The sequence below is a fragment of the Aplidium turbinatum genome, chromosome 5, assembly GCF_918807975.1.
Source record: "Aplidium turbinatum chromosome 5, kaAplTurb1.1, whole genome shotgun sequence".
Classification (NCBI taxonomy): Eukaryota; Metazoa; Chordata; class Ascidiacea; order Aplousobranchia; family Polyclinidae; genus Aplidium; species Aplidium turbinatum.
The window spans coordinates 2,605,461-2,677,549 of record NC_137476.1 but is presented as its reverse complement, the minus strand read 5'-3'; the positions used below and the strand labels follow the sequence as shown (position 1 = coordinate 2,677,549).

Below are 72,089 nucleotides of genomic sequence, written 5' to 3'. Positions count from 1 at the left end.
CCTATGTTCATACGCATTGGCGCTGAATATTTATAGTTTCCACCATTCATGATGGTCAATCCTTGTTTTATATTTGCAGTTTTATTTTTATGAGATTCCTGCCTTTTTTATTATTAAAATCACGATTGAATTGTTGACCTTGTGTGGTTTGATGTTCGCCTCTGAATCGGAAGACGTGTTTGAGTACATTGTCCTGTCCTTCAAAAAGGGCTCAGTCTTGTTCCTGTTCGGCCCTCAGCAAAATGGATGCAACGTATTAATGCACTCGGCTGAACTTCTATGCAGCTGCGCTGGTACTGACTGCTTATTGCGCTTTGTCTGCTTTATTAAAAAAAAACGTGAAATGCAAGTCGAGGAAGAAAGTAGCAAGGTGGGCTTGACAAGAGAGGACGCGTTAGACAGATCGATGTGGAGGCAAGGTGTGAAGGCGATTGCGGCATTTGGAGGTGAATCTGGCCACCCTCGGTAACGGGGACACAGGGGCGCCGGAAGCGGGGGGGCAGGGGGCGGATGCCCCCCTGCCCTCTATTTTTCTGCAGATGGAGGGCAGGGGGGGGGCAATGGTGCCCTTTTAATGTCATGTAAACTACTGCACATTTTGCAATATAACAATTTCTGCTATTCGCTTTTAGCCTAATTATAATCTTTCATTTTTGCCTCAAAATAATATTTACCGCACAAAATTTTGCAACACAGTACATGCCTCAAAAATCGTTTTTTTTTCGGCAGCCATCGTGGCCTACCGGGAGCTCCTTCTCGGCGGCCAAATCTGCGTGCTTGGAGGCCAAAATAAAAATAACGATGGCACAAGTAAATAGAATTAAACTTGCAACAATGCTAAAATGATCACTTAGCCTTATTGATTTCTGGGCCTGGGCGACGTCCTACAATAGAATCGTTGCACCACGCAATAACTGCTTTATCGGGATTGTAATCCAGTACTGCGGGACCATCTAACGACACTCGCACGAGTGCCTCAGTGGCTTAGCTAGGGCGGGGTGAGGGGGGCGGACCGCCCCGGGCGGCACGTCTGGGGGCGGCACTTTCAGACTACGATTTTTGATTTTGATTATAATCTGATAAAAAAACGCATTTCATTTTCACATGCTTTTTCTTGAAGGGGCGGAAAAATCTGAATCCGACCCCGGGCGGTACATTCCGGCACATTCCCTGGCTATGCCACTGGAGTGTCTCCAATGTGGCTGATTTTAAAGGTTCGCCACTACCCTAGAATTCTTTTTAGCAACGAAAAACAACGTTCGACATGATTGTGTTGACGATGACGGCAAGGTAATAATATAAGTATTTCAATGATGTGAAGGACATTACTAAAAGAAGCATAATTTTTGCAAAATATGATCAAAAAATATTTTCCCCTCGGATGTCAACTAACCTAGTTCTTCTTTTTAACAACGAATCGACATAAAAACGACAATATTGCCAGCCCACGTAAATTAGCACTTCGGATTAAGACTTTGTTAAAATAAACGTCTTGAATTACAAACAAGACTTACAGCGCTGGTGATCGCAGATGGATATATTCCATCAATAACAAATACTCCCGCACAATGCAACAGTGGCGATTATGACGCGCTGACCTAATTTTGTGTCACTCTTTGATACTACATGTTTTTGACAGTTAATCCACAATCATTTTATTGCGAAATTAAATAATTGGTTAGAAAAGACTGGCGGCCAAACTTGGCCGATTGAGTAGGTAGCACCGGCTGTCATTTAAGCACTACTTAGCGGCCATGGCCGCAGGCTGCTTTAAGGCTTGACAGTAGGTTACATCATTATAACATAGCATGATGCCCTTCTTTGTATACCGGACACTTGTAGGCTATCATTACTCAATACATAGTGAGGTGATAGATTAGCATTATTGCTATATCTTAACCTAAAACTTTAAAAAAAAATTGGCCTTTTACTAAACAAAAGTGCCCTTTTTCGTAATCTTGCCCTCCCAGTCAAAAATCGTTCCGGCGCCCCTGCGGGGACATCACCGGATTTAAACTGGACTACTACTACACTAAGCGCTGAGAGCAACACATATCTGCTATAAATAAAAGCCGAGGAATGTCCCAGACAGCAAAATCTGTCATATATACATTGATCATCTGCAGACGTTAAATCAATGTATATATAACAGACCTTGCTGTCTGGGGTAGAATACATCATTTACTATTGGAGTGCTGTCACCGGACAGTGTGACATGTTCATCCAAAGCATGGTTTAGATTGCTTCAAGAACATGATACTGACGGTGATGGAAAAAAAATTGTAGGCTACGAGAAAGTTGCTGCAGAGGACATTTGCATTATAGTTCAAAGTGAGGAAGAGTAATCTCATTTGCCAATGAGATAACACACATTACATTGCAGTGATAGCCTGTGCAAGAAGTTTCACCGTGGCATTGAAGGCGGATAAAAGACGCTTTGTAAGTTCATGGCAGCCACTTTAACAAGTCGAAATTCTGCCACTGCGAATGACTACAATGCAACTGCCAACCTATCAGAACATGTTATAAGAGGCTACCGTCCAATTGTGACCCTTCTAGCACTCATCCAGAGCCAGAGAGTTAATGCTTGTTTTGAACTTTATTTGGTAATTACAGAAGAAAAAGAGCAATAGCATTGGTGGGAATCGAACCCGCGTCAATGAAATGACTACTTTCTAGCCCTAACCCCTAAGCCAACCAGCTGACAAAAAATCCATCACTTAATTTGCTTTCTATCATCTTCTTTTCGTCATTTTTTACGTCACTTAAACCGTAGCTTATGATTGGTTGGCGGTTTCATTCTAGTCATTTTCATTGGCAGAATTTCGACTTGTTAAAGTGGCTACCTGAGTTCATACCATCGTCAAGCAGCCACATCCCATTTGCCAGGAGAAGGAAAAATTACGTTATTAACAATCACTTTCATTGGTCATCTCAGTCTGTTTCTTTGCTTTTTTATTTGTTATTAGCAAAAATATATATTTTGTTTATTTCTTTCTACATTTCTTTTTCACAGCTTATTTGAGGCCCCGATCGAAAGAAAATGGAAAACGCCATAGGCTACTCGAGTTTACCCTTGCTTAGAATCATAAGTGGTGTATGTCCATGCTGTCTTGAGAGGGAACTTTTTTGGTACCGTAACTTATTTAGCCTGCTGCTGATAGAATTGTCACTGTCCAGTGTCCACCATTTTAAATCATATTTTATCAATTACAGTGATGTACGTGCATACAAAAAATATTGACGCCGTCAGCGTAAAGGCAAACGTTCGAAAAACCATACGCCGTATAATGCGTAAACGTAACTTGTAAAAAAGTTGGCGGCGTCAGCGTCAGCGCATACACTAGCGTAAACTAATTTTGTTTGCTAGGTGCCAAACATTTACACGGTATAAACCACTCGAAACAAACAAGTTTTGTTTTGAATTTCCACCCGGGACTTTTCCACGAAGATACACAAGCATCTGAAAGTGTTCATCTGACATTTTGCTGTGTTTTGGTTCCAATATGTCTTTGCCCATTGAAAACATTCTTTCAACTGCAGCTCTGGAAGGTAGGCCTATTGGCGTGTTGCAGCGAAAAAAATACATCAAAAGGTACGGTATGCGTTGACGCTATGCGCTAAAAACCGCGAAATCTTTACGGCGTAGCTCTAAGCGCAAACTATGCAAAAAAATGTCGCCGCAAGCGTTAGCGTAAACAAAAAGTCTACGCCGCAAGTATGCGGCGTCGAATTTGCGGTGTATACGTACATCTCTGATCAATTATACTTTTCCTAACCCACTAAACACAATCAGGGTAAAAAATAATCTGTGTTATTAAAGCTATAGCATAGATAGATGTTATTGTTTTCATTTGTTTGTACTTTTTTTTCCTTTCTATCCTAAATTTTATGTTCAGGAAATTAAAGAGTCCCTGAAATTTCAACCGTGCCAATTTTTTTTAACTTAATAACTTATTTTGGTCTCAAAGCACGATCCCTATAACGCTTGCGTTTTATCGCTTCTACTTTTTTCTAGACCTTTGCTATGTTTACGTGTAGGCCTATTGTTTTCGCTGTGGTGGTCAGAAATAAAAACAACTGGACTGAACCATTTGTAAAACATTCAACATTGCATGAAGCAGATGCTTGGGAATTTCGCAAAGTGTATGTTCGTTGTGAAGCTCAGCAGACTGGCTGGTCACAGCGGTAAACCATAATCTCTTCGTGGGAAAATGTAACATAAGATTCCCGAATCCGTTCGTCTGTATGTAATGACCGAAAAAGAAACACTCCTTCGAAACGTTTTTTCAAAATTGTATTTCTGTAAAAATAGCCTCAAAGCTGTCGAAATTGGATGCAACGCCGTACACCACTAAAACTTGTCACTACAGAACAGATTACTTAGATAAAAGACGGAAAATTTGTCCAGCTAGCAAGCACCAAGCAAACAGTGAAATATGCGACTGACTTCCAACAAACAATTTTACGAATGACTAGAATAATTTGCGATATCTCAAATGCACGTAGACAGTAGCTGTGACGCAATAATGAAAGACATTGTCACGCAATTCAAACCGTTGTTCAAAGGTAGTGATGCAATATTTCATCAGGTCTTACGACCGATGGTGCAATATTTGGACATTTTCTAGCAATTTCCATGACGTAAGATGCCAGCTAGGTTAAGTAGACCATAACTGATTTTTATATGACGTTTGATTTGGTGAAAATTGTCGGGAACATAGCGGCCCCTAGTTATGACAGTCTGACATGGCATAACTAAAAAAGAATTGACGACAATTGTGAGCCAATGAATAAAAACACACGATACACAAATTGTTTGAATCACTCACGTTTAAGTTAATACGTAAATACAAAGGGCATGCAAAGAATGAACAACAATACGGAATAATACACGACGATACATGAAATTGGTACCATAGGTACATGCTAAAATGACGCTATATACAATGGTTGCGATAATAACCGACTGTTCCGGGCTCAGACAAGGGTCGGCCACCGCAGACAAAACCAGGCTCAAACCCTAACACTTAGGTGTTCTTTACGGGGGCGAGGCACGAAATATCCCTCAACACGTAGTCTACTTTCACTTTCCCCGTACTCTCATCATAGTTGCAGACGGCAACTTTAGCTCTACGAACCACAGGCTTCCCTTTCCTAATTTGTGGAACCACCTCATGCACCATCCCAAGTTGATACTTCCCACGTTTATCAATGTCTTGGAGAGAACCCACCACTACAAGTTGACCAGGCTCCAAATTCTCGGCCATTTTTAACCATTTTTTCCGGCCCTGAAGCCCTGGCAAGTAAAAATCTATCCATTTGCTCCAAAACTGCTGAGAAAGTGACAAATTGAACCGATAATCCCTTCTTAGTTGGTCACGATCATGTGGTTGCCCAACAGCACAGTATGGGTCTAAGTATGGAGTCAAAAGTGAGGCAGGGGTGATGACAGTAAAATCCCTAGGGTCGTCACTCAAAGGTACCAAAGGGCGTTCGTTCACGATCCGAACAGCACTGCTGGTGTACGTAAGCAGTTCAATAAAATTGGGCTTACGTATTGAAGAGTCTAAAATGTGAAAAAATGCAATTTTAAATTGTTTTACCATTGCTTCCCAAGCGCCACCTTGCGCTGGAGCATACGGAGGTATAAACTCCCAGTTTATCTGCTTCTGTCTCAGGGCGTTGTGAAATTCAGTTGATTTTATCAACTCGGGTAACTTCTTAGATGCCGCCTGAAAGGTGCTTCCATTATCGGAATAGATTGCATTAACCTGCCCACGTAAATCTATAAACCTAGTAAAGGCAAGTAAAAAATCACTCAGCGACAATGACGTAACCAGCTCAACATGGATAGCGCGAGATGCCATACATGTGAACAAGAGTCCCCAAGCTTTTTTGTGACTCCTACCTTCAACAAAGGTGAATGGTCCAAGATAGTCTGAGCCGCAATCAAAAAAGGGTTTCCTATTCGCAGTTGTGCGAGACAAAGGTAAATCAGACATGAGCTGCCTTATAGGTCGCGCTTTCTCAATCGCGCATACACCACAGTCATTAAGATACCTCTTCACGGAGGCATTACCATTAGCGATCCAAAACTTCTGTCGCGTGGACAACAAAGTGTGCTGTACTCCACAGTGCGCATTTCCATTATGATGCGACACTACAACAAGCCTAGTGAAGGGGTGTTTCGAAGGCAAAACAATCGGATGCTTTGCTTCAAGAGAGATCTCAGGAGAATTACTTAAGCGCCTTTCAATGCGAATTACACCAGCGTCATCTACACAAGGTCTGTACTTTTTAAGTGAACGCAATTCTTTCAAGCGTTCCTTCTCACGTTGCGAAGCGCCAACACTACCCCGCTTTATCACTTCCTCAAGGGCATCCGGCAATCGTTTGGTCATTAAATGTACCACATCGCCATACACGCTTTTCTGAACAAACTTCACAGTTAAGTCTAAGGCTCTATTAAGATAAGAAGCATCCAGTTTTGGCTTCACAAAGCTACGCTTTCTCGTTTTACAGCACAAAAATTCAACAAAAGCAACCAAATAAGCGATTCTCTTTTTCATAACATACAAAGAAGGTGCGGCCTCGATCAATCTGTGAAGGCCACCCTGTCCAACGTCAAGCGACTCCTCTTCGTCACAAAGATATAGGCTATGGATAGGTACTGAAGTGACATTTTCTACAGATGGAATTTCTTCACATTGATAGAGAAGACTAGAACCATTCAACCACAACTCTCGAAATTCTCTCTTAGTAATAAGATTTGGCCGTGTGCCAACATCAGCTGGGTTCATATCGGTAGGGCAAAAACGCCAATCCTGGACTCCAGACAACAATAAAATATGCTCAACTCGACGCGTGATAAACTTATTCAAACGTAAATCAGGGTTTTTAACCCACTGCAACACTGTCCGAGAATCACACCAAAAATATTTAATGCAGTCAGGCATCTTCAATGCCTCGTAGGCCTGCTTCACGAGTCTTGCTGTATTCAAAGCGGCAACAAGCTCTTTCCTAGCTATCGGCCAAGAAAACTGATTTTTTTACAACAATGGTAGATTTACCCAGAACGAAAGACACACTAGGAACTCCATTAACCAATCTACGCAAGTAAACAACCGAAGAGAAAGCTTGATTCGAAGCATCGCTAAACCCATGTAATTGATAAGAAACAACATCATCCGGACTACACACACCAGAGTTTGCAAAATACCATCTCGGTAACGAAAAATCCTTAAGCAGGTCCAAAGAGCGAAGCCACGACTCCCACTCTTTAACAAAGCTATCAGGGACCTCGGTGTCCCAATCAAACTTATCCATTGCCAATTGCTGAAGTATCAGGCGTGCTTTTAGAAAAAATGGCGCTCCAAAGCCTAGCGGATCAAAATTTTGTCCAAGCTGACTGAGCATACTTCGGCGCGTGTGTTTAGCTAAGGGCTTTAAGGAACATGCGATACGCACTTCGTCAGACTCGGTTTGCCACACACAACCCAATGTCTTCGCTGATGGCAAAGTCATATCATCAGTCTGAAAGTCCACATCACGAATCAAAGGTGAGAGCATCTCATTATCCAAATTTGACAAGACAATCATAGCCTCCTTGCTAGCGCTCCACTTAACAAGTTTAAACCCACGGCTATCAAACAAAGCAATTGATTCATTAGTGATTTGCTGAGCTTCCTCTAAGCTATCAGCCGAAAATATAAAATCATCCATGTACATATTATTTGCAATATTGCAGAGAGTTAGTTCACCAGCACTGCTGGGATTCTGCTCGATCATTTTCTTTATAGCCAAGCAAGCGATATATGGGCTACTCTTTATTCCCCAAGGGTGTACACAAAAACGAAAGGGTACCATTCTACCATTTTCAAGGTCATCATCTTCAAACCACAATATACGAAACAAATCCCTCTGCGACTCAGGTAACTTTATTTGAAAGAAGCATTTAGTCACATCAGCCATGAGACCAAATCTACCATGCCGAAATCTAGCCAAGACATCTACCAGAGGGTTCAACAAGTCAGGACCCGAAAACATTACATCATTACCACAAGTTTCTCGAAATTCAGACTTGCCGTCGTAAACAATGCGCTTTTTTAATTGTGACGTCACAAAGTATGGTAAATACCACTGAAAGCCCTTTACATTTCCTGCTTCAACAGCACGCTCAATATAGCCATTAGATTTAAGATCCTTCATGGTGTCAGTAAGGAAATAACGAAGTTCAGGTTGTTTTAAAGCCTTTTTCCTTAAAGCAGCCGCTCTATCTGACGCCAATACAAAATTGTTAGGTAGATCAATATCTTCCTTCAACGGAACAGGTATCTCAAATCGACCATCTTTCAACTCAATATTCGGTTCGACAAGTTCTCTAGCCAAAATATCATTGCGAGACAATTCACAGGTTTCATTTTGCAAAGTCAAATCCTGAATGACTTTATTCAGGTCTGCTATTTCCATATCACGAGACTCAATTTTACGCTGAAAGCTAGAGATGACATCCGACTCTGAAGACGTTTGCACTCTGCACACGTTAGCAACGCTTTCATCTAAGGGTGACTTACCACCACAAGCCAACCAACCGAGAGGAGTGAGCAAAGCATGTGGTTCACTACGATTCTCACCAACACGCTCTTCTTTAGCACACATCAAGTAAGCGTTGTCGTTGCCAATCAGTACATCTACAGTACTACAATCATTCAAATGAAACATATTCACGTCATGAAAGTGACGGAAACCACTTAAATCCTGCTTGTGCGGTAAAGTTTTAACATCGTCAGCCCAAGCTGGGTTAACCACCGAAGTTATATCACAAAACAGTTCATCCGTCTCTAACGACTGGATGTTGAGTTTAACAAGGTCAGCACAAGTAGGTTTCTGACCAGCCAGAGTATCCATTTTAAACGACGCTTTGTCATACGGTTTAACGTCAAGTTCGCAGACCAAATCACTCGAAACAAAAGTCAACTGCGAACCAGGATCATGCTGACAATACACCAACTTCGATTTGCCAGTCATTGGATTCAAAACACTAGCAGCAGTAATGCGGTTAAAGGCTGCTTTAACATTTCCAATCTTAACATTACGCACAGGAACTCTGGCACCAACATCATCTTTACCGACCGAATCCAGAGAATCACGTGACGTCACATAAAAATCATGCAGAAGAAAATAGTGTTTCCTATCGTTGTTAGGGCCACATTGACGACAGTTGTTTGCATGAACGCAATCCCTGACTATATGCTGGCGCAAACAACTCAAGCATTTGCCAGCTTTCACAATGACATCTCTCCGATCTTTAGGTGTCAAGCGCAAAAATTCTTTACAATTAGACAAAAAATGATATTCAACTTGACCACGTGACGAACAATAAAAACATGCCGGTATGTCTCTACGTCTGGCCACACCACCGCGCGGTGCGCCAACAGCAGTCGAGTACTGCGAACTCCCTGAAATCACATTATCATGGGGTTTTACCGACGTCTGCCTAACCGGACATGAAGGCAATTTTCCTTTGCCAGACTTTTTAAAATGCTGCGACTCACCAGAATCGCCCATTAGCATAATGCTAAAATCAGTCGACTTGCGCGTTTCCTCCCGTACTACAAATTCAAACAAACTCTGAAAAGTATGCTCATTAGTGCCACCATACTGATCACCTAAAAAGTCAAGATAACGCTGCTTAGCGTCAAACGGGAGTCGCTTAGCCAAATCCAAAACAAAACGTCCTTCCAATTTGTCACGCTGACCATACGCTTGCGCGTAAAGCAGACACTGCGACAATTCATCTTTAAACTCTTTCAAATCACTGGAAAAGATCGAAGTCAATTTGCTACCATAGCGATACTTTCTAATTTCCGGTTCGGCGAAAAGACCTCCACGAACCCCAAAACGCTGGGACAAGCGAGCTAACGACATTTCTATCCTGTCTTCTTCTGACAAGCCAAGAGTGTCGGAAACCAAATTAGCAATCATTTGCGCGGCTGTTCTAACACAAGCTGCTTGTAACAAAGTCAAACGAGTTCCTTTAAACGGTGAAGCTGCCATTAAGGCCGTAACACGATTTTTAAAGAAGATAAATGTATTATTACCATCGTAACCAATCAAGGCCGCCTTATCAAAAAACGTCCTACTACTTTGGTATTCAAAAAAGCAATCCTGTTGTTGAGAACTCGATTTAGCGGGAGAAGACAAACTATATCCCTTAAGGGTCTGAGTGGGCTCAGTCACATGCACAGCCCGATCACGATCCTCACACACGTTAAAATCAGGAGACGCGATACGCCTCTCACAACCACCCAAATTGCGTGTAGCTGGGAGATCAAAAACTAGCGGCGCAGAAAATTGTGAAGGGGGCAAAACATTACTTCTGATAGCGGCCCCGTGACCTGTACGCTCTGGGGGAGGAGTTCGGCTATAATTCGCAGGCCTTGGCTCTACAGCCTTCGGAAGACCCTTAGCCGCGGCCCCGAGACCTCCTGAAACAGCTGGAAAACGTGTGGATTGCACTGGTCCACTTAGGGGAAGGGAAGGTAATTTGATACGGAAGATAATTTGATACACCCCCCCTACAGAAATGTACAAAAAATATTGGTCAAAAATATTGTCATTAGGTGGAAGATCTGTGAAAATAATGCCTACAAAAATTGCACCATGCAGCTAACTCGTGCTTTTATGGCATAAAATTGTGAAAGTGTGTTTTTTGAGTATTTTCGTAAAAATTTTAACTCATGATTATCTTCGTCTGGAAAATTAAAGAAAAGTTTCTGAAAGATGAAACCAAACTCATTCGACAGTTCATTGATAAGGCTTCAAGGGCATGTCACGTTTTTTCTGCAATGTGCATCCAAGCATACAAAAATCAGTATTTTATAACTTTTTTTGAAAAAGGTAAATTGATACATGTGGAGAAGGTAAATTGATACAGTATATTAAATTCTTTTTTGTGACTGTAATAAATGTTGACATTGATCTACTTGATTTAAATAAGTTATTCTTTATTAACAAGACCTGCTACTTTGGGAAACAACTATTATATAAGCTTTTGTAGGCCAACACGCTATCTGCTGTCAAAAAATGAGAAAAGTGCAAAGCACCCCCCTTGAATAAGAACTCCAGCCAATGATCCTTCCCATGACCATCCCGCTGCAGAAGCTTCGCCGCACACATGGGCCTCAACAGTCATCTTTGCACCCAAGCACGCCAACCACATATTAAATTTTCATTTATTGCTTTGCTGTCAAAGGGGATTTCTGTATTAGTTTTACTGTATCAAATTACGTTCCGGGTGTATCAATTTACCTTCCGTGGAAGGTAAATTGATACATTTGAGTAATGTTTTTAAAATTTCAATTAAAAAAAAAGTAACAAAAATAAAAAAGTGAAAATGTTTTTAAAAAGTGTGTAAGGGACCAGACTTTCATTTCAGCTTAAAATCAATAATTTGTATCAGATAATTTTCAGTTAACAGGCAAAAATGTTAAAAGTGTATCAAATTACCTTCCCTTCCCCTACAGATTGAACAGGCGTCTGGAAAAGGTTACGTAAATTAAACTGCGATTGATGTTCATTTCTGGAATGGCTAGAAGAGCCCTTCTTAGAACTACGCTGGGAGCCCAACTCTGATCGATATTCAGCTAAAACTACCTCTTTACGTTGTTCAGCCCTCAACTGAGCGTCTTTGAGTGCGAACTCAGCAGCTCTCGCTTCTGCTCTCGCGGCGGCCTCAGCAGCTCTCGCTTCGGCCTCAGCTCTCGCAGCGGCCTCTGCTCGTACGGCCTCAGCAGCTCTCGCTTCGGCCTCAGCTCTTATGGTCTCAGCTCTCGCCATGGCCTCAGCAGCTCTTGCATCGGCCTCAGCTTGTATCTGGAGCTCCTCTCGTCTTAGCTGTAGGTTAATTTGTGCCACTATCCGAGACGAACTCGTAGACATCCTAGTGCTTACATTTGAGGCGCTATCCTCAGGATGTATGTCAGCATCCAACATATCTGAGAACTCACTTACTTTTTGTTCAAGGTTATTTTTTAACGAGTTAAATTCGGGGTCTACCCTATCACGAAGTTCTGCCAAGATTGCAGAGTTAAAAATTTTAGTCGAAAGAGCATGGAAATGCCGTAATTCCTCTTCTAAAGTAGAGAACTTAGATCTAAAAGTTAACAGTTCCTGCTTATCACTCAAAGAACCTAGGGCTACAGAAAGTTCCCCAATTTGAGTCAAAATATCCCTTCTAAGATGCCGGGCCTCTCGAACTGACTTAGCCTCATCGTTACTGGGTCCCTCCCCAGAATGGCCTGCCCGACCGCAAAGAACATCATCAGGCTTAAACTCAGTCGAGTCGACGGCGGTCGAGTCCTTGTCGCCACCGAGTGTAGACATATTAAATGTTGGGGCTAAATTTAACAATTAAAAAATTAAGTTACACAAACACACAAAATTAAGTTATAAAAAACTTAACTGCAAAGACCGTAAAAATACAAAAAGAATTTAAATGCACAATACCGTAGTTGTACGGGTATATGAAGTCCTAGAGACGTTCCACAAAACTTGCTTGGATTCGTTCACTTGAATCTTCAAGCACAGATCGATTGTCTTTAATCTTTTTTCTTCAAATGAATGTCAATGTTGTTTTTTCTTCAGAACCAACAAAGAAACGCCTTTAATTTTTAACTTGAAGTTCTTCAGTACCAACTGAGAAGAAATGTCTTTAATTTTCTTTTGCTTCTGTAGACTACCAACCAACAAGATCTTCTTTTATTATTTTGCTTTAATTTCTTCTTGACCTACCAACTGACAAGAACTCGTCTTTTATTATTTATGTGCTTCTAGTGCTTCTTGGCCTACCAGCTAACAAGTCACGTCTTTTATTATTTATGGTCACAGCGGTAAACCATAATCTCTTCGTGGGAAAATTGTAACATAAGATTCCCGAATCCGTTCGTCTGTATGTAATGACCGAAAAAGAAACACTCCTTCGAAACGTCTTTTCAAATTTGTATTTCTGTAAAAATAGCCTCAAAGCTGTCGAAATTGGATGCAACGCCGTACACCACTAAAACTTGTCACTACAGAACAGATTACTTAGATAAAAGACGGAAAATTTGTCCAGCTAGCAAGCACCAAGCAAACAGTTAAATATGCGACTGACTTCCAACAAACAATTTTACGAATGACTAGAATAATTTGCGATATCTCAAATGCACGTAGACAGTAACTGTGACGCAATAATGAAAGACATTGTCACGCAATTCAAACCGTTGTTCAAAGGTAGTGATGCAATATTTCATCAGGTCTTACGACCGATGGTGCAATATTTGGACATTTTCTAGCAATTTCCATGACGTAAGATGCCAGCTAGATTAAGTAGACCATAACTGGTTTTTATATGACGTTTGATTTGGTGAAAATTGTCGGGAACACTGGCCTCTACGAAATCGGAGTGTCTAGGGAGCTGACTTTGTTCAGTCCCCATCTTATGGAGATGCCTCAAAGTGGTGTAGAGGTGAACCCAGGCTGAAAACTAGACTCATTCCTAGAAACTCCTGGGGCTAATAGACACACGTAAAAGTCCCCAAAAGCAATCTGTTTTTGAGGGAAGAGGACAGTGTCTGACGGGCAGGCATCCTGTAAGGCGGGCCTCAATGAACAGAGCACCCGACAGCCCGTTACAACCGGTTCCCCTGAATCTGCACGTTCCGATTTTATTGGACTGCAGTGGACATGGAGCTGGCCAAGAGTGTGTGCGTCACTCTCGCGTAGTCACGGTTACCTTAAACAACCACACAAGCGAATGGCCTTCGTCTCAATTTGGACCAGGACCGAACAAAGCCCAATGGCGATGATATTACGGGCAACGGGGGCAGGCTTAGTAGAGCTGGAAGCCTCCAGCCCGGTCTCACACATTGGCGGCGGATCAGCAGACTGGATACCAACAAGGATCGGTAGCCTAGGTATAGATGTTATAGTCGTCATTTTATTTACGTTGATTTTATGTAGCTAACTTGTGACCTGCCTCACTACATAATAACATTCAGCGTTTTCTGGTACAGACGCTGGAATTGATTACCATCAACGCGTGTAGGCTAATCAATTAAGTGTTCTGTACCACGTTCCTTAGTTGATTGTTTTGCGTTTCTTTCTTACTAAGTTATATATTGTGTTGCTTTGATACACTGAATCAGTAAGTAACAAGAGGTAAATGGTTTTCTCACTTGGTTGGCTACTACTATTATTATTGCTTATTTTATATTAAACGTCTGGAAATACAACAGACATTTAACTGGCGTCACCGGCAGGATCTTTACAGAATTTCTACAGGATTTTAGAAACATGGAGAAACTGATCGAAGTCCTGCAACAACAAATTCTGGAAATACAACAGTAGGTTTGGAGTTTCGTTCAAAAAAGTTTGTTTCAAACAGCCCTAGTTTGGGACTCCCGAGGCGGGCTTACAAAATGGAAAAAAAAGTTTTAAAAAAATTTAGAAGTGAACCCGATTAGTGTAAACTAGAAATTCGTCTACTATGCTGTTGCTCTTGCTGAATGACAGTCCGGCTGCCAGTAGCTAGTTAATTTCACATTCATTCCACTCCGTGGCGGATCCAGGAGGCGAACACCTCTTCCTCCACAGAAAACAGAAAAGTCATTGTATTCATAGTGTTTTTGCAAGGTCGGATTTATGTGGAATGGACCTACAAATCATTGTGATTTATTGAAATTGCTCCTCACTAAACCTACTGCATACTTTCTGGATCCGCCCCTGATTTGACTTATCTGCAACAATGTACAACACATTCAGGCGCGGATCTATAGGAGGGAATTTTGTGAGAATTTGTTGAATGGTTTGATATGCTTCTAAACAGCTGGTATTAGTCCCACAGCGGACTTACAACCCCCCCTTTGGCACGCGTGTGACGTCACGATATTGAGAATCATGCTTTCAGTCTCTATGTCTCTTAAACAAAGTTTGCCTAATTTTATGCGAAATTGCATTAAAAGAGCGAGTTTTGCCAATACCAAACATTCAAACATCTCAGCCAGGAATTAACAACAAGAAAACATAGAAACTTAGCTTTATTACCGAAAAAATGCCGAAGAAAACATGATCTTATCCTTTTGCTATGCCACCGGACAGCACCATTTTACAGGAATATTTATACCCATATTTTTGGTGAAAATACTTTCAAAATGCACCAAATTCAAGGTAATTTTTCAAAATTTTCTGAGGAAGGCCCCCCAGACCCCCCGCCGTTGGGTGTCGCCTTTGACGAACACGCTGTCGGGCTTCGCCGCCGGCCGTCAAAACCCCCCAAATTCTTGGCTACGCCACTGTTCATATCTGTTTTATCTTTTTCTTACTTTTTAATTCATTTTCAAATTTTCTGCCCCCCCCCCCCCAAAAAAAATCCTAGATCCGCGCCTGAACACAGCACACACCCAACAAACAAACTGAACCCTGAAATATTATAGGAAACATCTACCTTTCGGAATTTAAGTCGTCCGTGAGTAGTGTTGCCAAATACAAGTATTTTAACAAAATTGAATTTATATGAAATAAAATGAAAGGTTGATCACTGAACAATATAAATATGAAAAATTTAGTGCGTTTGAAATAAGACTTCCAGCCAAACGTTTTTTCTTAGCTTTTTAAAAAAGGTGAAAAGTTTACTTTTCATGATCATTCTTTTTTAATATTTTAACAATTAATACAGGTAATAAAGTTTGATTAATTTAATATTATAAAAAATATGGCGACATCACCGTTTATAACAATTCTAAACCATTCCTAAAAAGACATATATCCTTCTACTTTGTCAAGGATTGTGACTATGAAACTGAAAAAAAAATTGCACTGCATTTGGAAAATTATGGTGCTTTGAAGGGTATTTCGTTGGCGGGTTTTGGCAGCACTGTGCACATAAAGATGCTGGCCGAAGCCGAATACAGAAATAATTTAAATATAGAACACCTGCGCAACGCTTAGTTTATCAGGGTCAGTGGTGCCACTCTTAGTGTTTTTCCACTAAATCTAGTGTTCTAGTGGTTTTTTTTGCTATCTAGTGTTTTTTAGCGATTTACCGCTATGTTGATGTGCATAAGTTTGGACAGTGTTCAAAGTAGCCCCACCTATTTTTGTTTGGCTGCATCAATGTGTTTGTTGTGATTTTCAAAGTGGACTCGAGTTTTTTTCTAGTTGCACCCAATGATGACCAAATTTGAGATATTTAGCATAAATACTTTAAAAAATGCACACAAATGACTGTGAAAAGTGTTCAAAGTAGGTAACGTAGCCTACCATATGGTACCGGAGGCTTACATTTCGTCGCTTACATTTAATGAGTGTGGAGTTCTTAGACTACACTACCTCAGAGATGATTGTGAGTAATATTGTGTTTTTCACAATATATTCGCAAAGGCTAAATTTGGGAAAATTTTGTTTGACCCCAAAATGTTTTACTCTCCTACGGCTATGACTTCAGGGTTCTCACTTTCAAGGAAATTCAGTTCTACTTTGAAATTTTAAGGACTTTTAACCAGGGTTGTTGGTATTTTACCCGACCCAAAAAAAACCACTTAAAAAAACCCCAAAAAAAACATAAAAAAAACCAGAGCATCATATTTGTCCAGTTTTTATTAGAAAATTACAAAAATGAACAAAAACACTACAAGGCACTTAAAACAAACTTTAAATTAGGACTCAAGGATGTGATTGTGAAGTAAATTTCCAAGAATAAACTGAAAACGCAGTGGATATTGTACAGTACACAAAAATCAAGTAATGTCACTTTGTGTATACAGTAGAATTCGCCTATAACGGCACCTCTAGGGGATTGCAAAAACTGACGTTATAGCCGAATTGACGTTATAGACGAACTGCCGCGAACTTCCAAAACTGTCTTTTGAATAAAGAAAGAAGTGTATGATCCAGTCAGGATTACTGTGTACCTCCAAACTGACAAATGTCACGCAGAAAATACGTTTGTTTGGCATTTTGCTTCAGAGATCTCTTTCGACAACAGTTGTCCTACAGTTACTGTAGGTTAATGTGTAACACTGCGGGCTGCGGCTTCTAGTTTATACAGTACTGCACGTACAACTGTTGTTTAAAGGTCAGCTGTAGAGCTGCTTTTTACACGTGATGGTTTTTCACGCGGGAAAAAAGTTAATTCAGTTAATTAAAGTCCATGCTGCGAACGACGCAGCAAAATAAAGGGAAGACATTTTGCAAGCAGCAGCGCTAACTGGATTAAAAGACTGACCGTTCGTGGTGAAGGTGATGGCTTAAAGCAGGAATGTCCAACCTGCGGACGCACTGCCACCTGAGATTTTTGTGCGGCCCGCTAGTCATTTTCACTCCCAGTAGTATTTTTAACTTCACGGAGAAAAAGAAACAAAATGTGAACTTTATAGAAAATGAAGAATGGTTAAATGATTTGTCTTTCTTAGTTGACCTCACAGAAGTCCTAGATTATAATACCGTAGCTCAATTTGCATTTACAAGGGAAAGGTCAGTTGTGTAGTTCAATGTTCGAGCGAATAAGTAGCTTTACCAGGAAATTAAAACTTTTCATAGCACAATTGAAAGCTGGCGAAATTGTAGCCTACATTTTCGTAGTCTATCTGAAAGAGCTCAAGACAGGTCTGAATTAAAACTATGAAAAGTATGCTAAGTTATGTGAAGATTTGCTTGAAGAATTTACAGTCAGATTTTCTGACTTCAAAAAGATTAAAATTTAATTAAAATTCATCAGTGACCCATTTTCATTTCAGTGTGATAAAGCTCCACCCGAATTCCAACATGAACTGCGAAGTCGAGAAAGTTTGAAAAATTTCCACAGAGAACACACTCTTCCTTTATTTTATAAAGAATTACATTCATGTAATGAATTTATTAAATTAAGTTAGTTAATTTGTCCAGAAAATTATTGCTTATGTGGGCAGCACATATTGTTGCGAGCAGTTATTTTTATCCATGAAAAACATCGAAACTGCAGAAAGAAACAGACTGACCGACAAACACTTAGCAAACATCCCAAGAATCAAAACAGCGTTCTTTAATGCAAATGTTGATAACCTCTTAGCTGGAAAACAATGTCAAAAATCTCATTGACTTTGTATTGTAGAAATAAATTTTTGTTTCTTTTTATGTGTGTGTTATTTTGTTGTTATTTTCAATAATGAAATTAATGGTTTTCAATTGTTTCTTTATGTACCTATTTTTCTTGAAATTTAGTAGGTTCTGCGACCCATTGATTTATTTCAAGTGACAATGCGGCCCACTAGAATAAAAGGTTGGACATCCCTGGCTTAAAGTGACGTTATAAACGAACAAAATACGTCTGGGGACCAATAAAGGGTGCTGTTACATGCGAATTGACGTTATAGGCGATGCTGTTGTAGCCGAACTACAATGTACGTAAAAGATAGGAATTCTGCCGGGACCGAGCGAAATGTGACGTAATAGGCGAATTGACGTTATACACGAAGCTGTTATAGGCGAATTCTACTGTACTACATTAAAACTCATTTATGCAAGAAGGCCTTATAGTTAAACTGGTGAAAGTACTACTCTACTGTAGTCTGTATATATGATGTGAAATGCAATTTAGGAGGCTATTTATCAATTACAGATTCTGGATTCTAACGCATGGCTGTTTCAGAGCATTTGCCTAAATGGCCATTGGCCACGCAATCGTTCAATTGCTCATCCATTACTATATATAATATATATATAAATGATAAAAAATATTTAAACATGACGGCATAAATGCTCCTTGCCTTCAAATCTAAAGCAAATGATGCAATAATGTGATTTCTACCACGGTAGCATCAACTTGGTATAGAAATCAGTGGATGATGCAACATCCAACTTGATCTTGAAATTAATGGATGATGCAACATTCAAGCAACAACAGCCCTAGTGCATTATTTTATTGAGTTATGCAAGCATGTACTGTGAGTGAAAGGCACTTCATTCGTAAAAAGTAGTTTTGAGGTGAAATATGCATGAATCTACCTTTTTTTTTGCATCTTTTTTAAAAAAACCCGGGTTTTTTAAAAAAATCTGGGCGGGTTGGGCTTTTTTAAAAAACCTGGGTTTTTCTCAACCCTGCTTTTAACACTCACTAACGCCATTGGCTGTCATTTTTGTACATTATGCAATGCATGTAAATGATCGTGTACTTATGATGCTAGTGTTTTTTTGTGAATCTAGTGTTTTTTTAGGAAGTGGCTACGTTTACGGCGCCGTAAATACAGCCGTTCCATGCCTTTTTTTTTAATCTTTACGTCGCTTTTACTGCGCATGCGCGCTGGTGCGTATTTTTTCTTTTTTCACCTTCTCTTTTTAAGCAAAAGACGAAAGAAAAAGTGAATATATAACTTCTAAATTCAACCGCCTTTGCCAAGTGAGTCAGTGGCGCGTGCGATTTTTGTCTGGCTCTTACTCTCAAGGATATGAGTTCGATACCGCCAGGAGGTGATTCTTTTTTAAACTAAATTCTAATCTGAAGTGACTCAATCGTTAGGCTACGCATTTTTATGGCCGTTCAGTTTAGTTTGTTTTTAGTTCTGACCATCACAACGAAAAAACAGTATATGATTAACACAGCAGAGGTCTAGAAAAAGGTAGAAGCGACAAAAAGCGGACGTTATAGGCTAGCGTGCATGATACCGTACCGAAACAGGACAATCAGTTTAAAATATGGCACGGCCGTAACACCTTAATAAAAAATTTATAAATTTAGAACGAAAAGGAAAAAAAGGCTAATGACTTTTTCTAAGTTCATAAAATTTTTAGGTGTTACGACCGTGCCATATTTTAAACTGATTATCCTGCTTTGCTATCATGCACACTATAACCAGTGGCGTAGCCAGAAAAAAATTTGGAGGGCCAAATATTTAATGAATTGAAGAGAACAACAAAGTGTTTGATTTAAGACATCGCCACCTGATGTGCAATGGCGTATCTTGGTGGCTTAAGCAAGGGAAGCAATAAAGCTGTTGGGGGGTTAGAGCGTGCCGAAGGCACGCATATTCTAAAGGGGTCTGGGGGCATGCTGTCCCGGAAAATTTTTGCAAAATTACACTCAAATAATGGATTATAGCGCTTTCTGGAAACACTTTCAGGGTAATATTTGTATGAAATTTATTGGCAGATAAACAGCTATTAACCCATTTATGCCTAGCATCCTGTATGTAGGACACCTACTCAAATTAACATTTTTCTTCGCATGTTCGGTTTTTAGATTTAGATGAAGTCAAAACACGTTTATGAGTGTTTTTGCAGCATACCGTATCATATCATATATCACAACTTTTTTTCAAATATTGCTTGTTTTCTTGAGACTTGACATCATTTTCAATTTTCCCGATTTTGCTAATTCTGAAATTTTGAAGATGCATGTCGAATTATATGAATAAATCCGCATATGCAAATAAGCTTCCAAAAATATTTGTCATTGTCTTTATTCGTTATGTATCAACATATTTTACAGCAAATGTTTAAATTTAATTGGCAGCAAAATTTTCGAGAAAATTGATTCAAAAGATTGGTGTCCTATATATAGGTCGCCAGGCACACGTGTTAGCAAAATGAAGCAAAAGCGACAATCAATTCTCACGCATCAAGTGGTATCAAACAGCGATTCCCTATGATTTCTACGCTGTATAACAAAGTAGTTGTGTTTGTTTTTAGAACAATGACATAATTATCGTAATTTACTGAAATTTTTGATGATTTTTTAGTTCTCTCTTGGCGTTTTTATATGGAGGGCATCTTGATGTAGGCGAATTCGGCCTCAAAGCGATTTTGATCCACTAAATGACTTATTTCAGTGATGTGTTGCTTTGCTAATTTTCATCTTCGTATTTTGTGAACTTTCGTTTCAATAAAATGCTCGATGACAAGAGATTTCCCATTGATCACTTTGAGCGATAGCGATTAGGCTTACGCATTACGCACAAGAAAATTGCAAAATTTGATAGCGGATTTTCCTAGCGTCCTATATGTAGGACAGTCTATTTCTCGACCAGTACTAACATAATTAAGAAAAAATTGATTGTGAAATGTTTTTTAGGTCATGATTATGCAATACTTGAAGTTTCAAAGAAATTTTTTAAGTACTTTCACTTGCGGCACAAATGGGTTAGCTTACTAAAGGTAGCTGTTACACACAAACGGGCAAAAACTGCGGCTAAATTAGAGAACACAAAAAACTCAGCTACACAAAAACTGCACAAAAACCCAACAGAGTAAGCGATTTTGAAATTGCTTTCACAAATTCGTTAAAAGAAGCGTAAATCGGGTAAACTTTGCGCGATTTACGATTTGCAAAATTTATTGGTGTCTTTCTGTGTGTCTAAAACAAGTCCTGGGGGTTGTTAATAATCAGATGTCATAGAAAACAATATAAATTTATACAAATTATATTAGGAGCTAGTTGAGCACTCTCTTTTGATACAAATTATATTATATTTTTAACAAAGGGTTCAACTTCGGAATCCAAGCTTTGAAAATTTTGGGGGGGAGCCATGGCCCTTTCGCCCCCCCTTCCCCCTGGCTACGCCTATGGCTATAACGTATGCGTTTTGTCGCTTCTACCTTTTTTGCACAATACATTTTCAAAAAAGTAAGGTTAGGGTTAATTCTTAATCAATTCCAAAAATCTTACTTTTAGAGTGACCAGAATCAATTGAAAAACAGTTACGTGCGCCTCGTGGAAACCAGTAATGGCTATAGCCTACAGTTACAGAAATGTGCAAATGAGACAAAAAGTAAGTGGGAAAAAAATTTGCGGCCCGGTCACCGAGATTGACAGAGTAGAGTTTCCACTTGTGTTGTTGTTTGAATTATTCAATCCGCTAGGTGCCACTGAATGGACATCAGTCCTTGAAATGCTTTGCTCAAGCGCACACCCAGAGATCCGAACCAACCCTGCTAGGCTACATCTTGAGTCGGGCGCGTATCACTGAGCTAACCGGGCGGAAGACTTTAAAGCAGGGGTCGGCAACCTTTCTTCAGTCGCGGGCCAAAACAAAACTGCGCAGATGTCAACGGGCCGTACAAGTTTTCCATTTGCACTTCCGTTTTCTTTACTTTTCATAATATTGTTAAAATTGGCGTTCTTATCAGAGTATCTCCATATTTAGCTACTATAGGCTTATATAGATTAATATAAAGAAAAATAGTAACAATTGGTAACGAAAAACACCAAGTACTTTATTTATTGACAGCACAACATTAATGTGATATTTGATGTTGTTTCCTGCTAGAAAGTTTCTGAAGGTCAGGTGATAGGTTGGATGAGGCAAGAATCATAACATCTTGCAAGTGGTCATCAGTAAGTTGTGTTCTCAACTTGCCGTTAAATATACGGTTAATTGACTATTACTAACGCAACTCATGTAGCCTGCAACTAGCATGCAGTAAATAGGCTAATATAACCGGACTTCAAGGTGAAACTGCCAAGTACCTTGATGCTACCTTCTGCAAGCTTAAGCTAAATTTTGCCCCAAACCTAGTTTACTATAACAAAGCGACCCGTGATCGATAGGTCGCGGGTACAAAGGCGCTTTGTGATAATTTCCTATGCTTGGTGGATTCTAACAAGTAGCAAATTCTTCAAAGACAAGAATCACTTGTTGAAAAAAACGGAAAAATGGAACTGGGAGTAAATTATAACTCTAAAAAATAAAGTAATTTAAAAGTCTGGACCGGCTGTCACTAAAAAGGCCAATTCCTGCTTCCTAAGCTACACATATTTCTAAATTATCAACCTTCAAACAAACTAATTCTTAAAACTTCAAATCTATCAAACTATCTGTCAGGCCTGCAACGTCGCTCTCTCTAAAATGCAGTTCGCAGAGAAAGAATATCAAGGAAATTCAAAATGGCGACAATGCCCTAACTAAGCATTGTTGCGGCATAAGTACACAGGCTACGTGATTACAAGTGAGCGTTACGGATAAATATGGAAAAGTAAAAATTGCGAAAGTTTTACATAACATTTAGTAATCTTAATTCTGTTATGTAAAACCAAATGGCAGCATAAAATAATGGGATGTTCGTTTTGGCCCGCCAACTACAATTTGCAAAAATGCTGCGGGCCGGATAATTTTGCTTGGCGGGCCGGATCCGGCCCGCGGGCCGTAGGTTGCCGACCCCTGCTTTAAAGCATAGCCTATGCGAAGTTTCTATGAATTAAACATGATTTTGTTCCGACATAAATTTACACAGCCTTTACATTTCTAATAATTTACTTGAAAACAAAAGCAAAGTAGGTTACGGTAGCCTAATCCAAAAACTTTTCATGTCATTGTGTTTTGTCGATAAAAAAAACACTTCAAATTTATTACATATATTAGTACCAACGCTAGACGTTAGATGCAGAGTCTACAAATACATTCATTTTACACGCATACTGCATTTCAAAAGAACTCTATCACTGGGTTGCTAATGTGGTGATCTCGCATTACCGAATTGGCAGATGACCACACTAATGCGTTCAATTTCGGTGATTTTTACCGATACCCTTCTATCTAGGTAATGTCAGGCTTGATAGAACCGCCATCAGTTAATCCGAACCTTCGCCTAATCCGGATGGAATCGCCGGTCAAATCGAATCCGGATTAACCGAGGTCTACTGTACATAGCAAATCACTTTTTGCAGTTAAAAATGACGTCGTTAGAAAGCGCATAATCTTCACACACATTCAAGACATTCTGCAGACCTTAAATAGGAGGTTGTGGTTTACCCTATCAAATGCTTTCGAAGCATCTAAAAATGCAGAGAAAACAGGACTTCCACGTTTTCTGTAGTAAGACACAGCTTGCTTGCTAAGTACAAAAATGCGCATCTGTGCTATGCTTAGGTTTAAAGCCAAAGTGATTATCGTTTGTTGTGAGATAGTCATTAATGTAAAAAAAGTACAACATGCTCAAATAGTTTAGAAATGACAGTAGCAAGAGCAGTAGGTCTGTAATTTTAGGTCTGTAATTTAGGTCTGTAATTCACTTCGGGTTAGAATTTAGTTTAAAAAAGAATCACCTCCTGGTGGTATCGAACTCATATCCTTGGGAGTAAGAGCCAGACAAAAATCGCACGCGCCACTGACTCACTTGGCAAAGGCGGTTGAATTTAGAAGTTATATATTCACTTTTTCTTTCGTCTTTTGCTTACAAAGAGAAGGTGAAAAAAGAAAAAAATACGCACCAGCGCGCATGCGCAGTAAAAGCGACGTAAAGATTAAAAAAAAGGCATGGAACGGCTGTATTTACGGCGCCGTAAACGTAGCCACTTCCTTTTTTTTAGTCAAATCGAGTACTTTATATGACAAGAGAGTGGCAACAGTGATCAGGGTACCTCAAAAATGCAAATATTGAAGTTGTCAGGCATTGATGGTCATTGTTGCCAGAAGTTTTTAGGTAGAAGTGTTCGAAATTAAACGAAACCAAAGGTATCAAGCATACTAGGCTAAATCTCACAAGTTTACTAAAGTTTGTAAAAACTAATTGGGAAAACCGTGGAACAAGCAAGTCGGAGTATTGTTAACATTTTCGTGGACTGGCAGACGTTTTCAGTTGACGGACTTTATCCCTACCTAGAGGTTTACCATTCATCATCATTAACCAGTGTTGATTATGCAGGTTATGAATTAAACTTTACAGTGTGTTGGGTAGAGTAGACTATATGGCTTCTTAAAAAGAATTTGATTAAGATGAATACGTACCATATCGCCCAAGCCACATGTGTGTGGTGAAAGCAATATAATCAATCTAAATTTATCAATTTAATGTGAAATTTGTTATTTTTTATAGTTAGCAACCACACTGTACATCCATTTGAATCTTTGATAAATTCAAAAAGAGAAATTTTATGAAAACTTTTGTGCCACAGTTTTATTTTGGGACATTTGCTTTGTGTTAACTTACAGTGGTAGCTACATATTGAAACTGAAAGTTTGTAATGAGTTCAGCCACAAGCGAGACTGATCAAACTGATTTGTTGGTCAGAAATTCCCCCATTTCTCCAAATCAAAGAAATAATGAAAATCAAACCAGGTGAGTTATCAGGACTAAACTTTAGTTTGAAGCGTGTTTCATGAAAACCAACCTGCAATCAAATTTTGAACAATTGAAGAACAAAAAGTAATTTATTTGACTAACTTTATGAGGTACGGTATCAATAAGGTAACATGCACACCAAACTGCTTCTGCCCAAGGCATTAGTTTATGTTTTGACCAATTCTGTGCCTAGGCAACTGGTAAATATCCATCCTGTATCTTCTTGGAATCTTGCATATTTTCTATATTTCTGTGCTTTTAAGCCTGCCATCAGCTGTCATCTTCGAACTTTTGTCAAAGGATGGGCTTGATAAACTTCAGTGGCTATTGTTTCTTACATATATACATATTGTGAATATAGCCTCAGAAGCTATATGCACCTGTTCACTCAAGCACAATGTATTTTTTAATATTTTTTTCTCTCAACAACAAACAAAAGCTGCGTTTATAATCTTTAAACTCGACAAATTTTTACTTGAATATCCGTGGCTCATAGCTACTGCGTCGGTCCTACATTCCAAAGCTCTTCAATTTGACCCTGGAGCACTTTTTTTAGAACTTTATTGATATTAGTGCTTTTTTGCTGCTTCCAGGTGTAAAAGTATGAATAATCAAGTTACATGTGTGATTTTGTAGTATGTTTTATGCAATTACCTTAAATTTTTTTGTTCGATTTTTGATCCATTTTTTTGTAATTTTGCTATGGCAATGATCTGAAAATGAAGCACAAAAGCACCATATAGTTGATCAAAACAAAAGCGTAATTAGACTTTTATTTTATCTCAACACTTCTCAAACCTTTTTTAGTCAAGCAATTTCTATTGTTTCTAAGAGTAGTAGCTTTAGAGGTTATGATTTTTATCAACTTTCATACAGTCCGACGTTGCCAGTTAGTTCCATTTTGGTGAGACAACCAATTATAAAATGTCTCAACACACTAACATATCAAACTTTTGTTTTAGTATGGACAATGCCTCACCAGCAAGAGCTCAACAAGGCCCAGGTTAGTTGATAAGCTTGTTTTAATAATAACCTGCAGTTCTTTGTGACAGCTTAACAATCGTTGAGAAGGAGCAATCTTCCTGGCGTCAGCACTACTTGACTAGTGACTACGCACTATAGAACAATGAGCATTGTGTTTCGCTAACCATACCGGTGTTTCAAGACTAGCCATCAAGACTTTTCCAAAAACATGTCTGATCTGGTCTGGCTGGTTTCTCGGCAGTCGCCAGGTTTCTCGGCAGTCGCCAGGTTTCTCGGTAGCAAGCTAGTGTGGAGGCTACACCAGTATGGTTAGCGAAACACAATGCTTGCTGTTCGATGATGAGTAGTCAGGTAGTGCTGACGCCATAAAGATCGCTCCTTCGCAACAGTGCATATCCTTGGCACAGTTAGTTTAGTTGTTTTTTTCTACAAAGATAAGGATTCAATTGACTGACAAAAGCAGCGTTTTGAGAACTATGTGGCATGAATTAATGGTGCGATACTGATGAGCCCACTCATGGACGAAACACATGTTTATCGCTGTCAAATCTTGCTACACTTGACTGCTGAGAAACATGCCTCAACAATCATTGTATCTAAAAGGTAAAATCAGGGATATCTCGAGTGTGACAAGCTTCGCTTCGCATATCTTTTTTTCTTGAAGATATGGTACTGATGGGAGGGACCACGAGAAAGTGCTTGTTCTTCCCCCCCACATGTGGAACACGGAGTGGCAAAATCACACCTCCACGCTCCGTGACTTCATACCCGACGCCGATCCCTGCCCACCAGGGATGTCCCTCACAAGGCTTGCCTGGGTCAGGCTTAACCACCTGCGAACTGGCGTCGGCCGCTTTCGTTCGGACATGCACAAGTGGGGCCTGGCTCCTTCATCAGAATGCGAGTGTGGTGCCACGGAACAGACCGCAGACCATGTCATCCACCACTGCCTAACCCACCGGCCTCCACACGGTGCGTATGGTCTGAGGGTCCTAGACGACAATACTGCTGAGTGGCTGAAAATTTCCTGCCCTCCAATCTAGCCTGGAAAGATCGCTCATACGCCATCATCATCAGGGATATCTAAAGAAGGGAATACGAAGGCTCAGAGCGAATGCTGATTCTCATGACTCTAGAAGGGCGGTAGTTGGTACCGCGTTAAACATGCGGTTCTTTTTAAAATTGCAGAAAGTTTTGTAGTGCAGCTGGTACACTTAGCTACACAAGACAGTCAGCAGTTGTTATGTAGAACATATTTAAAGAACACTTGTTTGAAAAGACAGTTGAAAGGTTACCAGTTAGCTGTTTTTTTTTTTTGACAAAACCTTTGCAGTTGGCCAGGTGTAAAGCAAGTATACGGGTAGTTGAATTAACAAGTGATTATGAGCGTTCATTGAATATCCATACCTGGTTGTAATAGTGCAATGTAGGTTGTCATAACAAAGTTTATTAAATTAGTATATGTGCCAATTGCCTTTTTACCATAAACAGAGATTATTTAAGATAAATAGAAGCCCTTCTATTGTCAGACGTGATAAAAGCCTTCATATCCCCTTCTCTAGATATCCCTGGGTAAAATATTCTACTGATAATTGTTAATAGCATTACTCATGTGCTGAGAGGATTTAATTGATATGCCAGCGACAAGATGGCATGATCAATGTCGGTTGACTTTTCAGCTTCATTATTTTTGTTGCCATTGATGGAAAATCAGTTTTAGAAAGTTGAGGCAGCAAGCTTTTCTCAAAGCTGCTTGAGTAGCAAGCTGCTTATGTTATTGTTTATTTTTATCCAAAAAAAAATCCGAGGAACTTTGAAGAGGAGTTGTTGATCCCACAGCCATTTGCATTGTCAATGAGTTGATCCTGTTTTCGTCATTAAATCTTTGTTTGAGTCAGAATCTTTAATACCTATTTGCTAACTTCAATGCTGTTTTTGATGCAATACCTTGAAACTACAATGTTGCGCACAATATGAAACCAAAAAGAAACAGGTGAAGGACGAGATGGAAAAGCTCATACTGGTGGATGCGATGAACAGAAGATCATTGCTGAGAATGAAAGATCATCTCCCCTAGAGGTAAGCGAACCGAAATTGGATGATGTTGGAAACCACATGTGATATTTGTAATTTGTTCAACAACATACTTTGATAACTTTTATAGATGCTGTAGCTGAACAATGTTTCAACACTAACATTGCCACTTTCTAAGTCGGAATGGCCCGATTCGGTGAGTCCGATTCGGTGAGTCCGATTCGGTGAGTCCGATCCCTTAACGGGGGATTTTTTCAATTTTTTTTTTTCTAATTATCGGGTACCGTGACCTAATTATCATTGCCGTTTTAGGGTTAGGGGTTAGGAATTAGGGTTAGGGGTTAGAGGTTAGGAACTCACCGAATCAGACTCACCAAATCGGACTCACCGAATCGGACTCACCGAATAGTAGCAGACCCTTCTAAGTAGCCAGTTGTAAAATTCATGGCTGGAAGTATGCGTTTGAAGGGAGGAAAGCTTTCATTCCTTGTTCATGTAGTGCAAGTGTCTTCTTTATTAGAACAATCATTTGTTCCAAAATAGGCTCTCGTAACTTTTAAACAAATATTTACAGTATTTGAAATTTCGGCATCTTTAATCATATAGAAACCATTCATTAGGGTGACAAGGCTTCAGCAATGGCAAAGACGATTTCTGTAGGGAAAGAAAATTGTGAGCATGGCAAACAGACTGTCAACCTGGTGGGCGTCTGCTAACGGAGACAAACGCCAAGTCTCATCTACTAAACAAGAGACAAGTAGAGGATGATGATGAAACCATTCATGAGATACGTGTAGGCCTAAGAGGTTTGCTTTCCAGGCTCATATCTCATTGGGCTCTGATAGCAGTGTAGTCGGTCCATATAGTTCAATTTTGGTAAAAAGGTCACTTTCTTCAACCACAGACATATACAACCAAGCAACCACACGGCATTTAACATAATCCATTGAAATTGAACATAAACTATAAGCTACAAACGTTTTCGGCCATACACACGTTAGCCCTTATCAAGTAACAAAAAAAATAACTGCTTATCATATCTCCAATGAAAATGAATAACTGATCTAAACACTGAATTGAAAAACGAAATGCATAAAATGAAACGGCAGAGCAAAGGAGAAAAGCACATCACATGGCGTTTAAATTACGCGAGGCAACGACACATCATATGACGCATCAAGAAAAGACGTTGAGTACATAAGAAGCGCCTGAGGCAAACAACTGTGTATTGAGGCGAGGATTGTATGATTTTATTAGCAAAGCCTCGTGGATTTTAGTGTCGAATTCGGTGGAACATTTACGCATAATTCTAAACGACTCCAAGGATGGTTTGTTATTTGCACATGTTTGGCAATCGAATATGTGATGTTTAATGGCACTTTGTTTGTTCAAATTAGTTAAATCTAAGTGCTCCCTCACTCGCGTGGCCAAATGCCGCGTAGACATACCGATGTATGTACAATCCGCGTCATGCGAACAAGTGCTCTGCCGTTTCATTTTATGCATTTTGTTTTTCAATTCAGTGTTTAGATCAGTTATTCATTTTCATTGTAGATATAATAAGCAGTTATTTTTTTTGTTACTTGATAAGGGCTAACGTGTGTATGGCCGAAAACGTTTGTAGCTTATAGTTTATGTTCAATTTCAATGGATTATGTTAAATGCCGTGTGGTTGCTTGGTTGTATATGTCCATATAGTTCAGCTGTTGAAGCGGCCGACTTTGTACACCAAGAAACCAAAGTGTGCTGCAGTGGGGTCTGCTACTATTCGGTGAGTCCGATTCTGTGAGTTCTTAACCTCTAACCCCTAACCCTATAACGGCAATGATAATTAGGCTACGGTACTCGATTATTTAAAAAAAAAAATTGAAAAAATCCCCCGTTAAGAAATCGGACTCACCGAATCAGACTCACCGAAACGTGCCATTCCGGCTGCAGTGAATTAATTTGTTGCATTGGCACATATGAGACAGCGAGTCCACATTGAAAGTAACATGGCCATTAAATCATTCCATAAATAGAAGTGTTATAACAATACATATGTAAACGCAATGATGATTGTTTTGGTCTTTGTTATCAACTTCACAACTTAGTTTAGTCAACATGCGACTGCCAGAAGAGTTGAAGGATTTTCATTTTCATTCAGTTGATGAGGATTTGCAGTATGGAGCCTGTACCGTGATATCCTTGTTTATACCTGTCACGTTGTGCATGCTGGTTGTCGTGGTAACAATCAGGTTAGTCTGTAGCGTAGTACTGCTTGCTGTAGCATAGATACACTACCAAGCCTTGCAGGTTTAGCTCAGCATAACAGCTTCTCAAACACCATGTCCACGTTTTTGTGGTTTGAATTGTAACGATATTGAAGAACAGGGTCATATTTATGTGAGAAGGTTATTTTTAAAGAAAGATTTCATGTTGGTTCAGATTGGAATAAAAACTTTCCATTGCAGCATCGATTCAATTGTGTTATTAAGCTATTTCTTTTCTGATGTATAATTTCAACAATAAAATCTCTAAGTTTTCCTGCACTAATTCCACGAAGTGTTCAAATGCCGAAAGATTGAAAAAAACATTGTACATTGAATTTGAGATGTAGGAGCAGAAGTGGATCTATCAGAATGTTGTTAATCTTCGATTCCATCACATTATTGTGATATTTACTTTTTTATGTTTGTGTGACAGAGCAGCGCAGGCACCAAAATCGTTGGAGCTAAAGTTGAATAGAGGCTGCATCAGCAATTCAGCATGTTTATTCATTTAAAAGCTGTATTCTTTGTTTAAAAGTAATTAATAGTAACAATATTGTGGTATGCTAAAAGGAGAAGCTTCAGTTTCCTAAAGGCAATTGCAGGCCAGGCTGAAGTGGCACACTGACGATTGACATGAGTGGCAGTTGATGATATTGTAATTGTGCTTCAGCTCCGTGTCCTACTACACCGATCAGAGCAGTCAACAGTTCCTACCTTACACGCCATTCCATTCAGTCAATGCTGATGCCGGCACATTACTGTGGCAGTCCATAGCCAATGCCCTCATCGTTATAGGCATTATCGTCATAGCTACCGTTTTACTTGTGCTGCTTTACAAGTTCAGGTATTTCTCTTTTGAAGCTATCGGAAAATCATAGTTTTTCTTTTAATGACATTAAGTTAAAGCATGTTAAAGTTTGAGGTAATTTCTTTTCACCCTCAAACTGCACCGCATGGCGCAGTGGTGGGCAAATACGGCACGCCCACGTTGCCAATTGTTCCTTTTAACCGCTCCTCACTTTGGCAAGCAAGTGAAGTTGCGTATATAATAATTTGGCTACAGCCGAGAATATCGATTTGCCAATAAAGATTGCTGCACGTCCCTCGGCTTGGTAAAAATATTCTATGTGGTGCTTCTCCCCACCTAAAACGTTAACCCACCATTGGCATAGCTTACTATTTAGTTAGCACATTGAGATATTTTGTGCCTTCACCACGAGGTGTGAAATTTCTGCATTATTTTTTGTTGCCAGCAGGCGATCATTCATAGTTTCACGAGCTTGATGGTTTGTCTCGGTTGAGTACGGTAGCCTACAACAATCGATTCATTTTCGACATAATTGCGCATCAGTTCATCGCCCAATGTCAGAGCGATTGACTTTCTGCTGATTTTCTGAACTCACTTCATGGGAATCTATAAATGTCAAAACTAAGTATTAAAATTAACGTATTATATTGTAGTATTTATAATATATTATTATATATTATATTGTAGTTCGTATTATATTGAATTAACTCTCGTTCTATTGGCCAGGTGTTACCGAGTGATTCACGGTTGGTTGATTTTTACATCATTCTTGCTTGTGTTTGTCTTCTCTCTGCTCTTCCTTAGCGAGGTCTTGCTCGCTTACAATTTCCCCGCGGACTTCATTACAGTCACCATCTTCTTGTGGAACTTTGGCATTATTGGAATGATTTGCATCCATTGGAAAGGTTAGAAAGGATTTGTACCATTGAACTCGACCAGCGATCGAACACTTTCTTGGGTAGTTGTTTTGCAAATGTTTGCTTTGTAAATCAAAAAGCCAACGTGGAAAAACAGACCTTCTAAGTAAACAATGTGATGCAAGCTGAATTAAGTGACGTCAGCGTTTCGAACCTTTTCAACAGTAGATTCTTGTGTTTTTTTCTTTTGTTGCTTCCAAATGTGTTGTAACTACTTGCACATATTCTGATTATGTCTGCTTGTATAAACAATAGTAAATGAATCGGATTTCCACCACAGGACCACTTGTCCTGCAACAAGCCTATCTCATCGTGGTGTCCGCTCTACTTGCTTTGATCTTGATCAAGTACCTCCCCGAGTGGACAGCTTGGACCATCCTTGCTTTGGTGTCAGTCTATGACCTGATAGCAGTCCTGTCACCCCAAGGTACGCTGGTTCACGTAGCTTCTTAGTTTGTCGTGCTATCACGTGTTTTGTTCTGCATGCAGCCAAACCTTACATTGTTTAGCTAGTCAACGCCAAAAGGTTATACCAAGAGTTCTCAACTGGAAGCAAACCAACTAAAACACAGACCACATGATTGATAAATGCCCAAAGTCTGAAGTGAAAAAGCAGATGGGGTAACTTTTCATTTAGAAACTCGGCGTGGTTTAAATAAGAGAACAAATGTAGACCTATATCATGACTAGAGTGCGTGGTTTTTAAACTAGATAGAGATAGTCAATGGTAACTTTAGGAGTGTAATTAAGGTTCCCACAACCGAAGAAATAACATCATGTAGCTTTCAAAATCTTTGACTCCTTTTCTTCAGGTCCCCTCCGAGTGCTGGTGGAGACAGCTGAGGAGAGGAACGAACCATTGTTCCCGGGTCTCATCTACTCCTCCACTATGTTGTGGAGCTTGGTGATGACTCAGGAAGACACCGCAGCGCGTAGTAAAGTGAGCGCAGTTGATTGGAGATAAATTGTTTGGCTGAACAACATCACTTGATGGAATAAATAAAATAAAATAATTGTAGAACGTAATTTGATAATAATGAAAATGTAATAATTATGTGAATTTTCTTTTTTAGTTAAATTCGGATAGAAAATTTGCAGTTTACAGGAGCGCTTAGAATAGTGTGGTCGTTCGAGACATGTCTAGTTAACTTATTCATCGCACCTCTACATAAACTACTTTGTTGGCTCAGACCAATCTTGACACGATGACCGAGCAACGTAATCAAACATCACCGCCGCCTGATAGCAGCAATGCCGTAGAAGGGGACTCACAGACTGGTGCAGAGGTACATGTGTTCAGACTTGCATACCGGTACTTGAAAGCTTAGGTCAGGCTACTCCTTGAAGTGTACGATAATTGTAGATTTCAGAAGCGTAGCAAAACATGACGGCCACTTTTTTCCAGCGGAAAATGTGATATTCATAGCGGCAATTATTGTTGCATGACTTGCGCGGTTACCTCGGTTAGTCGACGCATAATTTGTTATCGTGAATGTATGCGCATTGATATATCTTTCAAGTTCTTGTCGTGTGATGTAGTGACCATTGACCATGAATTTTTTTTTTGGGTAAAAAGAGTGCTTTGCCAACGTTAAAACCTATAAGAATGACAGGAGGTCAACATAATTTTGATTTTGAAGTTTAGCTCAATGAGCAAAAGCACTTTATATCTTTGAAATCATGAGAAACCAAATTGCCATGATGTGATCGCTCAATTTCTAATCACTACAATACTCCTAGTTTCACTTCATAAACATGATAGCTGATTCCAGCAAAATAGCCAAAATTAGTTTGCATGGAAGCAAAAAGTGGCCTAGAGGCTAAATCACATGAAAGACTTCTCTGCCCAAAGAAATAACAGACCTCCACAAACTTGATGACCTGACGAACTACTGGCTCCAAGTTCTTCCATTTGGTTGACCGCAAACTTTCTACTTCACACGAAGGACAACAAAGGCTATGTTAACAACTATACAGTAGTACAGTACCAACTTATACGCGCGGCTTTGACTGCTAGCAAGCGTGGAAAACCAGCTTCCTGTCGAATGGGAAGCTCCATGTTGGCCTGGCCTGTGTACAAGTCACCATGGATGAAACCAATTGATTGGTTACAAAGCAGGTTTCCACTTTGGTTCGATTGGCTCTTACATTGTTGTGGTCGCTTTTAATCTAATATCCCGTTTCTGAAATCCATTTGTTCAGCCTGCTCCGGTTGGGGGTGAAGGAACCGAAGAAAGTACTCGCCCGAACAGGGCATCACTTCAATCCCAAACTGAACCCGAGTATAAAGGGGTCAAGCTGGGCTTAGGGGATTTTATTTTTTACAGGTAAGATACTTATGCCATTATCCCTACTTAATGAATACCTGACACAATATTATTATTGCAGCACAACTTATTCAATTCGTCAATATTCTTATTTGTTTACATTTTGTGTTATTTGTGGGCAGTGACCCTGTGTTTGTATAAGTCTCGCCATGGTTGAATTCTCGTAATTCGCCATCACTTTGTATTTCCTCGAAAGCCTTTGTTGAGCCACATGCGTCCAGCAGTGTTTTGTACTTCTTGAACATTTGTGTTGTCATGCGTTCTATATATTGCCACAGGAAACACATCAACGCAGCAAAAGTTACTGTTTGTATTTGTTGCTTTAACCTTTTCATAGACTTTTGCTATTTTGGCATAGTCAGAAATAAACTTATTAGCTTAACTTATTTAATTGGAAATATAAAATAATTTAGTCTGAAATATAACTAATTTTTGTTTAATTCGCCTTTCAGTGTGTTGGTTGGGAAGGCGTCATCTAGCGGCGATTGGAACACCACTATAGCGTGTTTCGTGGCGATATTGATTGGTCTGTGCATGACTCTCCTGCTGCTCGCTATCTACCGTAAAGCATTGCCGGCCCTACCCATCTCCATCACCTTCGGTCTGGTCTTCTACTTCAGGTGAGAGTCATCATCAATGGCTCTGTTCAAGCTCTTTCATGTTGCACGTCAACTTGGTCTGGTGTGTTGGATTGTCTAAAAAGAAGCGTTCTTCAAGGCTGAGTACTCACTACAACAGCGAGCATTGCGATTCGCCTACCGTAACAGTTAGGGTGTTTCATTTGCTCCCTTTATTTGAATTTTGATCTGTCCCTAAGTTAATTCTGTTCCATTTGGAAAAAAAATAACCTGGAAATAATTTTTAATTTCATGGCCCCCCGTTTACCCCCCCCCACCGCGACTCCGAAATTTCTGCCTACTCCAATCGCCATAACTCAAAAACCACTTTAGATAGGCATGGGTTGTTGGGTATCAAAGTTATTGCCATACCCCACTTTGATTCAAAAATGCTGTCAAAATAACAATCTGAGCAAAAAAAAATTTTTTTTTTCATTTTTGCACAACATAAGAAAAGCAGTTGGCATGAATATTGAATAGCCAAACATACGATGTGAACAACCAAACATAAGTGGCAACTGACACAACACCAAAATTAATCACATGACACAATATTATCAAAAACCATCTATGAAGTAATAGGACATCACAATAAGTAATAGCACAGCAGGGGCTCACACAACCTCCATTAAGCAGGCAGCAACATGGTGTGTTGTGCTTAGCGCATTGGTCTTCCCACCAAAGAGTGTCTACATTAATTTCAGCTACTGAAACCACTGTGTTGCTGTTTTCTTGTGCAAGAAAGGTCAAAATGATTGCCTCTATACAGTAATGGGTAGTTAAAATAAATTCCAGTCATACTAATGTAAGTCACTGGAAACAGTGTATTGCAGGCAACTCCAAAGCGAGTGCTGCAAAAATTGCCTACTATGTGCTGTGCTTCAATGATGTTTTTCCGTCCTGGAGGATAAAAATTCAATGACGACAATACAAGTGGGACATGAATCATGAATAGTAACACAGCAACAGCTAATGCTCATTAAGTAGGACATGGATAGGATACTAAGGCCCATATTCTAAGATCCAACTTGAGTTCAAGCTGGAACACAAGTTGGACTTGGATTATGGTATACCATATGCATGGACCAAGCCAAACTTGAGCTTCAGCTTGAACTCAGGTTGGATCTTAGAATACAGGCTTAAATTATCTATAATCCTGCAAATAGTTACATTTTTTCAAAAACTGCAAGTACGATTAGTATCCAAGCCAGTTGGTTGACATATTATCATGATTGATGATGCATGCATATAATCGTCAAAGAGGCAGTTGGGCATCATCAACAGTGGGTGCCTCTTTTGTAAAGGAATGGTTGACACTTTCTGTGTTTTTCTGCCACTTGCAGGGTGTCTTGGCAATGGTCTTCGCTGTGAGAAGATCCCAAGAAGTCTGAGCTTAATTTTACATACCTTTCAGCACAGTCATTAATTACATTGATTCCTAGGACATTTACCAGGTTTTCTTTTAAGATGCTGTTATCATGCCATTCATTAACAGGCAGGTGCAAAAATTTATGGTTCAGGTTTAACAAGTTCATAAAATAGCATGAATCTTGTCCAACTAAATCACCAAGCCTTGTTGAATGTTGATGGCCCAAAGTGTTGTAGAAATTTTGTTTTTCAAGCCCAGATCCATGTCGCTGTTTTGGGATGGCTGAGTGTGTATCAATGCATTGTAGCATTCGATCAGCAATAAACCAAGTTTCTTCAACAGGGGTGTGTTCTCTGAATAGAGAAAGAGAAATCATTTCCTCTGTCAAGTACCAAAGGTGTCTCTTTAATGCCTTCAGAGCAATACAGTTATTGATGTTGCTGTAAGTGAACAGCATCTTATAAAACTTTAGATCATTCCATGGAGCATCAGTGGGCGATGAACATGTCAACCACCACTGAGAATGCACATGACATGAGTGACAAAGTTGACAAAGCCTCTTATCTTTGAGGTTTGTTGAGTGGTAGTAACAGTGCCAAGTGGAAGCTCTCCAATGTACTTTCCCAGAAGATATATCTTAATGGAGTAAATCAGCATTGCCGTCCATCTGGCTTTATGCAAAGCTCCTGGGTTTTTGAAGGTTATTGGATTTTGCAGTGAATTTTCCAGGAAAATACGACAGAGTTCAATGAACTCTAATTAATCACCCCTCTGGAAACTATGCTGAGCAATAAAGCGTAACATCAGGAGACTTGGCAATTTCAAATTTTAAATCATTAAAAATTCAAGACAGAGTGACTTCCCCTATACTATGGTGTCTACAGGCAGACTACAAGGGACGCTGCAGACTATCTTGATACATGCTGCTGAATACATCAGAAAGTTGGACTTGGGTTATGGTATACCAAATACATGGACCAAGCCAAACTTGAGTTTCAGTTTGAACTCAAGTTGGATCTTAGAATACAGGCCTTAGTATCCTATCCATGTCCTACTTAATCAGCATTAGCTGTTGCTGTGTTACTATTCATGATTCATGTCCCACTTGTATTGTCGTCATTGAATTTTTATCCTCCAGGACGGAAAAACATCATTGAAGCACAGCACATAGTAGGCAATTTTTGCAGCACTCGCTTTGGAATTGCCTGCAATACACTGTTTCCAGTGACTTACATTAGTATGACTGGAATTTATTTTAACTACCCATTACTGTATGGAGGCAATCATTTTGACCTTTCTTGCACAAGAAAACAGCAACACAGTGGTTTCAGTAGCTGAAATTAATGTAAACACTCTTTGGTGGGAAGACCAATGCGCTAAGCACAACACACCATGTTGCTGCCTGCTTAATGGAGGTTGTGTGAGCCCCTGCTGTGCTATTACTTATTGTGATGTCCTATTACTTCATAGATGGTTTTTGATAATATTGTGTCATGTGATTAATTTTGGTGTTGTGTCAGTTGCCACTTATGTTTGGTTGTTCACATCGTATGTTTGGCTATTCAATATTCATGCCAACTGCTTTTCTTATGTTGTACAAAAATGAAAAAAAATTTTTTTTTGCTCAGATTGTTATTTTGACAGCATTTTTGAATTAAAGTGGGGTATGGCAATAACTTTGATACCCAACAACCCATGTTTATCTAAAGTGGTTTTTGAGTTATGGCGATTGGAGTAGGCAGAAATTTCGGAGTCACGGTGGGAGGGGTAAACGGGGGGCCATGAAATTAAAAATTATTTCCAGGTTATTTTTTTCCCAAATGGAACAGAATTAACTTAGGGACAGATCAAAATTCAAATAAAGGGAGCAAATGAAACACCCTAATAACAGTGCAGCCTCCTCGCTAGCCATTAAAGTGCCTCTGACAGGAAAATAAATTCGCTAAGTTTACCTAAGATACCAAAAAGATGACACTAACAAACTTCTGACCAGCAAATCGTAAAAAATATCAACAGGCTATTAAGTTACACGCTTGCAAACTTTCGTTGACATCGGCGAATCTGGCACTCATTCAATTGCGAAAATAAAGACGGCAACACCGCTGTGACGTCATAGTAAGCAGGAAGGATACATTCTTTCTCTGTGAGGACTTGGTAAAGTATGGTACGGCTACTGCAAAACGTGAATGTGTGGGGCTCTGTTGATCTAAAGCATGCGCAAATTAAGAATTACCGAAATGAAAAAGTGAACTTATTATTACTATCAGGTTTCGATCAAATAGGTTGAGTTTACTTTTATCAAACAGCATCTCAATTCAATTGAAATTGCAGTTTCATAGGGCTACAATTTTCATACTTTTTTATTTGTCCTAATCTGGCTATAGCCATTTGCAGTGTAACAACAGTATTTCACAAACAGCACCTTTGATTTATGGTTGAGGCAATGCCTACAAATTGCTGTTTATGTGACATTGTCAGTGACAAAGACCGTGTGCTTTCTTTTCTCACTTTCCCACAAAACAAGGTAGGCCTACTGAGAAGAAAATGACAAAGTTTTCTTCAAGTGTTCGAAAGTGGGATGGGCCATACAAAACTAGTCGTATATGTTCATTTCACTGAAGATGACTTTGTTAATACCACTAAAGTAAAAATGCCTACAGGCATGTGTTGGAGTGTATACTACAAGGTGATGCTCTCGGAAGCAACAATCGGATTGTGATGCCGCCATGCATTGTTTGGCGAATCCGAAACAATTTTCCAGATCCAGATGGCCGTTACACAGGATTTCAATGGCCAACTGAAGGCACATTATGAGAGAGAGAGAGAACTTTCATTTATTTTTGAATAGTGATGATGAATTAAATGAATGATGATTCATACGATTTCTTCATTTTTCACTTAAAGTATATTTTAGGTTTTGTAGGAACGCATCCAGTACAGTTTTATTAAACTGCAAAAAACAATAAATCTTCGAAAAAAGCAACCGCTTGTACCAACTCCGACCAAACTGTGATCCACCAATTACATCTAGGAAGCGTTTGTTTCATCCGTTGCTAACGACGTCCACTTAGGATGACGTAATACCACCAAAGTCGTCCCAGAGCAGTGAAATATAGAGTTTCGCCTGTGGTGGCGCTGCGGAGCAGTCGTTTAATTAAATTACGCCCTAACCAGTCGAGCTACGAGGAAAGTTCGCTAAGTGTAATTCTGCGCTAGGAAATGCTTTAAAAAGTTACTATACTTGGATCCCACCTGTCAGGGGCACTTTAAGGCTTTTCCAAACCCCTAGACCTGTGTGTTTTTCGGCGGCCAATTGTAGCAATAATTGATAACTTTTATTATGGCTCAACGATGCCATCTTGCGGGTTCGAAATGCTTTTCATTTACTCCCCCTCTGCGTGGAATGCCAACTGTTGTCTCCGCATTCAAACTCTCTTTTACGGTCTTGATTTCTGTTATAAGCCCAACCAGCAATAGTTGCCATTTTAACATCGTTGATATTGCATGTACAAACACAATGTTTGTTGGTTGGTAGACATCTCTGGTAACTTCGTATTGTTACAGCACCGGCTACGTCATGAGGCCGTTCATGGATGCGATCAACGCCAACCAACTTTGCCTGTAGCAAGATTCCCAGATTCATTCTGTTTGGAAAGCTGCCGACCACATTTCCTGTGATTCTACGACACACAACCAATTCTTCGGTAGAGTCTTCTTTTGCCCTGCACGCTTCCACGACGTACAGTGACCCATAGATTAGCCATTATATAGGTCGCAAACCAGACTGTAAAATCCGTCATTTCTACATCAATATAAAAATGACGGATTTTGCTGTCAGGGAATGCGATAACCATAATAGCACATTGCCCATCTACCACAGTAACGTTCCTGCAACAGTTGTTGATTTATTCGATTTTATTTCAAGAAATAACAATGTGGAAATAAAGTCTCGTTTACATTTGCTTATCTGACCATGATTCTTCGCATTGACGCAGCATACCGATAGTGTTTCGTGGCTGCGACAGACACATAGGCTATTTATTGGGTAACCATGTGGGGTTTGAAATCAATAACCCAGAGTATGGCTTCCCAGACAGTCGCAAATCGCAACTTATTAAAATAGGCCTACAGTGGGTAGCTTACACTGGAGCTTGTCAACCAAAAAGTCGCACAGAAAATTATTTTCTGAAATGGGGTTGCACAATAAAGTTTGAGAAGTCCTGGTCCAGAACACAGCAAAATTGGTTCTTTTATTCTTCACATTTACCATGTAAAATAGATCGATTTTTCTGGTTGAGCGTATGTCATGGAAATATCACAGTGTTACAGTTTGTCCACTTGTTGCAAAGCATCCCATTTAAATGAAGCCATCGTTGGGGTCGTCGTCGTCAGCGTATGCTCAAATTCTATGAATGGAGACAAAGGACCAGATGAACTTCAATTCGCTTTTAATTCCAATTCATACACAGCATGAATTTGTTGTATATCCGGATTTCGAGCATTTAGCTCTCTTCAGTACAACTTTTGAATTGCGAATGAACAACACATCGTTGGGGTTGTGGGTTACAATTTAACCCAAAACTTTACTCCTGCAGTGACATGTCCAAACAGCAAATTAACCGTATTTTACATCGATTCAACATCTGCAGACGTTGATATGCTGTCTGGGTTGAGGAAGAGGGGAAATAATTAATGGAACAAGTGGGATATTGATGAGACCCTCTCAAAAGCACTTTATTCGTACTACAGTCGAAAACAGACATAAACACCGGGAGTCAAATAATGATTTGACGTACGACTTACGAGAATGAACTTTACGAGAATTTATATGCACTCTCTACAAAAGGCTGGGTGCAGTGGTAAAGCCTCGTTAAGGTGATCAACGAAACAATTGTGTATGGAAAGTAAATACGCGCGCAAAAGGAGGGCTAGAAAAGTAAGCAAACTGTAAACTTTTGATGATCTTTGTTGGGCAGGCAATATGAAACGTCATAAGGGAGCCCATTCAAGGGATCGGCCCGTCTGGGTAGAACCAAGGATATTGCCTCCATTTTAACCCTTCAATAGGGCTCATATAACATGGGCAGTGGCGCAAATGAATAAATTATTTCAAACACTTGTGAGGATATAAGTTTGATATTGAACTACGAGATCCGACTGGTGTCACTGAGGTTCTCCATGTCTCTTCGGCTCGTTTGCTCTTCATTAACCCCGGTCACGTGCTGGTTCGCTCACGTCACGGAGGTTATTAAAGTTCATTTTGAACGGCTGGAGTTTCTTCCGTCGACGATGCATAAACTGAAATGAAAAAGTTGGAGACAACATTTTACAAGGTTTATAACGCAGCTTTTTTGAGGAGGATGATGTTCCGAGACCAGGCTTCTTTGAAGAAAAATGGATGATTAAATGATACATGATATGTAAAAAAAAGTGTAAATGTTAAGACAAAGCGACCAGTATGCCTGACTTGTACAAACAGAAGGTGTCACTTCAACACGTTGTGTGTAATGAGCGATATGCACTAAGCCTTGATTGAATATTGAAAGCTAGCAACTTACTGTTGAACGTCACTCCCACATCTTCTTCGTTGATTTCTGTGACTTTGTCGTTAGGTGTCGATAAAGATCCTTTTGAGTTTTTCTTCTGCAAAAAGAACAAAATCTAACCATGAAAATAATGAGCGCAAGGGATCGCTTTTCCTAAACTTAAACTTACAACATCGACGGCAGGTGTAGGCAAATTGTCGAACATTTTATCAAAGCAAACAATTTCACATCGAAAGTAAACATACGTGGATGATAGCTTATAGATGCATGTAGTATTGTAGTTACCATATTGTGTTAACATTATCACGTTTTAGTCAACTTTCGCATTTCCTCTCTTCTACCGTTTCTATACCTCTGTTATGTTTGGTATATGTTGTTTTCGGTGTGGTGTTCAGAAACAAACTGAATACACAACATTTGTTCCATGTAAAACTTTACAACATGTTCATTGCTCATGCACAGCCATGCAGTGAGAAAGCACATGAGAAACAGGGGTGAATGTAGAGCTTTAATAGTTTTCAGCGTTTCATTGCCAAGTAAATTCCTTTGTGTCAAAGCACAAGATAAATTCACCTCAATGTTCAAGAAATGCGTCTTGTCTGCAAACCGTAACAAATTATTTTACAAGATATTCTTTTTTATTGTGCGCATCACATCAACCATGAACAGCAGTTTACGGCCTGCCCGCTCTGCAAACAAGATTTTATCACCTCTTTGCTACTTCTCTGCAACATGACTCAGTGACACCACCCAACGTTAAACTGATGTCATGAGACGTTCAATTTGTGCAGAAACAAGTTGGAATAAACCAAGCTGATCATTGTTGGCTCTTTCTTTGTTTCCACAAAGATAAGAGTTAAACTGACTGGTAAAGCGGTGGTCGAATAAATTTGTGGCAGAATACGGTGCGATACTGATGAGCCCAGCCTCATGGGCGAAACACGTGTCTATCGCTGTCAATTCTTGCTACAAATCGGCTGCCGAGAAACATACTGATCATTCTTATATAGGCGAGTAAGAAGTGACATTGGACCCGGACATTTTTGATAACAACCATTTTTTGGTTGCAGGAGGCTTGTCTGGTAGTCAGACCGACGATTCCAAAATTCGGCAAACATCGGACTTGGGGAACTGCCCCAAAACCGCATTTTAAATTTTCATAGCGCGCCATCTAGCGGTTGTAAATACTTGCTCTAAGTAAAATGCAACTTAGTAAGCATATACAGTTTATACACGTAATTAACACTCACAAAAACATAAGTGTAATAATATTTTTTAAAAAGGTTGTGATCATGGGTGTCGGCAGGGAAGGGGCACTTACCCCCTCCCCCAAGATTATGATTTACATGTAATTTGCTCGAGAGTGCAATTTTCAAAAATTGTATTCGCCTTCCACGCAAACACTTTCTCATCAGGTTTTCAACCAATTCTACTTCAGTTTTTTGATTTCTCTAAATAGTTTTGCGCCGTAAGCGCAACAACTACTTACATCATACGTTAATAGTAATTTTTTTCACAATTTTCGCACCTCACCACTCAAATGTTACTTTAAATTTAGAACTTTTCTTACCTATGTTACAGCTTACAAGATGGATTTGGCTTTAAAAATTGTGCCCTCCCAACCCCCGCTTATCCCCACCCCTGCATTTTTTCTGCCGACGCCCATATTTGTGACGTATTTGGCCATTTATTACAGTTTAATTATTATCACGCTATTATATATTGCCTACGTTAAAGTGTAATTCAATGTAGGCTTTATGACACTTCAACAACATTTGCAACTGAAACAAGTGGTGATACAACGTTGGCAGATCTATAATAATAATATTTATTTGCATCAGACAAAGCTGTCCATATCCAAAACAACGAAATACTACACAAACTGCAAATGCACAAATAACGAACAACAACAACGAAATAACAATGTAAAACAACGAAATAAAATATATATAATAACCAACGTATAATAGAAAGATAAACATCAGCGATTTGAGCAATTAATGCTTATCTGGAGACCATTTAATGTCGTTTATTCAGTACTATTGCTTTGCTTCAACAGAAAAGGCAGCGTACATTTAATATATGCGTTCACTTTCATTTACTAATCATTCATTGCAAAAATATTTTACTTCTAAAACTACCACAGTAACAATTTGAGGTCCCGTTCTAGGGATGCAACTATTTTTATTAAAGTAAATATACTTCTACACTCACAGCTATTGGGTATCTAACACTCTAAAAGTGATGAATTTTCACACTGAGCTTCACAAGCACAGTGAATACTGCAGCCTTTCTTGGAGCAACCACAAGATGTGCATAAACGCTTAGCGCTCCTGCAATTGCACCTAATTTCTTTCAAAAAGGTTTTGGGTGCACATTCATTATCTCTCATTATTAGGACCCGACCAGAAGCTGTTTCCTTGTATCCATAGAAAGTAGGATTCAGCACAGTTTTGAAATGACGCCATGTTGACACTTGATGATGCGCACGAAAGCTGTAAAAGTAGCATGCTCTACTTGTTATAGGCATTCTTTCAACTGATATATATTTTGAGGATACAGCGTAATGGTAGCGCAATAAATTCAAAGTATTCATGGAAAACACTTGCTTATACAGAATTCTTCTCCAATTCTGGAAATGTCTTTTCTTTTAAAGCTTCCTTGTTTCCGAAGGTGGCAGATTTACGTTGCACTTTGTCCAGACCTTTCAAGATTTTAAAAACTTTTACTTTTCCCGTTTCGTAAAAGCAGGATGTTGTATCGCATCCAGAAAACGCGTGGCAAAATAGCAAAGATCGGCACATATTTTCTCCGAGAGCAAGCTGAGCTCGACGAATGGAAATTTTCGAGTTAGACGTTTTCATATAAATACAGTTTCCGCATGGTGCGTGATAAAGCAAAAGGATAAGTACATCAGTATCGTCAGCCATCACAGTTAGCCTGTACTTGACCATAGGTTTCATGTTCTTCCAGAACCTTACGGACCATAGCTGCATCAGCGTCTCTTTCTCCTTTGGCCTTGTCCACAGTAATGCCATTAGCCTACTTCTAAGATTATCCTAGAGTAAGTTTATAAATTGTTACGTTTATTTGATAAAAATGCGGGTTTATTTGCCGGGATGGGTATGTCCAAGCGAATTGCTACGTCGGGACAAGATGTGGTCAGCTTTATACGCTTTTGCTCTGCTCTTTTGGTTGTTTCAATATCACAATTGTCAAAAACAACTCTGATATTGGTATTTTTCCCGCGTAGGCTACAAGATATTGAGTGAACATTTCAAGCAAATTTTTCATATTCCAGGGAAGTCAGTGAATGAAAGCACAGCCATCAAATACAATCGAAATACAAGATAATCGAGAATTAGTGCACAAAATATTCTCATTTTGCAAGATTATGTATTTGAACAATGCAGATGTCTGAGATTTCCGTATACTTCCGTCATCTGAGAAAAGTGATGGTGGAACATTGGCAAGTTCATACGAAAATTTGTCCGGTTCCAGTGACCCTGCAAACAGGTTATAGACAGCAATCGGTGAAAGATTTCGGTGGATGACATGTGTATTGTGTATCTCTTTATCTTCATATTTAAAGGCTTTTCGCATAACGGCAAATGTACTTGCTTGGTCAGATCTTTTTAGCAAAATTTCTTTCAGTTTCTTTCCACATAGTTTGCGAATAATATCGTTACCAATAATTTAAGACGTTATCCACATTTACACGAGTATCAGCAATAATGCCCTGCTGAAACGTTGTAGCCTACACATCTTCCCCATCGTTTTTGGCAAAGATTTCGATGCATACACAGTTTTCCATAAATCATCTAAACCACTTCTTTCCATCAGTTTGCACCCTGCTCCGAGAAAGGACATCAGTTGATGAAAACCACCACGTCATAAGTGAACATTTTTGAAAATACCAAAATTGTCCTGTTTAATTTTGAATGCTCTGAAGTAGAGGGGTTGGTCAAACGTTAGCGATGTACAACGTATGTTCATTTTTCTCGCTTGGTCTTGAACGAATATCATTGTATTGTAAACAACTTCATCTGTTGCGAGATTAAGCGGTATCATAGGATTAAGTGATATTGACGAAACCTGAAACTCACCTTGAACTACATTAGCCATGAGCCCTTGCCATTGTACTGGCTTATAATTGAATATGTTTGAACACAGCCATAGAGTGTCAAGCAATTCATGGTGCGTAAATAACACGGAAGAGACGTTCAGCTGCTTGATTCGTACGTCTTTTCAAGTACGGTACCTGTCTTTGCACCAGTATACGACTTGACTAAATTGCCAAAATTGCCTGATTCCAGTAGTTCAGTTGCACTGACGTGTTGTTTTTCAATAACTAGTGGTCGAGTTGCCATTCTTGGTGTTTGACAATTTATAATGTCCATCACGTGCGTTGTATCATGAGTTCATGACCTGTCAGACTATCTTCGTTAAAATCGAAGATATCTGCTACCCACTGACAGAAAGAGCCGGGATCATCATCATCATAATCCATCGTCGGTTTGTTCCCCACTAGTGGGGGTGGCCGATTGTTTCCGCGCAGCAATTGTTTTAATCCCTTTTCTCCATTTCACCCTGTCCCTTGCATCTTCCTCCTTCAGTCCGACTTTTTTAAATTCATCCTTCACTTGTTGTTTCCACGTTCTTCTTGGACGACCGCGTTTCCTCTTCCCATCCACCTTTAGATCTAGTGCCTTTCTAAGAAAACTTCCTTCCTCCCTCCTTATCACATGTCCATACCATCTTACTCCATTTGCCCTTGCCAGTTGGTCTATGGTCTCTCTCATCTCTAGCATATCCAACAATTCTTCAGTCCTTTTTTCCCTTCTCGTTTTCACCCCACACATTGCTCTCACCATTGACCTTTCCGTTCTTCTCAGGATTGCCAGTTCACTCTCTCTCAATATCCATGTCTCGCTACCATATAGCATTGCAGGCCGCACACAGCTCCGATATACTTTCCCTTTCATCCTTAGTGAGAATTTTCTGCCATACAACATTTCCCCACATTCCCTGAACTTTGCCCAGCCCAATCTTGCCCTTGTTGTCACCGCTGCTTCACATCCACCACTTCCATTTATCCGATCACCCAGATAACAGAAGTCTGTCACTGTTTCGATGCCATGGCAGAACTCATCATCATGGCCTTCCCCTTCATTCCTTCCTTTACTGCATTTCCCACAAACAAAACACTTCGCCAATCTTGTTGCGGCTCTCTTGACATTAGCACATCTTGCATGTACCCACTTTCCACATTCCTTGCATTGCATTGAATTTCTCATCACTCTCTTGCCACATATTCCACAGGGATCTACTTTGCTCTCAACAACTGTTCCTTCTGCTCCACTCACCATCACTTTTGTTTTTTCAAGATTCACCTTCATACCCTTGGTTTCAAATGCTTCTTTCCATTTCTCAAACTTTCTCTCCAGTCCCTCCATACTATTACTTGTCAAGACCAGGTCGTCTGCATACAAAATTTCACTCAATAAGCCCTCCCTCACTCCTTCAGTTACAACGTCAACCACAATAGCAAATATCAGAGGTGACAAAACTGATCCTTGGTGTACACCAACCTTCACAAAAAACTCGTTTGAATAATTTGATCCAACTCTCACTTTTGTTCTTGCATCCTCATACATAGACATCACAGCTCTCACTAATACCTCCGGTATACCTCTTTTCCTCATTGCCCACTCCATCACTTTCCTTGGTACTCTGTCAAATGCCTTTTCTAAGTCGACGAAACACATATATAGTTTTCTCTGCTTCTCTCGGTATTCCTCCTGCATTCTTCTCAATATAAACAGAGCATCCACTGTACCTTTTCCTGGCATGAATCCAAACTGCATATCATTTAATTTCACCAATGTTCTCAACCTCTTTTCTAGTATTCGCTCCACAATTTTCATTCCATGCTCTAGTAGTTTTACACCTCTATATGCACTGCAACTTCTCACATCCCCTTTTCTCTTGAACAATGGAACAAGAGTACTATGCTTCCACTCCTCCGGCATTCCCTCTCCATCTAATACCCTTTGGCTAAGTTGTAGCATTACTTCAATTCCCAACTCTCCACTTGCTTTTATCATCTCTACGCTCACTTCTGATGGACCGGCTGCTTTACGCAGTTTCATTTGCCCCATTGCCTCCACCACTTCATCACAAGTAACCTTTCCCACTGGACCCTCCACCAGATCAACCTCTGTCATATGATCCCATACATTCTCCTTATTCATAACATTTTCCATGTGTTCCTTCCACACTTCTCCTCTGCTTTCCGGGCTGAAATGCAACTTCCCATCTCCACTCCTTATACATCTTCCCCCTACAATATCATTCCCATCCTTTTTCATTTGCTTTATGAGTCTGAATACTTTGTTTTGGCTTTCCCCCATTTTATTAAGTTCCTCCTCAGCACCATTCTTCATAGCTCTTGCAACAACCCTCTTTGCCTTCTTTTTCATACTCTTATACTTCTTTTTATTCTCTTCTGACCCATTTTTGCGCCACTGCTTGTATGCATCTCTTTTCTGTGAAATCGCATGCTTCACCTCTTCATCCCACCACCATGTGTCTCCACGATCCCTCCTCACTTTCTTTTTCCCACATACTTCATCACATGCTGCTAGGACACCTTTCTGAAATGAAGCCCACAAGTCCTGCGCACTCATGTTTACCAGCTCTTTTGCTCTTTTCATAAACTTAATTCTCGTTTCTTTTTCCTCCAGTTTCCACACATTTCTTACAAAAACTCGTTCTTTCTTCACAATTTTCTTCACTTTTTTCATATTTAAGTCTCCTACTACTAGTCTATGCTGCAACTCCCACGGAATTACTTTCACATTCTTCAAGTACTTTCTCTGTTCCTGCCCAACCACAATAAAATCAATTTCCGACTCATGTCCTCCTGAGCTGTAAGTCACCTTCCTTTTCTCTTTCTTTTTAAACCATGTGTTGGCAATACAAAGTTTCCTTTCATCACAAAATTCAAGTAGCATTCTTCCTTCCATGTTTCTCTCCCCAAAACCATACCCTCCATGAATGCCCTCGAACCCATTTGCTTGTTTTCCAACATGTCCATTAAAATCTCCTAATCCAAACACCAACTCTTTTGAACTCCGTAAATCCCATTCCTCTGCCAAAACATCATAAAAACTTTCCTTTTCTAAGTAATCCCTACCACTTTGAGGTGCATATGCACAGATTAGCCTCACTACCTCCTCTTCAAAAGCAAGTACCATTGTCATCACTCTGTCACTCCTTCTTCTAACTTCTATTACTTTCTCACACAATTCCTCTTTTACCAAGAAACCAACACCACCGATTCCTGTGTTATTTCCTGACCACCATAACTTATATCTCCTCTCATTGACACCTAAAAACCGCGCTGACTGTCCCCTCCATCTTACTTCCTCTAGGCAACATATATCCACCCTTCTTTTTCTTAGTTCTTCACATATTTCAGTTCCTTTACCACACAAACTTCCCACATTCCAGCATCCGATTCTAACACCATAATCTTTTTTCAATGTTTTTTTGTTTTCTCGGAACCCAGAGATTCTTCGCACCCCTTGCCCATCTAAGGGCTGCTGGGGACTAGGGGCCATTTTTAGCTTTTGCTGCATTTAAATAATATTTTGGAGCAAAGATTTTCCAGCCGGATGCCCTTCCTGACGCTAACCACAGTTATTGGCGGTGGGCCTAGCCTTTACTTAAAAAAGTATTTCCTGCAAGGCAGCAGGATTTCTAACAAGTTTTAGCCAACCAGTCGAGGTTGTTGCCCATGAGGTGGGACGTGGACCCACTTGTTAGTTTGGTGTGTGATCAAGACCAGTGTTCCCCGAGACCCATGGTGTAACAATCCATGGCGACTGCCCAGGGTTCAAAGGTGCTACTTGTACCTCACACCTACCTCACTGACTTGTAGAATCCATTGTAGAATCCATTGTAGAATCGGGATGACTTGTAGAATCCATTACCTCATCCGTATTATCACCATTCGCTTGGCTTACAGTAGGAGTAGCTGATCGTTTAAACGCTATTACTTGACCATAACTTGCACAAAGACCAAGGGATGGTAGTACATCCAAGCGAATACTCGATCATGTGACCTGATGTATAAAAATACCAATTGACAATAAAAGTCTCGCGACATTGCATCGATGTAAGAATGGCTACCTATGTAACGACCTATTTCTTCAGGTAAGTATTTTTGTGCAGCTTTGGCGATGATGCAATGGATTTAATGACTTGGCTGGTATGATGTTATAGTTGTTATCCAACTCCTTAACTATGCTTTTTCTGAAATCTTTTCTTTGTGAAAGTTCAAGATATAAATCATTACCAAATTTTATGTGTCCGTAATTTTCATGTTTGTCAGATTCGTTGTAACAGACGAAATTACATTTTCCGAAATCCATCTTAGTTAATTAGCATTTTCTAGAATTTTACAACCACTACACTGTGGGATGGCACAACGGGTAAGGCGTTGGCTTTCCAATTATGCAAACCTGGTTCGGCTCCCGGCTTCAGCTGGTTGTTGAAAACATTGCTCATCTCTACCTAAGGTGTAATAAATTGGGTGGGCATAACTGCTGCAGAAAAGGCGGCCGAAAGAAAGGAACTGGCCACCCTACTCTCTTTAGTGCCGAAAGCTTAGTACAATGAGGACCTTATCTTCTCATACCCAACACTTGAATCAAGTATGGAACCACCTTTTTACACTATCATTGGAGCTTAATTTCTGTTACATGAGGCACTCAGCAAACAAAATATGTTATTTTGCGTCGATTCAACGTTGCCAGACGTTGAATCAACGTAAAATAGCAAATTTTGCTGAAGGGTAATTCTAGTCACTATGTTAATCATCCTTGTTTCACTTGAAACTCGGGAATTAGTACGACAGAAAATACATAAATTTTTCTTCCGCTAGATGGCGCGCCAATCAATAATTGCCTCAGTGAAAAAGGCCTTTCCCCATGTCCGAATTTTGCCGAATTTTAGATTTGGGGTGTCAAACAGGTAACCCATCTTTTTATGAAGAAAAATGGTTGTTATCAAAAATGTCCGGGTCCGGCTATTTTTATGTCAATTCTTACTCGCCTAATAGTACCCCAGCAGGAAAACTTTGGTTTGTAAAGCTTCAAAAATTGCTCCAGCACAAAACTAATCACACGATGTTTGAAGTGACAAACAAACCAAAGCAGTTGCTCTAACTTCGAACAAACGCATCGGCCTTGTATGACGTCACGTCTAGGAGTGTCATGCGTCCGGCTATGTTGCGTCACAGGGACAACGAACGGAAACCAACCCTTAAAGTGATGCGTGCCGGGTTAAAGCAACGTTTGTTTATTGTAACAATCTAACGTTAAATCAACCCACTACTGGACATCACCTGGGTTTTTTAGTCTCAATTGTTTTAACGTTCCACATCGCAAAAACAGCACAATGCTGAATAACGCGACCATTGTGATGACACCACAATTCCGCCCAACCAGCTAATTATTTTGACATAGGTTCAAAGTCAGCAGACGTTGAATCAATGTACAGAATTAAATGGTTTGGCTGATTGAGACGAACACTTAGTTTGGCCTTGAATTGGGGTCACACAGAAACAGCCTTTCGCTTTGTCTCTGATGTGTATGGCTGAACGAAGGGAAACTTAATATTCGCATCAGCGAGGCAGAGAAATACTTGGAGACTTCAACATCAACTACGTTTTCATTTCAAGTAGTTGGAGATTCAAAAAGAAGCAAATGCTCAATTGAACGCAGTGGCTCAAGAGGCTACAAATCAATGCTATTTCAAGAACGGCTTCTGGCTATATAAAGGAAATACAGTGCTACAAAATTATTTCGACAACTTCAGAAAATTGGAAAAAGTATTCATCCAGTAATCGAATTCTGTGGATTGCATTGGCACCTTGGCTTAATGCACCTAATGTTTTTATATGTTTGCTTTTCATGTCAGCTATTTTTGCAGCCACTGATGCTGTCTCCAGACGTGAAATCAATGTAAAAAACAAGTGCTTTGCTAACTGGTCACATACCTTGGATTGATCAGGTGTTATCTCGCAGCAGACCTTCGTCTTACAATTGTCGGACACACATGACATGGAGCAGTGGCGGGCTGGAGCCTCAGAGACGAACTCCGGTTGGACGGTCAAGGAGTGAATGTCCTCCTCATGAAGTTTCTCCTTCATCTGGTTGTGCAATAATAACGATGTAGAAGAAGCTAACACAATTGGGTGTTCATCACAATTCCTTTGTAGAAGTGGCAGGAGTGTTTATCTGATGGCTTGGAAAGTAAAAGTATACAGGTAATAAAGTGGGCATTCAGAATCATTTGCTTGAGAAACTATGCGCAGAGGACAAACTGACGTCTCATCGTCGAGTTTATGTTCGAAGTTAATACGTCGCAATCGGAGTATTGGCTTATTGGCCAACGTTCTGTTGGTTAGTGGCCTCACATCTAGACACCAACCTCGGTTGGTTGATTGGGGGAGCACTGGTACGATATTCAACTGCCAGGGCACTCGGTGACATAAAGATGGATACGAAGATAGGCTTGCGCGTCTCTCCTTTCGCTTAATCTAAGTCCTCAACCACCGGGTGTAAGCTTGAACTGGAATTAAAAGATGCGGCCCCTGACACTCACCTCCCTGGCTACCCTCAGATAGGTTTGTGAGTCAGCGCATTGCAAGTGGACTGTGGCTACATACTTGTCACCAGCCAGTTGCCATATATGGAAGTCGTGCAGCTCTTGTACGCCCTTTATCGTCTCCAACCTGAGAGAAAAAACGGTACATCTTTATTTTAATTACCTTAAAATAACTAACAACCACCTCAACCTAACAGTTTTGTGCAACCTCCAGCTATGAAAGCATCGATGGACAAAATTTTTGAAGCATGAGGCATATGCAACAAACCAAAAGTATAATTATTGTACCAACATCTCTAAACAATATTATAGACTATGAGGAGCACAAATTAAAAACTGCGTAGCCGAGTGATGAGCCTTCTGGTACGGCATTTGAAAGGGCGTCAGTTCGACGCAGTTCAAGACATGTATCTGTGTCTTTGGTAGGATACTTAAAGCCATGTCTGAAGGTGGACACAAAGATTGGCTTCCTTGCTTTCCCGTTCACTTAATTCAAATCTTCAACGTCCAGGCGTAAGCCTGGATACGACAAAACAAAAACAGCACAAACTCACTTCTGCTTGATGGAATGCAACTTGATCTTCTTAGGAACGGTTTGAAGAAGGATTAGACTGGACTTCTTGAAGAGAGGAACTGTGGTTGTGATCATGATGCCGACGAGGAGGATACTCATCACCGGATCCATGTAGAGGATCCAGTGGTTGTGGCTCATGCTCTCCTCCGTCGTTGTGGGAGAGAGGGTGGCGTTACTTCCGTTCACCGCCTTATTGGTGCAAGGAGTGCTCCCGGACGTGGGGATTCTGTGCTGTAGTCAGACAAGAAAACTTTATATTTACGATACAAAAATTTTAATTATTTCAACTAAGCCGATCAGTATTTGAACAGACGGGGCGGAATACAGAAATGAGCCGAAACAAAGCGAACCAACATAAACCAAGTTTCAGAATAGCATTTGCATTGAAAAGCTGTATTGTTCTTTCAATAATAGTTGATAAATTGTTAAGCTTTAAGCTTGTGGAAATGTTACAAAACGTGCGATCTCTCAAATAAAGATTGACTACAGGGGATAACCACGTCTGTTAGAACTTGCTGCTAGTAAAGGTCAGAAAGGCAACGTCTGTATCATGTGGGACAAAAGTGTGCAAGCAGTGGCAGCTTGAAATGCTTCAATTGCTTCTTATGCGATAACAGATATGGAATGAGATGCTTGATGCAAGTTTCTTTCGGCGGGAGAGTGAATAATAACACGCCAGGTCGTTGTATCAACACACGATTGTGCATCACAAAGAAAGTATACAATTTTGTCAGAGGCAAAAGTTCAGTGAAGCGAATTTATTGTGAAAAACGTCTGTATTTTGAAGACTAGTACGTCACACACCTCACTAACACTGATGAGGTGACGCCTTCAAATAAACCCAATTTATAAAAACTATACAGAACTTTCAGTCGGACACGCTATGAAGTGAAGAAATTTTCCATATTTGTTCATATTGCAGTAAGTATTTAGAATTCTCGCTACCTTCAAATGCTGTCAACGATCAGTTCTTCAAATACTTAGAATCTGGGATAATTTGTCCACTATTATGTGCTAACGTATTATTTGGTTCATTGTTGATTTAAAGTAGTGATATACTGTATCAACGTTAGCATTTAAATCGTTTATAGCCAGCTTTTGGTCATTGCTATGATTCGGTACTGAAAGTGTAGAAAGACTTCGCAGAGTATGAAACCTCCGGAAGATCCCCTGATGCCAACTCACCGGAACGAGGAGGATTACGGTGGCGCTTATCATGACGATGACTGATCCTAGGGCGTCTCCTAGGACGTGGAGGAAGACCGCCCTCATGTTCATCTGCTCGGCCGCCGCCACCTGGTGGTCAACATAACAATGTGATCGTTACCATAGCAAATGCATCATAGCCTAGCCTAGTTGTGAGAGCCCTGGTTCGACATTCGAAAGGGCGCCGGTTCGAGACCGCTCAAGAGCATGCGGCTGTGTCTTTGGCAGGACTCTTCAAGGCATGCCTGAAGGTGGACACGAAGATTGGCTTCCTTGCCTTCCCGGCTACTTTAACCACTGGGCGTAAACCTTCCCGGCTACTTCAACCACTGGGCGTAAACCCGGATACGACGATTACAGCAACAACAAGGCAATGGAATAGAAGATTCACTAAACTTATTTCTCAATCAACCACCAGCACACTGAGAGAGTATGTTGTTGTTTTGCAGCATTTGTTGAATTGTTTTTTTTTGCTCCAAACAGAAAACTGATGATCACACATAAAGTCAAACGTATTTGTCATTAAATTTAAAAACAATTTCTTGCATCATTACGAACCTTCTTTCTCTTCTGTGGTTCCCCACTCTCCACGTTGGCTTGGTTCTTAGCGTGAGTTCCGTTTGCTCCGGGCTGGGTCACCACTTCGGGATTCTTATGTAACGTCTTTCGTGAGTGATCATGGCCGTGACTTCCTGAATCATGATGATCGTGATCGTGACCACCGTGAGCGTGACTACCAAACATCACGAGGCCGATGATGTTGATGAGGAGACCACCTGGAGGAAAGAAAACATTACTGACGACTTGTGAGAATGGGAGGACAAATGTTTCTTGCACCGGAGCAATACGCATCTTCAGTCCATGCAAAATTGCCAATTATCACAGACACAGTCATGAGGACTACTTGGTTGGAGGTGCACGCAGGAAAGATCAAGTACAACACGTCATTCCAAGGTACCCAGCCCTAACGGCCACAGTTGGGTTATTTCACTCGTTATGAGGAATAAATGAACCAACCAATTTAATAAACTCCAATGTTGAAAACTAAATATTTTTTTATTTTTTAACCATTAACAAGAATTTAACCATAAAAATAAACACACAAATTCGGCGCCAACAAAAACAAAATGTGGCGAAATCAAGTTCAAATTAATTTGTATTAATGAATTGTAGAGCAATGAAAACCTAGTAGATTACTATGAAATATGGCTGTCTCGGTCAGTCAGAACAGCAGACGAAAGTTGTGGTTTGGCATGTGGTGAAAGCAACGCTGCAGACACTGATCGTTGCACAACCGTGATTACTCAAATAGTGACCTCATTCCTTATCGAATTCTCATCAAGTCACAAAATTTAACTCATTAAATGTGGAAGAAAATATTTAACGAAAAGCAGATGCCAGTTCATTAATAATGCAAAGACATTTATGACGCACATACCTCCGCCCACGGCCAACACCAACTCCGGCTGCGACACTAAATGGGGATCATAAAACTTTTCAATCGCTTCCATGAGAATAGAGATACAAAGTGCAAGTAGAAATGTGGCGTTGATCAAGGCACCGACAACCTAGCGACAACAAATCGGAACTTTAAAGGTCACACGGTTAAGTTTGTCAAGTTAATCAAGTAGTGAAAAAAATGAAAACATTTGATGATGTAAATTAACCATAGAGAAATTAACTGATCATCGTAAACGGGAATTTTTAGTGCTTGAAGTTTGAACTGGTGCATAACAAAAACGTGGCTAATTGGTCGAAGTAATCGTGGCATAATAGATGTTTCTGCCATAGAACAAACATCGCACATTGTCAGTGCTTACGCGATAAACTCTATCGCTCCCACGAGCAGTGGAGCACGCATGTGAAGAGGTGGGTGAGCAACATGGAAATCAGATAAATATGCCATAAATGTAAAAAGCCCTTCAGAGAATCAAACCAAGATTAAAAGACACAAGTATCGGTGCTCGGGCGAGCTGCACTTGGTAATATTGCCGATTAGCTCAATCAAGACATTACTATTCCTATTACTGTATAACATTATATCATCATCCAAATTCCAAACCATATATACAAAAGCAAGATGAAAACAGTAAGACATATAAACAAGCAAAGGTGAGGCTAGAAGCCGATTTTTGTGTCGAAATTCAACACAGCACAAGTTTTCAATCACTTCAATACAATTTTAAAAAATTCAACTTGACAATTGCGTTATTACACGATTCCAGAGGTCAACTCATGCTCCTCTATAATGCAGTGATGTCAGTATTATTTATTTAAAATGACGCCATGCTAGCTTTGTTGCTCACTTCAAACCGGACCCAGCCGAATGTATTGAAGTATTCTTGCTTGAAAGGCCACGGCGTGATGGACTCATGGGCTTTCCTCTTGCTCATTCTCACAGCGGTCAAAGCAACTACCAATGAAAGCGCATCGGAGAGCATGTGGAAGGAATCGGCCACCAAAGTCAAGCTGTTGGTGATGTGACCTGAATGAAACTGAAGCATTAGATAGAGCTCAAGCCTTTCCATTGGATTGAATGCTTGTTTTTATGTCTGATTGGCACACGTGAAAGCGATTAAGGTGTACTTATTTGCCCCGATATCTCAGTTGGTTAGCGCAAGATCAGGCGGCACCGTCTTTGTTCAGCTATGACTCTCGAGGTGTGCGCTTGGAGCAACGCGCGTTAAGGACTACCATCCATTCAGGGGCATCTAATGGATGGAATAATTCCCCGACAACAACACTTCCACAATCGGAAACTTCACTCGGTCTATCTAGGTTACCGGGCATGCTTCAATGATTCAAAGCCTCTACAAGTATGTGAAACTGCCAGGCTTAAGCTTTCAACGAAGCTTTCCCAGTCCGAGGACAAAGATTGAATCAATCCCTTTATATTTATACCACCATGGTCATGTACAGCGCTCAGGAGAATAGTTTGCACTGTGGATGTGGCACTATAAAAATGCTGTATTATAAGTGTTGTTATTAATATTTCAAATAATGTCTACTCTAGATCAGCACTTTTGAACCTTTTCATGGCTCAACACATGAAATTGAACCTTTTCATGGCTCAAGTGGGAGCTAGAGGAATTGAAATATGCTAAAGGAAACAATGTGGTTCAGTTCAACTTTATTTTAGTAGCACATAGAAAGCTAACATACGTCAATAAGAACAATAAATGAGAAACAATAAGGTCTGAATAAAATTTTGTTGACGACATGGCCAGGTGGTGAGAATGTCTGTGTGACACTCAAAAGAATGAGAGTTCAATGCCACACCAGAGCATGTAGCTGTGTCTCAGCAGGACACTTAATTAATGGCATGCCAATATAATGAGAACAGCTGACTGGAAGACTAGATCTACCTTTGCTTTTTGTTGTGTTGCATCAGCAATTGTAAGTATGCTGTTGCAGTGAGTGTGAAAAAAAAGAACGTGATTATCATGACATTGCAGCAATACTTACCAACAATAATTTCAGCTAGGAAATAAATTCCAATCAGGGCAAGCATAGATGCAAGCCGAGATGACTTTGTTTGAATCAGCTTCGAACACATTCCACCCAGCTCTTCTTCATTTTGATTGATTAATGTGTCAACTTCTTTGCAATTTTCATCTGATGATGTTGTGGATGATGCCACCATTTTCAATAAATTAATGAAAATATATTTGAAACACTTATGTAAACGAAACCTAGTTTCTAAAAATGAGCTAATTGTCAGTCAGTTTATATTATAATGAATGTGCACATTCTTTCTAAAAACATATTTCTATTAACAATTCAGTAGCAGACTTGCAGTAAGCTGAAACTAAGACACAACCAATCAATGATTTACTTGTCAGAAACTGAAAATGTTTAAAATATGCAAGAACAGTAGGCTATATATCATATATTTGCTCGCTTACCTATGTAAAAACATAAATAAACTGGAGAGCTTACTAGCTTACCTATGTAAAAACATAAATAAACTACAATATAATTGGAATTGTTGCAGAAAAAAAACTTGAGTGTAATTTTGAGAGAAAAAACATTTTAAATGGATTAAAAACAAGAGCAGAAAAAATATTTGTACAAACACTGAAAATAAAATCACACTTTATAAAATTAATACGATACACATGTATTTGGTACGGTAACAAATAAGGTAAAGACAGTTTTTGTACAGTGAAAAATTGTTTTAGGTACACTATTGGCAGTGGCGCCGGCAGAGGGGGGACAGGCGGGGCAGCTGCCCCCCCAATGTTTTGGGCATCATCTTTTTAATTTTTTTTATATTAATTCATATTGTTATTATTTTTATAATATTTTAATATTTGGATCCCAACCTAAACTCAACTCAAGTTGTAAGGGGGGGGGGGGGGGTAAAAGCTTACTCTTTTATCTTAAACTTGCTCTTCTTGCTGCTATTATTATTGCAATTTTGTGATTTTATTCACGTACTTCGCCTGCTGCCTGTCACGTAACAATTGTTACCGACTGTTCATCAGATTGGCTCTTGCTTGGTTCTTGAGTGGTGGCAGTACATACAGCAGTGGATCAATGGGATCATTCAATGTTTCAAGGATATATATAATGTAGATTTAACAAAACGAAGTCTACTAAAGTAATACAGTATAAGAAACCAGTGGTTTGATGACTATCTCTGGCTGGAGTATTCAGAAGCTAAGGATGCCACATTTTGCTTTCCCTGTCGAGTTTTCAACAGCTTGGTAGATAAGAGTTAAACTGACTGGTAAAGCGGTGGTCGAATAAATTTGTGGCAGAATACGGTGCGATACTGATGAGCCCAGCCTCATGGGCAAAACACGTGTCTATCGCTGTCAATTCTTGCTACAAATCGGCTGCCGAGAAACATATTGTTGATTGGATGGTCTGAATGGCTAGCGTGGAAGCTACACCGTTATGGTTGGCGAATCGCAGCTGCTCGCTGTACTAGTGAGTGCTCAGCCTTGTGCTGATAGCCGGGAAGAACGCCCCTTTCTTCACAATGTTATAGTCCTGTTAATATTAGTTAAAGTTTATTCTATTAAACTGCAATTACGCTCCACCGGTGTTAAAGGATTTTTTATTCTTAATGTTTTTTTATCCTATCCACGAAGATTTCATGCGCAATATAATGACGATAAAGTTTAAAACACAAAATGAGCGAACAATTATATTATATAGGCTGCGTATTAAGATGCACAAAATGCAGTATAACGAAATAATGCAACTGAAGTTGCTATCTGCAAACAGCTATCAGCTATCTGCTAGTGCTATCTGCAAATCGAACTTCCACATTTCGGAAGCTTGGAACCGTGAATGGAGAGAAGTTGCGAGACCAACCCAATTCACAGTCTTTCCCAATAGCACCCCACCTGGAGCAGAACTACCCCGGAAGGAATGGGTGAAGCTCAATCGCATGCGGACTGGAGTGGGCCGTTTCAGTAGCAACATGTTCCAGTGGGGCCTCGCCGATTCACCATCTTGTGCGTGTGGCTCAGATTTTCAAACTGCACACCACATTATCTATCAATGTCCTGTATGCTGTATAGGCTACCTACCACAAGATAGACATGTGGACCTAACAACGCTCGATGAATACACAATCCATTGGCTGCTGCGCCTGGATGTAACAACGTGATCTGTGGCGGCCTCAAACGCAAGAAGAAGAACTGAAGTCAACATGTTCCTACGTTTATTGGACGTGAAATTCTTTTCTCATTCTTTTATTTCTAAGGATATTGCGTTGCTTATTGCCTTTAAATTGGAAGACTTGCGTCCCCGCGAGCAAGATTGTGCATTTTTTTACATCGATTCAACGCCCTACAACGTTGAATCGATGTAAAAAATCAGCAAAATGGTTTTTCAATGTGGAAAAAAGATAGGCTACGCAGAATTTCGCTAGCCATGGCAGTTGCAAGTCCCATACGAAATCAAACTGTAATTTACTTGGAATCTTATTTTTTTCAACAGATCAGACATTTCAAAAATGTGGGACTTTTGATACGCTATATTGCAGTGTAGACAATTGCAGTAGAAAACAAAAGAAATTAAATAATATATCACTGTCTTGCACCAGTGGCGTAGCCAAGGGAGGGGGTTTGGGGGTTTCAACCTTTCAAATTAAATTTACGGATGTTAATACATTGTTTGCAAGAAAAGCTTTAGCCTATGATGTAATATCACGTCAAACTGTGCAAGGATGCAAACCATCTGTAACTGCTGAGATCGCTTGTTCGATCTAAATTAACGTCTAAACAGCTATTCGTTATACAAAACTTGAATATATCAGAAATAAAGTAACTTCATTGTCTCAAAGCTTTTTGTTTTACACTCATCAAGATGTATGACGTCTATGACGTTACATTTTCTAAACTTTGGGTTAACTTTAAAGCATAAAAGTTAGTGACTTACTGGAATAAGATCGCTTTTTGGATCAACCAAGGAGAAAATTGATAAATAATAAAACTGTAGCCTAACAATCTCGCAAAGAAAACGCAATCAACCTATGTCTCTTAAAACAAAGTTTGCCTAATTTTAAACGAAACTGCATTAAAAGAGCGAGTTTTGCCAATACCAAACATTCAAATATCTCAGCCTAGAATTAGCAACAAGAAAACATAGAGACTTAGCTTTATTGCCAAAAAATGCCGAAGAAAACATGATCTTATCCTTTTGCTATGCCACCGGACAGCACCATTTTACAGGAATATTCATACCCACAATTTTGTTGAAAATGCTCTCAGAATGCACCAAACTGAAAGTAATTTTTCAAAATTTTTTGAGGGAGGCCCCCCGCCGCTAAGTGTCGCTTTCGGCGAACACGCCATCGGGCTTTGCCCGCCGGCTGTCAACACTCCCACTTTTAAAATTTCTGACTACACTACTGTCTTGCACTGTCAATATTTTGCCCCCCCATTGTTGAAGGTCTGGCGGCGCCACTGACTATTGGTTATTAATTATGAATAACAAAGTGCAACATTTTTATAAACATAAATTTATGCATACTCTTCAGTACTGTAGCCTATTTTTAAAGCAAAAAATACCTTTTTGAGCGCTTCCTTGAGTAGGCTACTGTATGTACAGTCTAAAAAACATAATATTACAAACTTTTATTTTAGACCAGTATAGCCAAAAATGCGGCATGTGGAAAAAACTTCAGCAGCACCATCTGGTTCATCTCCATTACAATTTCAAAAGTCGGAATGGCCCGTTTTGGTGAGTCCGATCCCTATTTGATGATTTTTTCAATTTTTTTTTTTAAATTATTGAGTACCGTAGCCTAATTATCATTGTCGTTTTGGTGTTAGGGGTTAGAGGTTAGGATTTCACCGAATTGAACTCACCGAATAGTAGCAGACCCTTCAAAAGTAGCCAAATTCAAGAAAAAAAATAAAATAAAAGTAATGCAGCTTGAGAAGATGTATGAATAGCAAAACATGGCTCATTACAAACAGCAACATTATCAATATCAATAGTCTGCATTTACAAGGTGAATTAAACTGTTAAATAAAAGAGTTGATTAGCCTATGCAAAGTGGCTATATTTACGGTATGATACTAGTTGCAATCAAAAAACATTGTTTTGTAGGTATTGCAAGTGTTAGAATTTTGCTTTTTGTCAGAACTTCAACATTTTTTAAATTAGAATTTTTGTCTTCATCGCTTTAAAGTTTTCTCAAGTTAGCGCGAAATTCCTTAGCCTATCTGGTAACACTAGTGTGGTAAATATAGCTATGTCTTTGTTTATGGGCTTCATGCACATAAACCGAACCATATTTGTAAGCACTGCAGATTATGTATGCCCAGTTCAGAAATATTTACACAAGCATGCATAAAATACATAAATCAAAATACATCCACTGCCTGACTGAATAGGCCTACAACCTTTATTTCATAAATCTAGCTTTGTTTATCTAACAAAATTAAGTCATCACAAGTAGAGCTTGGCCCTGTCCAAACTCTTTATCCTACAACTAGCAAATTTTAAGTGCTTTATTTTGTGCACACCTTGTGGAACTTGATAAGAAACTATCGATATTACACTTGCTGCATAGTTTGTTATCTCATCGCATATCTACAGTGTCCATATAAAGTACACCTGAGCCTGCTTAGAAGTAAGATTCCACTAACAAATATTGTCCACAAAAGTGCATATTTCTGCTAAACTAGCGCAGAAGAGCTTGTTGCACCAGGTTTCTATAGAATGAGACGTTAAGTTCATACGTAAATTTTCAAAGTTGAATTCCTATCTTGTCAAAAAGTATTCTACCAACCTTCAGCCCTACGTTGCATACTGCATTGACAGAAATTTCTTCTTTTTTTTGTTATAAACTAATTGTGATTATGATGTCATTATCGATTCGTCAGCTTCCCTAAGATAAGGGAGAAATAGATGGGAAAACTATGAGCCATGGATTATCAGGAACTCAACGAAAGTTACTGTAGCCTACTGCCAAAATCGAACATGGAATTTTTTGCACTAAGTACTTAGTCCCGAGACTTTTTGCATTCCGTCGCTCACAAGAATGCCAGAAAGGCTTGAAATCAACAAAGCAACAAACTGAAGCTGCGGAAAACTGTATTGCTAAGAGGAAGAACGTCTGCGCACGGTACCACATTGTTACGTAACAAAGTTCAAAGAAGCGAAACAAAAAGGTGGCCGAGCGCAAAACTGAAGAGAGGTTCGTTTGTAAAAATAAACCAACAATCTAAACTCTTTAGTTGGACCATTGCGGGTTAATAAAGCGGCATGTGCACACATCAGCTCAACGCCACACACAAAATTTGTGACTAAGCAAAACATTTTGTAGCAACTTTTATTCCTAATCTCAACAACCGATGGACATTTGAAGTCACTGCGCCAACACAAAGGTGCTATTGTGCTAAAAAATAAAGTGCTTGTTGGAAGAAACGGCGGACTTGGGAAATTTTTAACTTATTTGCTTCAAACAAACATGTAAAACAATATAAGAATGGAATTCGAGAAAAATTCCCCTTCTAAAACGCCATGTTGAAAAATGTGAAACTAGCCTACTCCATTGCAAGCAGCACGTTTATGGAACAAACCGGTACAAATATTTTGGACTTTCCAAAAATGAACCCAGCGGTTTGTAAGAAAGATTCAGTTTCCCAACAGCCGGCAAAGCTTCCGAGTCTTTATGGAGGCTTAAAAATTCCCATGTGAGGAATGAAAAATATCCAACTTAAAAGAGGTTAATCAATAGCTTAATGTTTCATATTCATCAGTTAGAGCCCAGGTTTCGAACCTGGGGTTCGCGGAGAAGCGAGCCCATTGGTGGTCCGTGAAATAGTGTAAGCTGGTCCGCGAGTGTGTTGGTATCGGGCCGGCTGCATGTGGGTTATTTTTGATTTTGATTATTTGCGCAACGAAGGAAGAGAATAATAAAAACAAAAATGAATCGTAATATCATCATAATCGCTTTTTGTTGTGTTTTATTTCTTCGTATTTGATTTATTTTCAAAACTAAAGCGCAATGGGCATAGCCTACTTTTCTGAGATATCTTTTGAAAAATCAAATATTTTGTGCTAAATAGTGAATAGGCAACTCGTTTAGCTTCAAATAATAGTAACCAAATCCACACAGAAGTGAAACACGTTGCATTTTAAAACAACATAGAGACCAAATACAGTGAATAAATATCTTGAAAAACTGGAAACGGCAAACAGAGTGAATTTCATGATTTTTTTTCAAAATATGTTTTCAGCTGGTATGCACCCAATACCTTGCACGCATGAAGCCTATGTCACAGATGATGCGCTTTTCCGCGTTGTTATGAAATCATTTCTAAAAATAAAGTTGGTTTAGGAATTGTCCTTTTAAAACTCAATTATCTTGTTTAGAACAGGTTTCATTTGGTAGTTTTGATTTATCTGTCGCAAATTATTCTTTGCTCAATTACTCTCAATTATTTGTTCTTGAACTTTCAGCAAGAGCCGTCCTTTTGAATTGCAAGGTTGCAAACAAATGGGCTTGTCAATTTCTGAAAACTGCCTTATCATTAAAACTCTTTCGGAAGATATTTTTCTATGTTATTGTCTGATCTTCGCCATGGTGATGTTGGTTATTGATTTAATGATTGATGAGGGTCTTGGAACCAATCCATTGGAAAACAAACAAAGCAGATCCTTCAAACCACGAGCGTAGGTTAAATGACATCTAGGTATGTATGTTCACATTGGTTCAAAATTGTAGACGACAATCCTAAGAAAATTGGGAGTTTTTGCATTGATCAAACGTTTGCAGATGTTATCAATGTAAAGATGACCAGCTTTTTAGCAGGAGATTGCCGAAAGCTTATCTGGTTGCACAGCTATTGCTGAAAATACCAAAAGTTAAGCAGATTATGTCGATTTTCTGTTTCAAACGCTTTTCAACGTTGTTATAACGTAATTCAACAGCAAAACTGCGGGGGGAAAGCAAACTTGCTAATTGGACTGTTGAGCGGATCAACAACAATGCGAGATCGACGCTCAGTGATATTCCACTGCTTCTATCAAACGATGATGATATTTACAACATGACATAAAGTACAAAAACACTGTGTTTTCGTTTTTGTGTTTCTATTGATGTTGTTCTCGATTGACAGCAAATTAAAATGTTATGAAGAGCAATTGTTTATAATCAAAACTAACTTTCTGAAAAAGTGGTTCAAGTAGAAGTAGTTAGTTAAAGTATAAAGTAGTTAAAGTAGCCAGAAGATAGGTCCCATACTTACTCACCCACCCAATTTATTACACCCTGGGTAGAGTTGAGCGGCGTTGTACCCCTGGACCTTCCTGTCAACGCGACTGATGGTTGGCAAGGCAGCCAAACAAGTAATACAGGATATCCGTTGTGTTATTGCTAACCTCTGTACAACTGAACTGACGCCTGCGAATTGTTACACACAACACAACTGCAAATATCGAAACGACACAGGCTTGTGTTCGACTTCTCAACATTGGCATTTAAAAAAAACAACAGGTTTGGCTGCTTTGTTCAAAACTATGCGACGTTTCAACCGGTCCATGAAAGTTCGTTTCGAAAGGAAGTTTTAGACCGATCAAATAAACCGACCAGCCTAAGTCAAAATAAAAACTTTTTTAACATGTTAAAACAAAACAAAATTATTCAGTTTGTAACACTGATGATGGTAGTTTAGTCTTTGAAACGTTTACAAATATGAGTTTGGTTTTTGTACTGTGAGCTTTGCATTATTTTTTTACTTTTTTGTTGTTCGAAACGTTGTTTGGGACATGTTTACTGCTTTGCAGCAAAACAACACAATAAAAATGCAAATTTGTGTAATATGGTTATATATTCAACTGATCAAATTCTTTTCACAGTGGGCTGGGACGCGACTGACGTTTTGTACGTGTAGACGCGTCATTCTAGCCTATGACAACATAAGGAACATCGTCAAAGGTTGCACTGCATATCTGCGGCAGATGTGCAGCTTGCATAGCCACTGCCCACTCTTGCTGGTATATTCTGAAGGCGTAAATGTAGACAATCATCTCACTCAACCCACTTTTCCAGTGCATATGCTCAGGCCCGGATTTAGGGGGGGCAGACGGGGCAGGTGCCCCGGGCCCCCCGACTTTTGAAGGGCCCCCCTACGTGGAAAAAATGTGATTTTGTGTTATTTTTTCTTCCTTTCAGCCTTTGAAGTTTCTGCAAAATGCTGTGCAGTGCTGGATTGATGCTACTGTAGACGCAGAGGTGGTTTTTCGCGCTGTAGGCGCGAAAAAATTTTTTGCAGGGGGGCCCCCCGATCTAAAAGTGCCCCGGGCCCCCTATCAGCTAAATCCGGCCCTGCATATGCTCCCATAGTCTTTCAGTCTCTGTATCACTCTTTATTTATTGTTTTCTCGGTTGAAAAAATTTGTCTTAGTGTTCATCAAGAATGAGCACACCATTAAGTCAAATGAACATGAAACAATAGCAAACTGATCAAACTTGCTGGCAACACCAATCATAGAAGCTATATTGAGAAAAGTGACTAAGTACTACTGAGCAGTCAACATTGTCGGTATTTGTGTAAGCCTAGTCAATCTAGTCATGTAGATAGTATTGTGTCGTCACTATGTTTTACTGGAAGGCTCACTACGTATTTGTGAAACGTCGCCAATGCAAAGAGGAATTCACTGTTTCCACTGCTACTACTACAAGACTCATCGACAGTTGACATATTCCAGAACAAGTAAAACATATTTTCAAATCAATATCGCTTCATGAATATTAATGTTGGCAAGTTTAGATTATAGCTCATTGCATCCTAATATTTCAAATCTTAGCGAAGTGATAGACAGACCAAAAGACTTGAAGCCAGATAGAAAATAAGGTTGATTTCAGTCTTGCCCGCTATATGATGTAAAGCAATATTGGAAACAACCATTACGGTATGTCACAGATAACGTTGTTTTCTGCATTGTAAGATGTCTTTCTCATTGTGTTTTGGTTGTTTACGCTCTATTGTTCGTGTGTAAATAAATGCGATATGATGGACGACCTCAGCAGAGCAAAAACGTTGACACAATAAAAGAGAACAAATCCTTCATAGGAGATGCGAAGGTCGTAAAACATGCTTCAGACTTTGCAAAAAAAGCATGTTACGGAAATCAATACCTCTAACAAATAGCTAGTTAACTGCAGTGTCCATCTGACTCGGCTAATGTTGCTTTTTTTTTTTTTATTATTATCTTTATCCTGCATTGCGGGAAAGCGGACTTGAGCGCTATGCATCGGTGTACGCCTTCCGACGTACACCTGACCCACGCTGCAGCCGACGGCAATGTCTGTTTCCGGTTGTCTACTCCACTTATGACTTAAATTTGGTACTACCCATTACTCGAAATCGATCTGGGTAGAGGCAATTATCGTAAAGTTTCTTACCCAGAGAAACAACAGAAAGTGCGGATGGCTGGAGTCGAACATGCAGGCTCTCGACTGCGAGCCCAACGCGCTAACCACTCGGCCACTGCTGCCGACGATGCACACCATTGTTGCATAAATTAATGAAGTTGCATAAATTAAAAGGATTAATGAGCATCCAACCTTTCCTGAATATAATCCCTAACCTGTCTCGTTTTAATTCCAAAGTTAATTTTGATATTACAAGACAAGTTCGTTTCTTTGATCGTTCTACAAATTAACGAAGAGCCAGGTTTTCCAGGTGTTCTTAATTGTTCAAAAATACCTTATTTCGATCGTTTTGTATGCAGAGTGGCTTATAACAATTGTTTCGTATTTCACATCGACTGCCTCGTCACATCAACACCAGCAAGCTTCAAATCTCTTGTCGCATAACTACATTTGAGGCTGAGGCTGAACGTATACGGCTAATGTTTTTACGCGTTTGTGCTGGCATATGCAGTCACTGCCAGCACATATGCAGTCACATATGCAGTCACATAACTACATTTTCAGTCGTAACTACATTTTCAATCGCATAACTACATTTGAGGCTGAGGCTGAACGTATACGGCTAATGTTTTTACGCGTTTGTGCATGGGGCATGCAAGCGAATTTGTTGAATAATAATTGTTCTCTTCGCTTGATATGGATCCCAAGGTCTGAAATATGCGTTTAATAAAGTCTATTCTGTTTCTCAGTCTGCTGTGTCAACTGCCTTCAACTCAACGTGGTGTGAAACTTGCCACATTCTCGGCCACAGACTCACAGATTAATGCAAAGACGAGTTAAGACGTTATCGATCACTGCACCGAACCTATGATTCCTGTACTCTCATTCTACCTGAACTTTACAGTTCATTGAGGAAATCACTCGTTTTATATGGATTCAATAACAACGGATGTTGTATCAATGTAAAAAGAATGATTTGCTGTCTGGTTGGTTTAATATTTAAGCTTACGCGCAAAAAGTGCTGCCGGCTAGTCCCAGCCAATAAATCTGTATTTTTTCGTTAATCCTTTTTTTCTATGTTTTCTTTTCAATATATTGTCCGAAAACATTGATCTAATGCAGGAGTGGGCAACCTTTTTTAACACAAGGGCCAGTTAGAAAAATGTAATGCTTCCAGGAAGGCCGCACACCAAATAAACACTACGGTAATTCATATTTTTATCAATGGAGTTTATCTTATTGAAATTTTGTGCAAGAATGTCATCCTCTTGCAGTGAATTCAATTCAAGCTGGATTTCTACAGGCGTAAAACTTATTTCACAGGTACAGAGGAGTGAAAAGACGGTAATATCACTTCTTAAGCTTCGAAATTAAGTAAATCGAGATAAAAATAGCCTTAATTTGAATAGTCTTATTTGGGGAAAAATAGCTGGAAGAAGATGAAGGGCCGCATAAAAAATGGAAAAGGGGCGCATGCGGCCCGCGGGCCGCACGTTGCTCACCCCGGATCTAATGTATCCAGATGTTGGATCAATGTAGAAATTAAAATAATTGAATTGACAAAGAACGAAAACACTAGAATAGATGTCCGTCGTTTAAAAATGGGCCTTTAAACTGAGACATACGTCTCTGCAGTTCGTGGGCCCTGAAACAGATTGTGACATAGTTACCTCATAAACCCTTTCAAAACGAATGAATCCTCTTCTTTGCAGTGTTCAGTCACTTATTATCGTACTTGACTATTTTATTGTGATGTGGGAGCTTCCACAAACATATTCTGTAGTTTTCAAGTTTAATAATGACTCAACTGATGCCGTCATTAATCATAACGATAAAGACTTCCTAAAAATTTTTTACCTGAAGCTTTGACAAACAACGCATTTTTTTCTATGACGTCATCATCAAACTTGCACGTCTGCGATGAGATAAATTTTATGGCGCTGTCAAAGACGTCAAAGGTCAATATAGTATCATCAGCTTCAATCCTAAAGTCGAAACTTCCATGAACAAATCTGGTGCTTTGCTCATGAACTGTTCAATCAAAGCAATGCAGGCTGTGTACATGAAGAGCCAAACATACACATGTATCCAGATTTTGGATCAAAGTAGAAATTAAAATAATTGAATTGACAAAGAACGAAAACAATAGAATAGAGGTCCGTCGTTTAAAAATGGGCCTTTAAACTGAGACATACGTCTTTGCAGTTTGTTGGCCCTGAAACAGATTGTGACATAGTTACCTCATAAACCCTTTCAAAACAAATGAATTCTCTCCTCTTCTTTGCAGTGTTCAGTCGCTTTTTCTTTCGTATGAGAGGTTGTTTTTGGACTACATTTCATTGGGGTCAAATGTCCGGGCATTCTTCGAGCAGCCACTTCATTGTAGAGTCCTCCAGCGTTGACAGGCCAACTGCCCTTGGAGGAGTAAACATCGGGCAGTGGCAGGGGCGCCGGAACGATTTTTGACTGGGGGGGCAAGATTACGAAAAAAGGGCACTTTTTTTTTACTAAAAGGCAAATTTTTGTCAAGTTTTCAGGTAAGATATAGCGACAATGCTAATCTATCAGCTCACTATGTATTGAGTAATGACAGCCTACAAGTGTCCAGTATACAAAGAAGGGCATCATGCTATGTTATAATGATGTAACCTACTGTCAAGCCTTAAAGCAGCCTGCGGCCATGGCCGCTAAGTAGTGCTTGAATGACCGCCGGTGCTACCTACTCAATCGGACAAGTTTGGCCGCCAGTCTCTTCTAACCAATTATTTAATTTCGCAATAGAATGATCGTGGATTAACTGTCGAAAATATGTAGTATCAAAGAGTGACGCAAAATTAGGTCAGCGAGTCATAATCGCCACTGTTGCATTGTGCGGGAGTATTTGTTATTGATGGAATATATCCATCTGCGATCACCAGCGCTGTAAGTCTTGTTTGTAATTCAAGACGTTTATTTTAACAAAGTCTTAATCCGAAGCGCTAATTTACATCGGCTGGCAATATTGTCGTTTTTATGTCGATTCGATGTTGTCGGACATTGAATCGTTGTTAAAAAGGAGAACTAGGTTGGTTGACATCCAAGGGGAAAACATTTTTTGATCATATTTTGCAAAAATTATGCTTCTTTTAGTAATGTCCTTCACATCATTAAAATACTTATTTGATTACCTTGCCGTCATCGTCAACACAATCATGTCGAGCGTTGTTTTTCGTTGCTAAAAAGAATTCTAGAGGAGTGGCGAACTTTTTTAAAATCAGCCACATTGGAGACACTCTTGCGAGTGTCGTTAGATGGTCCCGCAGTACTGGATTACAATCCCGATAAAGCAGTTATTGCGTGGTGCAACGATTCTATTGTAGGACGTCGCCCAGGCCCAGACTTCAACAACGCTAAGTGATCATTTTAGCATTGTTGCAAGTTTAAGTCTATTTACTTGTGCTATCGTTATTTTTATTTTGGCCTCCAAGCACACAGATTTGGCCGCCGAGAAGGAGCTCCCGAAAAAAAAACGAGTTTTAAGGCCTGTTGGGCGTAGGCTATTATGTTGCAAAATTTTCTGCCGTAAATATTATTTTGAGGCAAAAATGAAAGATTATTATTAAGCTAAAAGCGAATAGCAGAAATTGTTATATTGCAAAATGTGCAGTTGCATACATGACTTTAAAAGGGCACCATTGCCCCCCCTGCCCCTCCATCTGCAGAAAAATTGAGGGCAGGAGGGGCATCCGCTCCCCCTTCCCCCCCGCTTCCGGCGCCCCTGGGCAATGGTATAGGATGTGATCTGCTGTCTGTTCCTCTGCACCACAGTTGCATGCCGCAGATGTTGATAGGCCCCATTTGTGCATCAAGTAAGCGAAGCGCTTATCGCTTATTATCGTCGCTTATTATCGTACTTGACTATTTTATTGTGATGTGGGAGCTTCCACAAACATATTCTGTAGTTTTCAAGTTTAATAATGACTCAACTGATGCCGTCATAATCATAATGATAAAAACTTCCTAAAAATTTTTTACCTGAAGCTTTGACAAACAACGCATTTTTTTCTATGACGTCATCATCAAACTTGCACGTCTGCGATGAGATAAATTTTATGGCGCTGTCAAAGACGTCTAAGTTCAATATAGTATCATCAGCTTCAATTCTAAAGTAAAATCTTCCATGAATCAATCTGGTGCTTTGCTCATGAACTGTTCAATCAAAGCAATGCAGGCTGTGTACATGAAGAGCCAAACATACACACAAGTCCCCAAACATACATGTAAAGTCAAACAAGGCTTCTTAGGCTTCTTTCATGAGAAAGGACATCTTCGGCAAAATAAACCAGAACGCTTTCAGAATGATTTCCAGCGTTCCGATTGAACCTTCAAAAGTTTCAGACCCTAGAAAGTTTCCAGACCTGGACTACAAGTAGCCTGGTCTAACGACTTCATTATATTGTTAATGGATGCAATCTTTACGGGGTAGAGTAAAAACTGTATTACCTGGGAATAAAACTAAATACTACCCACACGTTCAGTCAATACTACTAATACAGCAGGCTTAATTGGAATAAACTAAACAGTGTTTTTTTCTCTTCTTTGCTTTTTTTCTCATACTACTTTTTTTGGGCATGATATTTTTTGATGTTTGAATAAAACCACAGGAATTCACCTTTTTGTTTACATTTTTACGGAACTTATGCTTATCTTGTTTTCAACGTAATGCCGATGCTTTACATTTGTCGCATTAAAAACACGGGAAGCAGCTGACTCGATGACCAATATAGTTTTTCGCTGCTTTCTGTCTGTTGTTGAATATATTTGTACCGGTTTATATTTGTACCGTATACTATTTTTAGCAACAGACAAAATAAAAGG

At 39.6% G+C, this 72,089-nt stretch overlaps 3 protein-coding genes across 9 annotated transcripts in view; 2 read left to right on the top strand and 1 right to left on the bottom strand.

Annotated features, from left to right (window-relative positions):
• Window positions 1-137, top strand: part of LOC145770220 (uncharacterized) — a 5,395-nt gene extending 5,258 nt beyond the window's left edge. For both annotated transcript variants that reach the window (XM_082581815.1, XM_082581814.1), the window contains exon 6: window positions 1-137. This exon is cut by the window's left edge and continues 2,252 nt beyond it. The gene's annotated coding sequence lies outside the window, so the exon portion shown is untranslated.
• A 24,772-nt stretch (window positions 138-24,909) lies between these two features.
• LOC145769955 (presenilin-1-like) lies at window positions 24,910-40,529 on the top strand. Of its 3 annotated transcripts, XM_082581517.1 has the most exons (12): window positions 24,994-25,068; window positions 26,034-26,074; window positions 26,720-28,134; window positions 30,236-30,326; window positions 31,012-31,185; window positions 31,876-32,054; window positions 32,347-32,493; window positions 32,879-33,006; window positions 33,257-33,352; window positions 34,269-34,393; window positions 34,846-35,013; window positions 39,944-40,529. In XM_082581517.1, exons 4-12 carry the CDS (start codon window positions 30,301-30,303, stop codon window positions 40,002-40,004), a joined length of 1,104 nt encoding a protein of 367 aa, XP_082437643.1. In that variant the 5' UTR covers window positions 24,994-25,068; window positions 26,034-26,074; window positions 26,720-28,134; window positions 30,236-30,300; the 3' UTR covers window positions 40,005-40,529. The 3 variants fall into 3 exon arrangements, with proteins under 3 accessions (XP_082437642.1, XP_082437643.1, XP_082437644.1); XM_082581516.1 differs by lacking the exon at window positions 26,720-28,134 and having other exon boundaries at window positions 24,910-25,068; XM_082581518.1 differs by lacking the exon at window positions 24,994-25,068 and having other exon boundaries at window positions 25,918-26,074; window positions 28,049-28,134.
• A 281-nt stretch (window positions 40,530-40,810) lies between these two features.
• LOC145769953 (proton-coupled zinc antiporter SLC30A1-like) lies at window positions 40,811-62,872 on the bottom strand. Of its 4 annotated transcripts, XM_082581514.1 has the most exons (12): window positions 62,374-62,872; window positions 61,411-61,451; window positions 57,848-57,997; window positions 56,689-56,867; window positions 55,821-55,950; window positions 54,941-55,158; window positions 54,362-54,472; window positions 53,157-53,407; window positions 52,600-52,729; window positions 51,992-52,144; window positions 41,938-42,022; window positions 40,811-41,677 (listed from the first exon to the last, which is right to left on the bottom strand). In XM_082581514.1, the coding sequence occupies exons 3-12, from the start codon at window positions 57,936-57,938 to the stop codon at window positions 41,628-41,630; spliced, it is 1,398 nt and encodes a 465-aa protein (XP_082437640.1). In that variant the 5' UTR covers window positions 57,939-57,997; window positions 61,411-61,451; window positions 62,374-62,872; the 3' UTR covers window positions 40,811-41,627. The 4 variants fall into 4 exon arrangements, 3 of the variants coding, with proteins under 3 accessions (XP_082437640.1, XP_082437641.1, XP_082437638.1); XM_082581515.1 differs by lacking the exon at window positions 61,411-61,451; XR_014289116.1 differs by lacking the exons at window positions 61,411-61,451; window positions 62,374-62,872 and adding an exon at window positions 49,856-50,054 and having other exon boundaries at window positions 41,662-41,677; window positions 57,848-58,077.
• Between the last annotated feature and the right edge of the window lie 9,217 nt (window positions 62,873-72,089).

Bases quoted from the DNA above. Each gene is read 5' to 3' on its own strand.
- LOC145769955 (XM_082581516.1), top strand. From the start codon at position 24,974: ATGAGTTCAGCCACAAGCGAGACTGATCAAACTGATTTGTTGGTCAGA. The intron at 32,055-32,346 runs GTTAGAAAGGAT...TTTCCACCACAG, and splicing joins GATTTGCATCCATTGGAAAG to GACCACTTGTCCTGCAACAA. The intron at 32,494-32,878 runs GTACGCTGGTTC...CCTTTTCTTCAG, and splicing joins AGCAGTCCTGTCACCCCAAG to GTCCCCTCCGAGTGCTGGTG.
- LOC145769953 (XM_082581512.1), bottom strand. From the start codon at position 58,025: ATGGTGGCATCATCCACAACATCATCAGATGAAAATTGCAAAGAAGTT. The intron at 55,951-56,688 runs GTGAGCAACAAA...TGTTGTCGCTAG, and splicing joins TCGGCTGGGTCCGGTTTGAA to GTTGTCGGTGCCTTGATCAA. The intron at 41,678-41,937 runs GTAAGTTGCTAG...TTTTCATTTCAG, and splicing joins TGTGGGAGTGACGTTCAACA to TTTATGCATCGTCGACGGAA.